The sequence below is a fragment of the Carcharhinus amblyrhynchos genome, chromosome 8 (genome assembly GCF_965287045.1).
Source record: "Carcharhinus amblyrhynchos chromosome 8, sCarAmb.v2.hapA, whole genome shotgun sequence".
Taxonomy (NCBI): domain Eukaryota; kingdom Metazoa; phylum Chordata; class Chondrichthyes; order Carcharhiniformes; family Carcharhinidae; genus Carcharhinus; species Carcharhinus amblyrhynchos.
The window spans coordinates 82438636-82510724 of NC_137331.1; the positions used below are offsets into that span (position 1 = coordinate 82438636).

At 42.1% G+C, this 72089-nt stretch overlaps 2 protein-coding genes across 4 annotated transcripts; one reads left to right on the forward strand and one right to left on the reverse strand.

The window, feature by feature from the left end:
* Positions 1-9050: 9050 nt before the first annotated feature.
* On the forward strand, positions 9051-42130 carry e2f5 (E2F transcription factor 5). Of its 2 annotated transcripts, XM_080194345.1 has the most exons (9): positions 9051-9213; positions 19391-19500; positions 21633-21794; positions 24280-24323; positions 25636-25700; positions 29690-29954; positions 30344-30553; positions 33215-33259; positions 40353-42130. In XM_080194345.1, the coding sequence occupies exons 1-9, from the start codon at positions 9058-9060 to the stop codon at positions 40496-40498; spliced, it is 1203 nt and encodes a 400-aa protein (XP_080050471.1). In that variant the 5' UTR covers positions 9051-9057; the 3' UTR covers positions 40499-42130. The 2 variants fall into 2 exon arrangements, with proteins under 2 accessions (XP_080050471.1, XP_080050472.1); XM_080194346.1 differs by lacking the exons at positions 33215-33259; positions 40353-42130 and having other exon boundaries at positions 29814-29954; positions 30344-30457.
* A 10686-nt stretch (positions 42131-52816) lies between these two features.
* Positions 52817-65729, reverse strand: rbis (ribosomal biogenesis factor). Of its 2 annotated transcripts, none has more exons than XM_080194348.1 (4): positions 65632-65729; positions 59859-59988; positions 55297-55413; positions 52817-53611 (listed from the first exon to the last, which is right to left on the reverse strand). In XM_080194348.1, exons 2-4 carry the CDS (start codon positions 59970-59972, stop codon positions 53594-53596), a joined length of 249 nt encoding a protein of 82 aa, XP_080050474.1. In that variant the 5' UTR covers positions 59973-59988; positions 65632-65729; the 3' UTR covers positions 52817-53593. The 2 variants fall into 2 exon arrangements, with proteins under 2 accessions (XP_080050474.1, XP_080050473.1); XM_080194347.1 differs by lacking the exon at positions 52817-53611 and adding an exon at positions 53984-54446.
* Between the last annotated feature and the right edge of the window lie 6360 nt (positions 65730-72089).

Sequence of the window (72089 nt, forward strand, 5' to 3'; positions counted from 1 at the left end):
GCAACATGGATGCAATCAATAATACCCTGCAACTGAGGGAAGCCTGATAACGTGGCTCTCTGTACCTGAGACACCGAATCAATAGGGAAATGAATGTGCTTCCCCCACTCAAGCAAACAGGGCATCTATTACTGCTTATATGCAGTTGGGTGCTGCAGATAAGTCTCTTATTAAACCTGGGAAAGAGTCTGAGGCATAACAATTGAGTGTAATGGTAACCCTTACAATTACTTAGGTTCATAACACTTCACTGCTTAACCTCAGGTGTTTTTGGCACTGGTTCTCTGTCATCTTGAGATGTGATGTCCAATAGTGGTTCACCCTTCCCCCAAAGTAATACTTGGTTGTTTTCCCTCTCCTCCTTCTGGGTGTGGCACTAGTTGTATCTCCTGACCTGGTGCCCTCCCTCTGGCCTCCAACAGTTCATGTTGACTTGCTTCTACTGTGCCTATACATGTGGGAGCCATACTCATCTTTAATTTTCCTTGGCATGAAGCTCCATACATCCTTGTCAAACAATGTTCTTCCTGATATCTGGGTGCATGAGTTAATAGGAGCAAAAAAAAATGTCCTGCCAAATCCAGTAGTCCCACCTTCCCGCTTCCTTAGGTTAAAGCTAGGCAGTTGGCAATGAGTTTTTGACACTTCTGTGGCAGTTAATGACTTTTAATAAAATTCCAAAGGGATTCCTGCACATCTCCAAAAGAGTACTTTGGTTATCCAAATAAATCTACAAAGTTAAGACCTGCTCCTAAGAGGTCTAACCTTACCTGCCACCATCTGTGTAAAAAAAAAAATCTGCCTCGTACATCTCCTTTAAACCTTGCCTCCTAGTACTTGACTTTTCCACCCTGGGATAAAGCTTCTAACTCTCCACTCTGTCTATGCCTTTTATAATCTTGTCAAGTTCTATCAGGTCTCCCCTCAACCTCCATCATTCCAGTGAGAACAAACCAAGTTTCTCCAACCTCTCCTCATAGCTAATACCCTCCATACCAGGCAACATCCTGATAAATCTTTTCTATACCCTCTCCAAAGCCTCCACATCCTTCTGATAGTGTGGTGACCAGAATTGAACACTATATTCCAAGTGCGGCCTAACTAAGGTTCTACAAAGCTGCAACACGACTTGCCAATTTTTAAACTCAATGCCCTGGCCAATGAAGGGAAGCATGCCATGTGCTTTCTTGACTGCCTTCTCCACCTGCGTTGCCACTTTCAGTGATCTATACACCCAGATTTCTCTACCTACCAATACTCTTAAGGGTTCTGTCATTTACTGTATATTTCTTATCTTCATTAGACCTTCCAAAATGCATTACCTCACATTGGAGGTTAAACTCCATTAACCTCTTCAAAAAACTTGATCAAGTTGGCGAGACATGACCTTCCCTGCACAAAACCATGCTGTCTGTCACTAATTAGTCCATGTTCCTCCAAATGTGCATATAATGTAATGAATGCAAATGCTTCTTGGCTATTCCAAATACAATAGGCAGAATTATTATACTTCAAGTGGGTGGAAACATTAGTTTTCCCTTTGTTTACCTTCTATTACTGTCAAGGCTATGGACCAATGCATTTGGATAAAATCACCAGAGTGACCTCAGTGTTTCAGAATTCAATAGAGTTAACGCATGTAATACAGGATGAAGTCCATACTAACAACAGAACATGACTTTGCTAGATTATGTACATGCAATACGGAAGCAAAGTACAATCTATTTTCCAATGTGACCCCATTTTAACTCACCACCCTCTTCTCAAGGGCAAACATGATTTATTATTGTCACATGTATTAACATACAGTGAAAAGTATTGTTTCTTGTATGTTATACAGACAAAAGATACAGTTCATAGAGAAGGAAATGAGTTAAAGCTAGATTGTAGAGAAAGATCAACTTAATGCAAGGTAAGTTCATTCAAACATCTGACAGCAGTGGGAAAGAAGCTGTTCTTGAGTCGGTTGGTACATGACCTCAGATTTTTGAATCTTTTTCCCGAAGGAAGAAGATGGAAGAGAGAATGTCCAGGGTGCATGGGATCTTTATAATCAAATTGGAGGGGAATTTGGCCGCACAGTCACAGGTGTATAAGGAGTATAGCAGGGTGCTGAGGACACAGCCTTGTAGAGCACTGGTGTTGAGGATGATCGTGGAGGAGGTGTTGTTGCCTATCCTTACTGGTTGTGATCTGTGAGTTAGGAAGTTCAGGATCCAGTCGCAGAGGGGGTTGCTGAGGCCCATACCATGGAATTTGGAGATGAGTTTTGCAGGAATAATAATGTTGAACGCTGAGATGTAGTTAATAAATAGGAGTCTGACATAGGTATCCTTGTTATCTAGGTGTTCCAGGGTTGAGTGCAGGGCCATAGGAAACAAGCACCGATGCCTACATCCCATGAACAAAATGTATAAAATCCTTTAAAATTCACAAATGCCAGCAAAAACAAAACAGTAACAAAGCAGCATAATAACATTCAGAATATATAAAGTTAGTGTTATAGATCAACATAACATATTACAGGCGGGGGTGCGGGGGCTGTTAATTTAAACAACCCTGATTTCTCCTCTCACTACCCGTCTATAAACAGAAAGATGATTTTGATTTTCTCCTTTTACAAATGGTGGTATGTTTTCCCCAACCCTTAAGTTTGGAATTTTCTTTTGACTTGACAATAAATACACACAGTGCAGAACATCGCTCATTAACTTTGGAAATTTTCCAGATTTGACAATTTAATTTATTTCCTTGCAACTGTTTCCACGGCTTCTGAAGGAACATAGAACATAGAACACTACAACACAAACAGGCCCTTTGGCCCACGAGTTGCACCGATCACATCAACACCTACCAATCTATAGAGCTATCTATAACCCCCAATCCCATTAAACCCCATATACTCATCCAGAAGTCTTTTAAAAGACCCCAGCGAGTTCGCCTCCACCACCACTGACGGCAGCCGATTCCATTCACTCACCACCCTCTGAGTGAAAAACTTACCCCTAACATCACTTCTGTACTTTCCTCCCCGCACCTTAAATCTGTGTCCTCTCGTAGCGACCATTTCAACCCGGGGAAATAGCCTCTGAGAATCCACCCTATCTATTCCTCTCAACATTTTATAAACTTCTATCAGGTCACCTCTCAACCTTCGTTTCTCCAGGGAGAAGAGTCCCAGCTCCCTCAGCCTAACTTCATAAGGCATGCCTCCCAGTCCAGGCAACATCCTTGTAAATCTCCTCTGCACCCTTTCAATAGCTTCTATGTCTTTCCTATAGTGAGGCGACCAGAACTGCGCACAGTACTCCAAATGAGGCCTGACTAGAGTCTTATAAAGTTGCAGCATTACCTCCCGATTCCTAAACTCAATCCCTCGATTAATGAAGGCCAGTACACCATACGCCTTCTTGACCACATCCTCCACCTGCGAGGCCGATTTAAGAGTCCTGTGGACCTGGACCCCAAGATCCTTCTGCTCTTCAACACTACTAAGACTCCTGCCCTTGATCGTGTACTCGTTCATCCCGTTGGTTCTGCCAAAATGGACGATTACACATTTATCTGCGTTGAAATCCATCTGCCACTTCTCTGCCCAGTCCTGCATCCTATTTATGTCCTGCTGCAACTTTTGACATCCTTCCAGACCATCCACAACACCACCGACCTTGGTGTCATCAGCGAACTTACTTACCCATCCCTCCACTTCCTCATCCAGGTCATTTATGAAAATGACAAACAGCAAGGGTCCTAGAACAGATCCCTGGGGCACTCCACTGGTGACTGACCTCCATGCCAAAAAAGACCCATCCGCAACCACTCTCTGCCTTCTACAGGCAAGCCAGTTCTGGATCCACAAGGCCAAAGGCCCTTGGATCCCATGCCCTCTCACCTTCTCAAGAAGTCTTGCATGGGGGACCTTATCAAACGCCTTGCTGAAGTCCATGTACACCACGTCCACTGCACTTCCTTCGTCAATGTGTTCAGTCACATTATTGAAGAACTCAACTAGGCTCGTAAGGCACGACCTGCCCTTGACAAATCCATGCTATTCCTAATCATGTCAAACCTCTCCAAATGCTCGTAAATCTTGTCCCTCAGTAGCCTCTCCATCAGCTTACCAACCACTGAGGTCAGACTCACCGGTTGGTAATTTCCCGGGCTATCTCTGTTCCCTTTCTTGAAAATAGGAACTACATCCGCAATCCTCCAATCTTCCGGAACCTCTCCCGTCTCCATTGACGATGCAAAGATCATCGCCAGGGGCTCTGCAATCACTTCCCTCGCCTCCCACAGTATCCTGGGGGTACATCCCATCTGGTCCCAGCGACTTATCTATCTTGATAGAATTCAAAAGTTCTAACACATCCTCCTCCTTCATATCCACATACTCAATCTTTTCCATCTGATGCAAATCCATAGCAAAATCTCCCAGATCAGCTTCCACTGTGAATACTGAGGCAAAGTACTCATTAAGCACCTCTGCCATTTCTTCTCGTTCCACACAGACCTTTCCCCCTTCACCTTTTATAGGTCCTATCCCTTCTCTTCTCATCCTTTTACCTTTCACATATTTATAGAAGGCCTTGGGATTCTCCTTAATCTTACCCGCCAAGGTCTTCTCATGACCCCTTCTGGCTCTCCTAATTTCCCTTTTAAGCTCCTTTCTACAGTCCTTATACTCCTCAAGATCCTTAACATCTCCTAGTTCCCTGAACCTTTTGTACACCTTCCTTTTCCTCCTGACTAGGTTCAACACCGCCTTCGTGCACCACGGTTCCCGCGACCTACCAAAACCCCCTTGTCTCATCGGAACGTTGTCATGCAGAGCTCCAGGCAAACATTCCTTGAATATCCGCCACCTTCCTTCGGTACTTTTCCCTAAGAACGCCTCCTTCCAGTTTATTTGTCCAAGTAACTTCCTGACTTCTTCGTATCTCCCCTTACTCCAGACAAACACCTTCCTAGCCTGCCTGATCCTATCTCGTTCCAATGCAATTGTGAAGGAGATAGAATTATGGTCACCATTCCCAAGATGCTCTCCTACCGAGAGATCCATCACCTGCCCTGGTTCATTCGCCAGTACCAGGTCAAGTACAGCCTCTCCCCTCGTAGGCTTATCCACATAATGCGTCAGGAGGAGGAGGACGTGAATAATTTGCCGGGTGTTAGCGATGGAAAGGTGGTAGGAATGGAGGGTCTTAATGACATTACTGTTACTAGAGAGGTGGTGCTCGACAGACTGGAGGGGCTGATTGTGGACAAGTCCCCAGGACCGGATGGAATGCATCCGAGGGTTCTGAAAGAAATGGCGGAGGTGATAGTGGATGCCTTGGTGGTTATTTTCCAGACGTCGCTGGATTCTGGGGAAGTGCCGGAAGATTGGAAAACGGCTAATGTTACGCCGTTGTTTAAGAAGGGTGCCAGGCAAAAGGCGGGGAATTATAGGCTGGTTAGTTTAACGTCTGTGGTAGGTAAAATGTTAGAATCTGTCATTAAGGAGGAAATTGCGAGGCATCTTGAAGGGAATTGCTTGATAGGGCGGACGCAACACGGTTTCATTAAAGGGAAGTCGTGTCTGACAAATTTACTGGAGTTCTATGAGGATGTGTCTAGGGCAGTGGATAGAGGAGAGCCGGTGGATGTGGTCTTTCTGGATTTTCAGAAGGCGTTTGACAAGGTACCTCACAAGAGGTTATTGCAGAAGGTCAGGGGACATGGAGTTGGGGGTAGGGTGTTAGCGTGGATAGAGGATTGGTTGTCAAATAGGAGGCAGAGAGTGGGGGTCAATGGGTGCTATTCGGATTGGCGGTTGGTGACTAGTGGGGTGCCCCAGGGGTCGGTGCTGGGGCCTCAGCTATTTACCATTTATATAGATGATCTGGAGGAGGGAACCGAGTGCAGGGTGTCGAAATTTGCTGATGACACCAAGATTGGGGGAAAGGCAAATTGTGCGGACGGTGTGGAGAGTCTGCAGAAGGATCTAGATAGGCTGGGCGAATGGGCCAGGAAATGGCAAATGGAATTTAATGTTGGCAAGTGTGAGGTGGTCCACTTTGGTAGGAAGAATGGTAGGAAGGACTATTACTTACGTGGCGAAAAACTGCAGCAGGCGACGGTGCAGAGGGACCTCGGGGTCCTTGTGCATGAGTCGCAAAAACCCAGCTTGCAGGTGCAGCAGGTGGTCAGGAAGGCAAATGGGATGCTGGCCTTCATAGCGAGGGGGATTGAATATAAAAGTAGGGAGGTCTTGCTGCAGCTGTATAGGGCATTGGTGAGGCCGCAGCTGGAGTACTGTGTGCAGTTTTGGGCGCCGCACCTGCGCAAGGATATTTTGGCCCTGGAGGGAGTGCAGAGGAGGTTTACTAGGCTGATACCGGAGTTGAGGGGATTGAGCTATGAGGAGAGGCTGAATAAACTAGGCTTGTACTCGTTAGAGTTTAGAAGAATGAGGGGAGATCTCATTGAGACGTATAAGATGATGAATGGGATGGATAGGATAGAGGTGGAGAGACTCTTCCCGCTCAAAAAAGACAGTAGGACTAGGGGGCACAGCCTCAAGATAAAGGGGAGGCGGTTTAGAACGGAGTTGAGGAGGAACTTCTTCACTCAAAGGGTGGTGAATCTCTGGAATTCTCTGCCCGTTGAAGTGGTGGAGGCTGCCTCGCTAAATATTTTTAAGAAGCGGGTTGATGGGTTCTTGATAAGAGAGGGGATTAAGGGTTATGGGGAGAGGGCGGGAAAGTGGAACTGAGCCACAACAGATCAGCCATGATCTTATTGAATGGCGGGGCAGGCTCGAAGGGCTAGATGGCCTACTCCTGCTCCTATTTCTTATGTTCTTATGTTCTTATGAAACCTTCCTGAACACACCTAACAAACTCCTCCCCATCCAAACCCCTTACCCTAGGGATATTCCAGTCGATGTTTGGGAAATTGAAGTCTCCCATCACGACAACTCTGTAATTAATACATCTCTCCAGAATCTGTTTCCCTATCTGCACCTCAACTTCCCTGTCACTATTGGGCGGCCTATAGAAAACACCCAGCAAAGTTTTCGACCCTTTGCTGTTTGTAACTTCCACCCACAGAGACTCTGTAGATAGTCCCTCCACGGCATCCTCTTTCTCTGCAGCCATGACACTGTCCCTGACAGTGTCATGGCTGCAGAGGAAAAAGGACCTCTCCATAGGGTTCAGGCTCTGCTGCTTCCCCAACTCCTCATCCCCCTGCTCCCACTACAGGGCCTTCTGAATCCTCTTCCCCCAAGCTTGCTGAACCCTAGCTCCCCTGCTCTCCAAACCCTCCAAATCATGTTTCCTGGGCCTTTTGAATCCTGCAACTCCACCGAGTAGCCAGTAGCAGAGTGTGCCTCCCAGTGGGATAGGCAGCTCCCCAAAGCTTGCTCATGGCATCCTTTATGACAGAGATTTTCTGGGTTTTTGATATTGGCTGTTTTGGAGGCAGTGATGGCCAAGGGTTTTTTTAATTCATTTGTGCGTTGTGGGCATCAATAGTTGGCCAACATTTATTGCCATCCGTTTGGAATACTGTGTCCAATTCTGGTTGCCACACTACGAGAAGGATGTAAAGGCTTTGCAGGGAGTACAGAAAAGGTTTACTCAGATATTGCCTGGTATGGAGGGTATTAGCTATGAGGAGAGGTTGAATAAACTGGGGTTGATCTCCCTAGAAAGACAGTGGCTGAGGGGCGATCCAATATAAGTTTTTTAAATTATGAAGAGCATAGATAAGGTGAACAATTGAAAATTTTTTCCCAGGGCAGAAATGACAATTACAAGGGGAAACAACTTGAAGGTAAGGGGGGAAAGGTTCAGTAGAGATGTACAGGAGAAATTTTTTACACAGATGATGGTGAGGGTCTGGAATGCACTGCCAAGTGAGGTGGTTGAGGTCGACGCGATAAATACATGAACAGGCAGGAGTAATAGAGGGATACATGCTAGATAGGAAGTGATCGGCGCAGATTTAGTGAGCCAAAGAGCCTTTTCCTGCACTGTACTGTTCTTTGTTTATCCCTAGTTGCCCTTATAAAGGTGGCAGTGAGTTGTCTTTTGAAACGCTGTGGTCCACATGCTGTGGGTGGATCAGTGCCATTAGGGAGAGAATTTCAGGATTTTGACTGCAAAGGAACAGTGATATATTTCTAAGACAGGATGATGAGGGGCTTGGAGGGAAACCAGCAGGTGGTGTTGTTCCCATGTATCTGTTGCCCTTGTCTTTCTACATGGAAGTGGTCGTGGGAGTGGAAGGTGCTAAGGATCTTTGCTGAATTTCTGCAGTGCATCTTGTAGACAGCACACATTTGCTACTGATGATGGAGTTGATGGATGTTTGCTGAAGTGGTGCCAATCAAGTGGGCTGCTTTGTCCTGGATGTCACGATGTGGAGATGCTGAAGTTGGACTGGGGTAAACACAGTAAGTCTCACAACACCAGGTTAAAGTCCAACAGGTTTATTTGATAGCAAAAGCCACTAGCTTTCAGAGTGCCTGCTGTTCCTGCATCAGGTGGGTGGCAGTTCTGTTTACAAACAGGGCATATAAAGACACAAACTCAAATTACAAAATAATGGTCGGAATGCATGTCTTTACAGGTAATCAAGTCTTAAAGGTACAGACAATGTGAGTGGAGCGAAGGTTAAGCACAGGTTAACGAGATGTATATTGTCTCCAGACAATAAAGTTAGTGCAATTTTGCAAGTCCAGGTAAGTCTCAGCAGTCACACATAGTGTGACATGAACCCAAGATCCCGGTTGAGGCCATCCTCATATGTGCAGAACTTGGCTATCAGTCGCTGGTCAAGCTTCTTATTTTAAGCAGACATGTTCGGACTCCGCTGTTCTCCACCCGCCCCGGGGACTGAGCGCTTCTCCAGACGCATCAACCAACGGTCGCCCAGGACAGCGCGTGCCGCTGCTCGGTTGCCATGGTGCTGACCGGCCTCCGACGTCACTTCCTGGATTTTAAATCGTCCATACCCGGCGCCTGATTGGCTGCTCGGGGGGCCGCCGCGACGTCACAATCGGCCGTGGCGATGGCCGAGCCCGGCGGTGAGGGCGCGGGCAGAGGAACGCGGGGTTCGAGCTCTGGCTCGGGGCCCGGCCGTCATGAGAAGAGTCTCGGGCTCCTCACCACCAGATTCGTGTCGCTGCTGCAGGAGGCCGAGGACGGAGTGCTGGACCTCAAGCAGGTCAGGGCTAACACCACCCCCCTCTCTGCTACCACACCTGCTGGAGGGGAGGGCAGGGAACCACATGTGTTTAAAAACAACCGGCAGTTACTGGGGGAGTGGGATGGAGGTGGATAACATCCAGATCTACCTGCTCTTTAGTTCAGGCACCTTTATCTTTACTTGATACCAGCTGCAGCCAAGTGTATTTGGGGGGAAATTTAACATAAGCTCCCCAAAGGGCAAATCATTTGTTGTGGCACAGCCAGCCTATGTGTGGATTCCCAGCAGCTGAATCCTGTTGTGGGAAATACTAGGTTTTTTTTGAAATGACAGGTCTGTTCTTTCATAAACTCTATTCTTTAATAAACTAAGTGGTGGAGATGGTGACAAAGTGGTAATGTCATTGCCTAGCAGTCTGTGATCCAAGCTAATTGCTTTGGGTTCATATCGAACCATGGCAGCTGATTGATGAATCTAAAATTTAAGCTCTCATTGATTGCTGTAAAAATCCATGTTATGTCCTTTAATGTTCTGCTAATAAATAGCCAATCTGCCATCCTTACTTGCTCTATATGTGTCTAACAAAGTGAATGGCTCTTAACTGTGCTCTGAAATCACCCAACAAGCCACTCAGTTGAAGGGCAATTATGGATGGGTAAGAAATGCTGGTCTTGCCAGTGATGCCTGTATCCTAAGAAGGAAAAAGCTGGTGGACCATAGGTAAACAACTGCAATCAATCTTATAAGGAATATGTAGAGTGCAATTGCTAGAATGGGACACTCAACTGAATCATTAATGAAAAATCCTTGTATTATGATTTCAAAACTAAGTTTATTTTGTATAATGTTTATAATGTAGTATGCATCCCAAGGTGCTTAACAACGATAATGGCATTATGTTAAAACTGGATGGCAAGTCAAAGTTTTACAATGGCAGAAAGGATGTTTGATGAGGTCTTGTCTACTGAGGTAGTATGGGCTGAGGTTAGAAACAGGAAAGGAGAGGTCACCCTGTTGGGAGTTTTCTATAGGCCTCCAAAAAGTTCCAGAGATATAGAGGAAAGGATTACAAAGCTGATTCTGGATAGGAGTGAAAGTAACAGGGTAGTGGTTATGGGGACTTCAACTTCACAAATATTGACTGGAGAAGCTATAGTTTGAGTACTTTAGATGGGTCAGCTTTTGTCCAATATGTGCAGGAGGGTTTACTGACTTAGTATGTAGGTAGGCCAGCGAGAGCTGAGGCCACGTTGGATTTGATACTGGGTAATGAACCAGGCCACGTGTTAGATATGGAGGTAAGTGAACACTTTGGTGATAGTGACCACAATTCGGTTACGTTTACATTAGCGATGGAAAGGGATAGGTATATACCGCAGGGCAAGAATTATAGCTAGGGGAAAGGAAATTCTGATGTGATCAGATGCATAGGATGTGGAAGGAAACTGCAGGGGATGCGCACAATTGAAATGTGGAGCTTGTTCAAGGAACAGCTACTGTGTGTCCTTCCTCCCTGTCAGGCAGGGAGGAAGTGGTCGAGCGAGGGAACAGTGATTTACTAAAGAAGTTGAATCGCTTGTGAAGAGGAAGAAGGAGACTTATGTCAAGATGAGATGTGAAGGCTCAGTTAGGATGCTTGAGAGTTCCAAGTTAGCCAGGAAGACCTAAAGAGAGAGCTAAGAAGAGCCAAGAGGGGACATGAGAAGTCTTTGACAGGTAGGATCAGAAAAAACCCTAAAGCTTTCTATCAGTACGTCAAGAATAAAAGAACGACTAGGATAAGATTAGGGCCAGTCAAGGACAGTAGTAGGAAGTTGTGCATGGAGTATGAAGAGATAGGAGAGGTGCTAAATAAATATTTTTCATCAGTATTCACGCAGGAAAAAGACAATGTTATCGAGAAGAATACTGAGATACAGGCTATTAGACTAGATGGGATTGAGGCTCATAAGGAGGAGGTGTTAGCAATTCTGGAAAGTATGAAAATAGATAAGTCCCCTGGGTTGGATGGGATTTATCCTAGGATTCTCTGGGAGTCTAGGGAGGAGATTGCAGAGTCTTTGGCTTTGATCTTTAGGTCATCATTGTCTACAGAAATAGTGCCAGAAGACTGGAGGATAGCAAATGTTGTCCCCTTGCTCAAGAAGGGGAGTAGAAACAACGCTGGTAATTATAGACCAGTGAGTCTTACTTCTGTTGTGGGCAAAGTTTTGGAAAGGATTGTAAGAGATGAGAATAATTTGATTAGGGATAGCCAACACAGTTTTGTGAAGGGTAGGTCGTACTTCACAAATTTTATTGAGCTCTTTGAGGTGACCAAAGAGGTGGATGAGGGTAAAGCAGTTGATGTGGTATATATGGATTTCAGTAAAGCGTTTAATAAAGTTCCACATGGTAAGCTATTGCAGAAGATATGGAGGCATGGGATTGAGGGTGATTTAGCAGTTTGGATCAGAAATTGGCTAGCGGTAAGAAGACAGAGGGTGATGGTTGATGGGAAATGTTCATCCTGGAGTTCAGTTACTGGTGGTGTACCGCAAGGATCTGTTTTGGGGCTACCGCTGTTTGTCATTTTTATAAATGACCAGGACAAGGGTGTAGAAAGATGGGTTAGTAAATTTGCAGATGACGCTGAAGTCGGTGGAGTTGTGGACAGTGCAGAAGGATGTTGCAGGTTACAGAGGGACATAGATAAGCTGCAGAACTGAGCTGAGAGGTGGCAAATGGAGCTTAATGCGGAAAAGTGTGAAGTGATTCACTTTGAAAGGAGTAAGAGGAATACAGAGTACTGGGCTAATGGTAAGTTACTTGGTAGTTTGGATGAGCAGAGAGATCTTGGTGTCCATGTGTATAGATCCCTGGAAGTTGGCACCCAGGTTGATAGGGTTGTTTAAGAAGGCGTACAGTGTGTTAGCTTTTATTTGTAGAGGGATTGAGTTTCGGAGCCATGAGGTCATGTTGCAGCTGTACAAAACTCTGGTGCGGCCGCACTTGGAGTATTGCTTATTGTTTTGGTCGCCGCATTATAGGAAGGATGTGGAAGCATTGGAAAGGGTGCAGAGATTTACCAGAATGTTGCCTGGTATGGTGGGAAGGTCTTACGAGGAAGGCTGAGGGACTTGAGGCTGTTTTTGCTAGAGAGAAGAAACTTAAGAGATGACTTAATAGAGGTATATAAGATGATGAGAGGATTAGATCGACAGTGAGAGCCTTTTTCCTCGGATGGAGATGGCTAGCACGAGGGGATATAGCTTTAAGTTGAGGGGTGATAGATATAGCACAGATGTCAGAGGTAAGTTCTCTACTCAAAGTAGTAAGGGTGGGGAATGCCCTGCCAGCAACAGTAATAGACTCGCCAACATTAAGGGCATTTAAATGGTCATTGGATAAACATATGGATGATATTGGAATAGTGCCACGACAGATCAGCCATGATCTTATTGAATGGCGGGGCAGGCTCGAAGGGCTAGATGGCCTACTCCTGCTCCTATTTCTTATGTTCTTAGATGGGCTTTAGACTAGTTTCACAGGTCAGCGCAACATCGCGGGCTGAGGGGCCTGTACTGCGCTGTAATGTCCTATGTTCTAAAGATATAAGGAGGTGACCAAAAGTTAATCAAAAGAATGTCTTTTAAGTATAGTTGCTGATATGAAATGAAAGGAGGAGGAAATCCAATATTAGGGAGTTTTTAGTGTGGGTTAGGGGTTGTTGTTTGTAGGGCTCAAAGTAAGTTGCATTTAGGGAGGTGTGAAATCATGAAGGAATTGAATTTTGAGGTATTAATTTTCAATCCTGAGCTTTGGCCTCTGTTTATCCAGTATGAATCTCTGGTGATATATATGATTGTGCATTGTGGGTTGGAATATGGAAGGTTTGAATGAGCTGCAGTTTCTAGAGAGTTGAGAATGGAAGATTAGACAGGAAAGACATTGGAATATTGAAATATAGAGGTGACAAAGATATAGATTAAATTTTTAGTGGGAGAAAGGCTGAGAGAGGAGACCAGCTGAGCAATGCAGTAGTGATAGACATAGTTTTTTTACTTGCAGGATATGGTTGCTCAGCTTGAAGTCGAATGAAATGTTGAAGTTGCCCTAGCAAACCTTGGAGGTCAAGGAAGGAAAACGAGAGGAGGGAATTTGTAGTGAGACCAAGATTATAGGTAGGATTTTCTGGCCCATCCTGGTGGAAGGCGACTTTGTGTCAAAGTCTGTAGCAACCACGCAGAGGTTGGGAGGGGCAATGCACCGTGGCCACAGTAACAGAACGTCTGAGTTCTGGTCGATGTTTGTATTCCAACTGATACCACTAAAACTACATGACCTAGTCATTCTTCCCACTTGCTCGTGGGAGCTGTTGCGCACAAATGGCACAATTGCCTGGTACCTCTGAAGTGGTTTGGGACATCCTGAAATGTGATGAGATACTATATAAATGCAATTTCTGTAGTGAGGGCTTATTGGTTAAGTGCGTGTTTTGTTCATATTGAAATATTTTTAACTGTTGATTCTTTCACTGTTAATCTTGTGTTACGTTGTTAAATTAAATGCATGCTGGTTTAAAGGACACTCTCTTTAACATTTCAGGTAGAGGAAGGAAAGGTGAACTGAGAGCCTAAATGCCATAGAATGCCATTGCAGAAATAGCCATTCAGCCCATTGCATCTGCACCAACCCTCCAAAAGAGTTTCCCACTCAGGCACGCCCCTGCATTCTGTCTGCCCATTTTCCATGTCTAATCCATCTATAGACAGTCAGGGCAATTTAGCATAGCCAATCCACCTAACCTTCACACCTTTGGACTTTCACTTTCCTTTTGTCCATTATCAGTGTGGTTTTGTTTTTGAAAAGGTAGATGTGTGGTGTTTTGAAACCTCTCAATAATGTGTGGTCAATTTTAACGGGACCAGCAGCAGACTGGGGATGTAAACATGGAGGATTATTTATTCACACATGAATTCAAAAGATCTAAATGCCACGTCAGTCATGGTACGGTGGCACAGTGGTTAGCATTGCTTTCTCACAGAGCCAGGGATCCGGTTCGATTTATGGCTTGGATTACTGTCTGCAAAGTCTATGTTATCCCTGTGGCTGCTTGGGTTTCTTCTGGGTGCTCTGGTTTCCTCCCACAGAATGGAAGACATGCTTGTTAGGTGCATTAACCATGCTAAATTCTCCCTCAGTGTACCTGAACAGGTGTCAGAATGTAAAGACTACGGGATTTTCACAGTAACTTCATTGCAGTGTTAATGTAAACCTACTTGTGATACTAATAGATAAACTTTAAACACCACATACTCAAGAAAGATGCAAGAAGATTGTTCACTTCTACAAATATAACCCAAAAGAATGGTTAGCAATTCACGTGCCTGAGTCGAGTAGAGCAGGTAGCTTTTTCCTGTTCTTGAATTGTAGTTCAAATTAATTCAGGTGGAAACAGACCCATGTTTTTGCATTTTTCCTTTGAAGAGAAAGATGTTCAGGAAGTCGTGAAGTGTAGTACTCGTAACTTACATTAGGAGGTCCAGTTTCTTTAACAGTGAACTCAGAGCTTTGTAACTGGGCTGGTAAGCTTTTTTTTAAAGACTTTCAAGTCTCTTGATTCCTGTAAGGCAAAGTAACACAGCTTTTCCATGTTGCTGTTGTCACTGTTATTATACAAACTGCCTCCCCAGTTCTCTTCTGAGTTTTGGCAAAAAGGATTTCATAATAGAGAATCAGTGTCAGTGACATAGACAATGGCCATTGATCCACAAAATAGAGTGGATGGTGATCTTTTCACCTTTAGCTTATGGAAGGTTGATCTCAGCAGTTTTCCTTTGTTACGCTGCAAACTTGCAGACATGGAGTCCAGGAATTCATTGATTTTGTGTTTCAAAGTAAACTTCGACCAATTGCAGGAGTGAATGCAACAAGCCCATAAGATATGGGAATAGAGGTCATTCAGCCCTTCAAGTCAGTTCTGCCATTTAATAAGATCATGGCTGAAATAACACTAAGTCCATTTTATTTCTGTAACCCTGAGTTCCCCTATTGATCTCAGCCCTGAAAATGTTCAAGGACTTGTCCTCTGTAGCTTCCTGGGGCAAAGAAATCCAAAAGTTCACCACTCTTTGAGAGAAGAAATTCTTCCTCAAATCCATCTTAAATGAGCACCTCCTTTTCTGTGACTATGCCCTCTGGTCTTATATGCTCCCATGAGTGGCACCTTATTAAATGTCTACTGAAAATCCAAATATACAAAATTGACTGGTTCGCCTCTATCTACTCTGGTTGAAATCTCCTCAAAGAACTTGTCAGATATGATTTTCCCTTCATGAAACTATGCTGACTCTGGTCAGATTATGACTTTGTAAATGCAGTGTTATTCTCTCCTTTGTAATCAATTCTAATATTTTTCCAATAGCTGAAGTTAGGCCAACTGGCCTATAGTTTGCCTCCTTCCCTTTTCAAACAAGGGCATCACATTGGCAATTTTCTAATCCTTGGCACTAGTTTGCCTAAAACTAAGATCAGATTTCTCCAACCTTGCCCACTGCTGGGACTCTCCTGTCTTGCTGTAGTGAATGGAGTTTTGGCTGAGTGCCAAATTCTTCATTCTCTGGTGATTGTGACTGTATTTAATTCTTTTTTTCACTATTTCTGGGGTGCTTATAGCTTATAAATTCTCCCTCAGTGCACCCGTATAGGTGCCAGAGTGTGGTGACCAGAGGATTTTCACAGTGACTTCATTGCAGTGTTAATGTAAGCCAACTGTGACAAATAAAATATCCTGTATTGTAAAGACTGATACAAAATATCTATTTAACTCCTCCACCATAGTTTTGCTGGGAGTCATGAATTATCTTAATGTTTGCCGCTGCTCTTCTATTGTTTCATCTACTAATCTATATGACTGATCCACTTTGCCCAATTCCATCCTCACATCTTTTTAATTCCCCTTTAAGTTTAACACTGATATTTCAGTCCCAATTTTCTTGCATTCAAGCTGAATGCTCAATTCCATCATACTATGTTCACTATTTCCTTGAGGATCCTTAACCTTGAGACCTTTTATTAAACCAACCTCATAGGAGCAAGCCTGTTGAAGGGAAGACCCTCTCCCTCTCCACAATTATGTTTCAATTCAGAACTTTCGTCAAGCTTGATAGTCTGTGTTGAATTTGCAAAGGTCCCCTGACCCCTTTGGCACACATCTTCATAGTTCTTCTGTGTTAATCTTTAAATGAACACATATCCTAAAGCTTTCATATGGGTACAATCCGTATTTAAAGTTATGATGATGACATGTGTTTTACTGGACATGATATTAAACAAATATTTTGTAGCTTCTCATGAGGGTTATCCAAAATCTCTACTGATGATTTATCTTGGAAAGTTGGGTAAACTTTCTGGAAATTAGATAATGAAGTTATCTGATTAAGACAGTCCTTCAAACTATTTTTTTAAAAAGAGTTGCTGTGTTTGATTTACTCAACATGGTCTTTTGTTGTATGGCTCTTGTCGACAATAGGCCCAATTATAATTGAACCACAGATTTTAATTGCCTCCTGTCTGTATGAACAAGACAGATGAAAAGTAGATAGCAGATTTAACTGGTTGTAATTTTAAGTCGCTGAATGAATGTTTACGCAGAGGAGTGTGGGGGAAAAGACATTGTCATGTGTTTAGTTACATTCTAAAGAATGGCCTTATCCAACCAAGGAAAAAAGATTTTCCCTTGTATAGCAACCTTATTATCAGAACTTTATAGTGGAGCATTTAGAAAGCAGTGGCAGGATCAGACGGAGTCAGCGAGGATTTATGAAGGGGAAATCATGCTTGACAAATCTGTTGGAATTCTTTGAAGATGTAACTAATGGATTTGACAAGGGGGGGGCAGTCGATGTGGCATATTTGGACTTTCAGAAAGCATTTGACAAAGTCCTGCATAAAAAGTTATCATGCAAAATTAAAGCACATGGGATTGGGGGAATTGTGTTGTGATGGATAGAAAACTGATTGTCAGAGGAGAAACAAAGATTAGGAATTAATGGGTCATTTTCAAATTGGCGGGTTCGCAACTAGTGGGGTGCCACAGGGATTGGTGCTGGGACCCTAGCTATTCACAATATATATTAGTGATTTGGATGAGGGAGCAAAATTTAACATCTCAAAGTTTGCAGATGATACCAAGTTGGGTGGGAGGGTGAATTGTGATGCAGATGCAGAGATCCTTCAGTGTTATCTGGACAGGTTGGATGAGTGGGCAAATCAATGGCAGATGCAGTATAATTTGGATAAATGTGAGATTATTCACTTTGGAAGCAAAAACAAGAAGGCAGATTACTACCTGAATGGCTGTAAATTGGGAGAGAGGAGTGTGTCTCCTGGGTGTCCTTGTGCACCACTCACTAAAGGTGCAGCAGGCGGTGGCAAATGGCATGTTGGCCTTCATTACAAGGTTTCAATTACAGGAGCAAGGATGTGTTGTTGCAATTATACAGGGCCTTGGTGAGGCCACACCTAGAATATTGTGTGCAGTTTTTGTTCCTTTTCTAAGAAGGATGTTCTTGCTCTCGAGAGAACAGCAAAGGTTTACCAGGCTGATTCCAGGGATGGCAGGACTGATATATGAGGAGAGATTGACTAAGTTAGGATTGTTTTCGCTGGAGCTCAGACAAAACAGGGGGATGGAATCTCATAGAGACTTATAAAGTTCTAATAGGACTAGACAAGGTAGATGAGGAAGGATATTCCCAATGATAGGGGAGTCCAGAACCAGGGGTCACAGTCTGAAGTTTGGGGTAGAGCATCTAGGACAGAGATGAGGAGACATTTCTTCACCCAAAGAATGTTGATCCTGTAGAATTCATTACCACAGGAAGTAGCTGATGCCACAACATTGAATGTATTCAAGAAGCAGCTGGATATAGTGAATGGGATCAAAGGTTATGGGGAGAAAGCAAGATTAGGCATTTGAGTTGACCATGATTGTACTGAATGGCGGAGCAGGCTGGAAGGGTCAATTGGCCTCCTGCTCCTATCTTCTGTGTTTCTATGTTCTTGATTCCAGAATGTCCCAAGTACTTTTGCAATATCATTCTTCATATAGGGATACTAGAAAGGAGGATAGTATGAGTGACTCTGCCACAGGTCTGTGAGGGTGGAAGCAATGATGGTAGGAAACTAAGCAGTCAGTTGGACAAAGTACACTTCCACCAACAGCAGCGTCATATTAACTTAGATTATCTGCTTTTTATTGATGTTGACTGTGTGATAAATATTAGCTAGGACACTAGGGAGAGCCCTCCTGCTCTTCTTCAAAATTGTGTCAAGGATCATTTGCAGATGGGGCCCTATTTGAAGGAGGCACCTCTGATAGTGCAGCACTCCCTCAGTGCTGCAGTGAAGTGTTGGCCTGGTTTTTGTGCCCAAGTCACTGGAGTGGAACTTGAAACCTCATCTGACTCGGATGCAGAGTGCTAGCAACTAGACCACAGCTAACACTACAAAGAAATTCCTGTTCTTATCAAATTTTTATAGTTTCTGAAGTTACCTTGCTTTCCAATCACATATTGTCTTTCATGGCCACAGGTCAATCCTTTGTTGATTTTTCTTTAATTGCCATGCCATTCTCTGCTCCTAGAAATCATGATTGGAAGAACATTTCTGTAACAGACATGAATAGAGTATCATGTTGGCTTTATCTTGCCATCTTTGCCAAAAAAGTCAAGGTCATCAGTAATATTCCTTTAGAAAGAGTTGAATGTTTATTCAACAGGCTCTTTTCATGAAGGTGAAGTAGATTTGTATAATCCATTACCAACAGTAACTCAGCTGTCAAAGCAGAAACACTCCAGAGCTAAAGGTTTATTGTTTTACAGGATATTACTTTGATCATTTGGTTGAATTTTCATCCTCGGAAGGTAGGGGGAGAAGGGAAAATTTCCAGCTCAGCCTGTCTGCCTTGGGCGAAAGTGTCTGCTGGGGGACCGGGTGGGCTGGAATCAAGCCAGATGATCCAGGAAGAAGTGCCATAAGATGCTTTGTGTGGGTCTGTTGTTTATCATGTGCTTATTTTCTACTTTTTATTTGTGTTAATATTTCTAAGATTTCAGTAAAAAGTTTTTACTGTTAAAATTACTTCAGTAATAAGTGAACTTCTCATTTGAATACTTTTTTTGTTAACCATATGTGTTCTCGCCCTTTATAGGCTGCTGATATACTTGCAGTGAGGCAGAAAAGAAGAATATATGATATCACCAATGTATTAGAAGGAATTGGCTTAATCGAAAAGAAATCAAAAAACAGCATTCAATGGAAGTAGGTTAAAGTAACTTTTTTTAGATGCTTATGATTTTTATTTATTGATCTGAACTTTTAGAGAGGGCTTAATTTGAAGTTTGCAGACGGCAGAAAACTGAAGAACAAAGGACCAGATTTCAGGAAACCTGGACTAGTGAAATGCACAGATGTAAGGCAGATTAAGTTATTACTGAAATGTAGTGATGCTTTTTTAAAAGAAAAAATGAGACAATATAACTGAAATGGTGCAATTTTAAAGGGATTGTATGAACAGAGAGAGCTGGAGGTTCATATGCAAATGGTAGCTTGATAAATTAGTAAGGCTTATGAGATTGTAGGCGATCGTGGTAGAAGCATAGTTTACAAAAGCTAAATAATTATACTAATCCTTGATATATTACCGGTTTAGCCCCAGCTGGAGTATTATGGCTAATTCTGGACACTACATTTTAGAAAGGATATCAAGACCTTGCTGAGGGTGGGGAAAAGGTTTACTAGGATGATATCAGAGATGAGGGCCTTTGGTTATTAAGAGACTAGGGATGCTGGAATTTTCTTCACTCAAAAGGTTAAAAGGACAAACCATTCAGATATGAAGGGTTTTGATAGAAAAAGTCACTGAGGTGTTATTTTCTCGAAAACACTGCCTACAAAGATGACAGAAATAGAGTCGATAGTAAACTTTAAAACTAGGTACGTATTCAAAAAAAAAGAAACTGCTGAGCAGTGAGGAAACAACAGGACAGTGACCTGGGTTGGATCACTCTTTAGAAGAGCTGGCACAGACACAATGGGCGAATGACCATCACTGTGCTGTATGGTTATATTTATATGTCGGTATGTAACATTAAAGCATTAAGCTTGTGAGTGCATAACTTGCTCCTCTCAAACATTGAAATAAAAATTCAATTATACTCGTTTAATCATAGAATTCAATGGTCTTGATGGTGTATTGTTATTTTATTTCTACAAATTTGGCCATGGATATCTTTGCAGGTTTACTGGAGTATAACATCTGTTTGCAATCAGCAAGTTTTATTTTTATGGGAGTTGTCTTCCATTTCTTTACACCTGCCGGTGTAGTTGTGGTGTTCAGTGATGTAACTGAACAGGCTGTTAGTCTTTTGCATGCATATTTCTTCAGAAGGTGTGCTGGGTTAACACCAGATGAAGCAAGGCCTGATTCAGTTCATTTTGTGAAATAAAGCAACTTAATGAATGTGCAGAACAGCAGTATAATCAAATGCTCTTAATTAAGTATAACTTCTGTGTAGCTAATATAAAACGAACACACTATACTTCAGTGAGTTAACTTGAAAGAAGAACTGTTTGCTCTTTTTGACAATACAGGACAGACCATCCTCATAAAACCTTTTCATGCATTTTTGCTGCCTGACTGCCTTCCCTACGTCATTGCCTTTTTAAAAGCCTCACTGTAGTGTCAACTTTTGGACAAAGCTTGACCACCCTCAGAGCAAAACCCATCTGCCTAACTTGGTACTGACTGCTGTTTAGATTTGATGAATAGAATTGTCGCAGCAACAAGAATATGAATATCTGTTAGAATGTATAATCCTTGTTTCAGAGATGATTCAGGCACCCCTTCTGAAATTATCTACAATGTCAATCCCACTGTCTTGCAACCTTTTAATTTCTTGTCAGCCGAGTTTAGTTCAGTAATAGCAACCTAAATAATTATTATATCAAAATCTTGTTGTGCCACAAAATCTGAGTATGTATAATAGCAAATCTTCCAGCTTATCAATATCGAGGCAGTTTTTTAAAATATAAATTGGTGTGTGTCAACATCTTTATCTATGTGATAACTTGTACCTCAAACACTATATTCATTTTTTCTACTGACTAATGGGAGATTGTATTTAATGTTTTTAAACTTGATTCGTTAAGCAACGTATCTATAATAGTGCACATTGTGAAGTTTTTATATTGGCTGAAAGGTGTGGATGTACATTGGCATGGGTGTAAGATAGCTCACACGCTGAATTCTGCCTGTCAGAAAAACAAATTGTAGAATTTTTGTTACTCAGCGATTGATTCCTATGTTGAATATAGGCACAATTATTTCTTGCAAGTGTTAAAATTACTTTCCCACTTCATTGGACACACTAACTTATATTTTCCTTTAATAGAGGTGTTGGTCCAGGATGCAACACGAAAGAAGTAATAGATCGATTGAGATACCTAAAGGCAGAGATTGAAGAACTGGAAACAAAGGAGAGAGAACTTGATCAACAGAAGTTGTGGCTGCAGCAGAGTATTGAAAACATAACTGACAACACGCACAATAATAGATATCCTTTGTAGTTCAGCAACACTCTACCTCTTGCATAAAATCAACATCCTGTGTAAACTGAACAGTCCAGTATTTTTCCATGGAATAATGTAATTTTAAATATAGGATACTCCTATACCTTTAAACATTCCTCAATATTATCCCAGGGACATTGAGCTGAGGCATGTTATGTGGAGCATATGATTTACATAAGCAATGCACTTTAGATCAGAGACCAATTAATACCTGTAATTATTTTATTAAATGTAAGTTGTAGAAACTAAATAGGTCTGAAACAAATTGGAAAAACTAATACGAAAGTAAAACACTGCAACTGCTTGGAATCTGAAAAACATTCTTGACATACTCAACAGCTCAAACAGTATACGTAGCAAGGAAAAGAATCAGCAAGATTTTAAGGATAGCAAGGCAAGTGATCCTGAGAGTTGGCATCTAATGTGCAACATATGACTCTCTAACTCCCACTGCAATTTAATGCTAACTTGAGTGTTGATTGGCAATGGGTGGGACTTCCCACTCGTGGGACATGTTGGATAATCGGATTGAGCAACAGCTGTCCAACCTGATTAGGCTGCAGAAGCGGTACTGCAAAGCTCTACCTGGAGTTAAATCCTGGGATTGGTGAAATGGTAAGTCCTGGGGGTGGAGAGTAGAGGACTCCGGGGGAGGGGGGGGCGTGCAGGCAAACATGGAGCCAAGGCATAGGCTAGGGCGGGGAGGGGAGGCCCAGAGTTCTAACATTAAGTGGCCATTTAGGTGCCTGTGGGCAGCAAAGTGGTTAGCAATGCTGCCTCACAGCTCCATGGACCTGGGTTTGATTCCCAGTTTGAGTCACTCTGCACGTTCTTCCTGTGTCTGAAGTGTTTAATATAAGCCTACTTGTGACACTTTTAAATAAACTTAAATATAAAAAACTTAATGGATGAAAGGGCGGGTTTTCCTCCTGAGACCCTGCCCTCCCAATGTGAAATTGCCTTGGGTCTCGGCAGGTGGATTCTGAAGGGAATCACCGATCATTCAATTTTATGCTCTGCCTCCCACTCCTGGCTTCAAAACCTGCATTCATGGAGTGTAAAATTCTGCCCTTAATGTTTCAGGTGAGTGATCTTTCATGAGAAGATTGGTGTTGTAACAGGTTTTAGGCAAGTACTGAGACAGGGAAAAGGGGTTAAGCAAGCTGACCACCAATATCTGTCTGTGTATGCACAGAAAACCAATCATGTAATTTGCAGGAGACGCAATGCTGGTTTGATCTTAGTTGGGTTCTGAAACCATTCACCCAGTTCTTGCCTTGGCTGGGGGGCGGGGTGGTTTGCATGCATGGATTTGGTGCACAGTCTCCCCAAAGATTCTGTGATCAGGATCTGGAGGAGGGAAGGTTTCTGATTCACTCAGTGATAGCCACAATTACAGATTATAACCTCCATATCCTGTGTTTGAGCTCAGGAGCCTCTTTCCAGTGACAAGCCTGGTTAAGTGGAAGAGGATCCAGAGCAGGATATTTGGGAACTGCAGGATGGCCTTGCCTCTGACTTGTGCCTGCTATAGGGCTCAAACTGTGTGAATGGCTTCAAAATACAAAAAGGATCCAACCAGAAGATATTCAGAGCTTCAAATATGGGATATAGAGGTTGTAATCCAGAATTGCATGTATCACTGGATGAGTCAAAAACCTCCCCATATTGATCCCTGGCTCCATTTTTTTTCCATGCCACCAACTTGAGGAAGGTGAGACATTTTTAATCACTGTCTTTAATAACTGTTTAATAAGCATCTCCTTTCTGACATTAGAGTAAAATAGTACAACTATGGATCCACAGTGTTGATAGCAAAAGCTGCCTAAGAAAAAACGCAAAAACTGTTGTAAGATGGAAGATTAAAGTGGTTAAATGATAAAATGGCTGATGGTACAGGGCAAAAGCAGGTAGTAATTGACTAAGTAACAAAAGATGGATCTAGAGGACTAAATGGGAGTAGCAGAAATGATGGTGGTCTGAAATTATTGAACTTTATTGTTGAGATTGAAAGTCCCTAAAACGCCTACCAAAAGATGAGGTGCTGTTCTTCAAGCTTAGGTTGAACTTCGTTGGAAGGGGCTGAGGACAAATTGGGAATGGGATGGAGAATTTAAGCAAAAGACAACTTGAAGCTCAGGGTCATGCATAAGAATGAAAAGAAATGATCTGCATTGGGTCTCCCCAAGTTAGAAGAGACGACATCCCGAGCAGCAAATGTAGAATACAAAATCAAAAGGAATGTTCATGGGCCTGGATGGTGGGATGAAGAAGGGACAAGGTATTACATTTCATGTGTAGGCACAAAAATGTGCTGGTACTTGAGATGTTCTTGAGTAGATTACAGTAGTGTGAAAAAAAAAATACACCATTGGACTGCTGAAAGTGGTGAGGAAGATATATTAGCTCAGTACAAAAGTGCTATTTAAATGTGTTTAAAGTTCTATTTCAATCTCCTTAACTTTTTACATTGGCATATACAACTCATGAAGATGTCTGCAAGTGTTTTCAAGGTTTGTTAATATCCATCTTTACCATTCTCTGCTTATTCTAAAGATTTCTATTTTCTCTGAAAACTATGTGCATCTGCATCAGTCTAACCTGCTCTCAGACCAGTGCCACCCTAAGCCAGCTATTATGAGGTAGTGATGTTAGTCTCAGGAAAGCTCTACTTCTACACTCCTAGTGAAGAGAAAAGTGCCCCTCCGCTGAGCAGCTCAATGGCATTTGATAAGAATTGAACTAGCACAATGGTGAATGAATTGAGTCACTAGCATGCTTTGCTGATTATTTCAGTAACTGCTCTCTTTAATCTCTTATCAAAGTCACAAATCACATCCTATGTGAATGTAGCAAAGGCAGACTATTCCTCCTTGAGCTGTCTGTAGTCTTTGAAAAAGTTGACTACACCATCCTCCTCCAGTATTCACCTCCATTGTTAAGTTGCATGGTACCGTGCTCAGGGGCTACAAGTGGATAAATAAGAATAGAACCAATGATTAACCCAAAATGGCTTCTCTTCCTGCTTCTGCTCAAAAGCAAGAAGTCTCACAAGTCCAGGTTAAAGTCCAACAGGTTTATTTGGTATCACAAGCTTTTGGAGTGCTACTCCTTCATCAAGTGAGTCAACTTGACTGTGCCCACCCCAGTCCAATGTCGATATCTCTACATCATCTGCTCAAAAGGCCAGAGACCTGGCTCATGTGACCTTCCTTACTCAGTGACTTCAACAAAAGATTTTTATCCAGTATCTGGAATTTGGCTTTGTTTTCCTGACTGATGATGACTCAGCCTTTATTAATTGAGAGGGGTGCCATCATGTTGAGTGCCTGGTGTTTGGGAAGCCATTGTCTCAACTGACCCATAGACTCTGCAAGCAAGTAAGGTTGGCTTATCAATCGCAAATGGCATTCCTGCAGCTCTTGAAATTGGTCTGTCAAATACTCAAGCATAACCAAGTGTGACATTCCCAAAACCAACAAGAGAATTATTTTGTTTTGGACACTGTTGTAGATAATTTCCAAACAGAGCTTCATCCATCTTAATTGTTTGTGTTCAGCAGAAAGTTCCAGTTTAAAAATAAGAGCTAGTAATAATGATAAAGATTTTAAATATCTACAGGATTGGATTTTTATTCCATGTTGGAGGAACCAAACAATTATCTGATGAAAGCATCTTCCAATCCTTCTGAGAATTAATATTTTGAAGTAACTGTTTTTAAGATGAACATTTACTTATATCCCAGTTCTATAAATTGATTAAGTCTGACTGAAACTTAGAATTTTGTTTCTTATGAATTCTAACTCATTAGTGGTTCCATAACAGGTGATACGCTTCTTGCAATCCAGGCCCCTTCTGGTACACAACTGGAAGTTCCAATTCCTGAACTGGTACGTTTATTGTTGCCAAATACTCATTTCTGTTTTACTATTAGACTGGTTATTTCTGTGCTCCTGTATTAGCATTTTGATGTGGATGAAACTCCAGGTTTTAACAGGTTTTTTTGCATTGTCAATCATACTTAATAGCAGGCGTTGTAATGAGTGAATAGTAAAATTAACTTTAGCTGCTGGGTTTATCCTTGCAGCAGAGGCCAGTCAATTTAACCTCTGGTGGGGGAAGCTTTCGTAAGTGACAACTCGGGACAAAATTAAATTACTTGGGCCCATAAGGGTTAATTATGGGAAGTCAGCACTGACTTGTTACGTGCAAATTATGTTTAACTAACTAGCTTGCATTTTTTGTTGAGGGTAATAGGATTTAATAGGGCAATGTTGTTGATGTGTTTATGGACTTCCGAAAGGCATTTGGTACAGTGCTGCAGAACAGATTTGTGAGCAAAGTTTGAGTGCCTGGAATAAAAGTGACCATGGCAACATTGTAGAAAATTGGCTGAGTGATGGGAAACAGTGGTGGTGAATGGTTGTTTTTTTTGGTCTTGAGGAAAGTATATAGTAAAGTTCCCCTGAGATTGGTTTTAGGATTTATATTAACAACCTAGACTTTGGGGTACAGGGCACAATTTCAAATTTGTGCACTCTGAGGAAGTTGGTGCTAAATTTACTTGAGGGAGATAGACAGTTTGGTGAAATGGGTGGACAAATGGCAAACAAAATTTAATGCATAAAAATGCAGAATGATTAATTTTGATAGGAATAATAGAAGAAACTATAAACTGGGATAACTTGAACCATAATTACAACAGATTTTCAAGACATCTGACAGGATTGATCATATAGTTATAGTCAAATTGATAAAGTTAAATGTACATGAGATTTGTGTCCAAAGGATTGCTGACTTCCTCACTAACTGCTCAAAATTGGCTGCCAATATGAAATTAACAGTAGGTGTGCCTTGGCACTCACTAGGGCCAATTGTTTTCCTAATCCTTATTAATGATGTCCTCTCTTTCTGGCCTCAAATACTGGAAAAACGTAGACAAAACAGCAACCGCAGAGTCAGGACTCTGGGTGCAGTCAGGTGAGATTTAGGAGACTGATAGTCAATCAGTGGCATGGGGAAAACAGGATACAAATAAATGCCACTAAATGTAATATCACTCGAATAGACATAAACACATGCCCCTAGACAGAAGGTTAGGTAATTATGCCCTAGTAGAGCTAGAAGCCTTGAAAATCTTTTGTATGCTGACTTGAAGTGGTATGGCCAAGTGGACAACATGATTCTAAAAACATAAACAGATATTCATTCTCAATCCCTTTTAAATTTTAATTTGGGAACATTCACAACATTTAAGAAGCATTTAGATAAACACTTGAAACATAGCATAGAAGGCTACGGACCTTGTTGAAAAATAGGATTGGAATAGATAGGTGCTTGACATGGTGCAGACATGATGGGTCAGAGGGCCTCCGACTCTGTGACTCTAATCAACTTAACTCTTTTAATATCCTGTCCACTACTTATGTGCAGAATTTGTCTGTTTTTGTTCCTATGAGTGTTGCTTGTTTGCATGTGTTTAACCTGATTATTTAGTCCATATGTCAATTTTTAGATGTATATCATTCTGCAATTCAGCCTTCAAGCTGCAAACATTTATTGTATCATGTTCAAATCCCATTATTTAAAATAAAGGGTACAATTCTAAAGGGGGTATAGCAACAGAGGGACCTGGGCTGGGGTGGGTTTATGTGCAGAATGTTTTGGAGGTTGACAGCACAGTTAATGAACAAATAAGGACATACAGTACAAAAGAAAATTATGATAAATCTCTATAACACACTGGTTCAACCCCAGTTAGAGCCTGGTGGAGACACATTCGTTTGTGGCTTTCAAAAGACTTGGATCATTACCTGAAGGAGAAAAAAATTCAAAGCTATCGGAAAAAGGCAGGGAAGCAGCCAGAAATAAATTGTTCTTGTAGAAAGTTGGCACAGATACGACAAGCTGAAGGGCATCCTGTGTTGTAACCATTCTATGATGCTATAATTTCTCAAGTTCATACTTAGCTGTTCATCATTTTGAAATAATGCAGATCCATACAATAAGCCTAAATGCCTTTAATTTGCTTAACTTTTAAATTATAAGTGCAATTTTTGGAAATTACAGTTCTTGTTTCAGTTGGTGTCATTCAGTTCTGGGTCACAAGATGATGAGTTCAAGCCTTGCACCATAAATTTAACAGACTAACACTCCTTTTATTAAGGGACTGCTCGAGGTGCCAAATCATTGAATGAGACATTAAGCTGAGTGGTGTGCACCTGATAAGGTGTAAGTTAATATTCCTTGAGACTATTTGAAGAAGAAATTTATTTTGGTCATGGTTTAATAAGGAACTAGCCAGTCATCAAGTTACTGCATGGTGTCATTTCTATTGCAAAATGGTTGATGTATTCATTTAAATGAGTCACCTTCAAGTGATTAGATGTCAGGATTAATGTCGTTTAGATTTTATAAATAGCTATATTAAAAGCTAGCGGTAAGCCTGTAGCTTGTCTTTTGAATACTTAAATGAACAGTTTGTTTATGGTACAACAGCTCTAATATACTTAGTGATTAAGTAAGTTGAAGCATTTCTGAAATGTGAAATGAAAATGCATATGCACTTTTTAAATGGACACATCAGGAATAAAAATACATTACTTGAAATATGCAGCAATTCCAACAGCAACTGTAAAGAGAAACAAAATAGGTTAATGTTTGAATCATAGAATCCTACAGTGCAGGAGGAGGCCATTCTGCCCATCAAATCTGTACCAACAACAATCCTACCCAGACCCTGTCCCCACAATCCCATATATTTACCTTGCTAATCCCTCTAACCTCACACCCTGGACACTAAGGGACAATTTAGCATGGCCAATCAACTAACCTGCACATCTTTGGATCGTGGGAGGAAACTGGAGTATCCGGATGAAACCCATGCACACGTAGGGAGAATGTGCAAATTCCACACAGACAGTGACCCAAGCTGGGAATTGAACCCAGGTCCTTGTAGCTTGTAGCTTAAATGAGTGAGTGAAGATGAGGGGAAGAGGAATGAGTGTGGACGAGACAGTTGCCAAGAGAGTGAATAGAAGTTCACACCTGCACACAAATGATGAAACCTGAAGGTGCTCCTGCATTACAGTGGAGTTAAGGATACCGAACAGCCAGCTGATATTGAGTAGTGCAAGAATAGGCCACTACAATTGTCATACATTTAACATCACACACGTTTTAACATCACAATACGTTTTGCCTCAGGGATGTTACAGTCTTTGCCTGTTTAATAATGAATTTTTTGTCTCCACAGGCATTTAAGTCCAGCAAGGGGCATGCATGCGGCAGGTTGTAGTGGGCTGCTCTTGGACGTTGCTTCGGGAGTTGCCTATTGCTTCATGTCGTTAGTGTGCTTAAACTGGACCATCTCGAGGGCAACATGACAGCTCAGAGACTATCTCTGTTGCTGTGCGGACACATGGATTTGGGCCTGTGTCTGTGGGAGTTTGCACGTTCTCCCCGTGGTTGCGTGGGTTTCCTCCGGGTACTCCGGTTTCCTCCCACATCCCCAAAGATGTGCTTTTAGGCTGATTGATTGGGTACTAAATTGTCCCTAAATTGGACCTCCCTGATCCTGGCACATTAGGCGTAGACTAAAATCATGAATAGGACACTGAGACAGTGGGACGGCGGCGCGGGCTCATTGGGCCGAAGGGCCTGTTTCCCGTGCTGTGTTGTTCTTTGTTCTTTGTTCTTATCAGGTCGAGAGGAGCACTCCTGACTCCAAGTTTAGATAAGCAATGTAGCGAGTGTGGTCGGTGAGCAAATATATGAGAGACTGACTGGAATTTTTGTTTAATATATAAAATGGAATTAAAATTTGAAATATTTGAATTAACGATGGGAATTTTTTAATAAATTATTTTTCCAATAAAAGGGACCAAATGGACAAAAAAAATACCAGATTAATTTGAAAAGTCAATCGGGACCTATTCACGTTCTACTTATTAATAAGGAATCCAACTGCTCGAAGCCTGTTGTGTTTCCCGTTCCTCCACCAGATGACCTCCTACAATCACAACAAAATATTGCAATACCATCATGCCCAGAAAAATTCACTTCAACTTCACTTCCATCAGACCGAGTTGTCTCCTTGAAGGAACCATACCTTGTTCAGGTGCCCTTACCCAGGCAGTCTCCTGGTGAGTTGTGGGAAAATTAATGACTTAAATTTATATAAGTTTATGTATAAAAGATGCTTATTCTTGGGTCTAGTTTTTCTATGGGTATATGTAACTAGGAGCAAGTGAAGTCAAGTTGAAATTTAAGCTGCCACATAACACATAGAAAATGGATGCTCACTTTATTTATAGATCATAAATTTATAATATATAAACACGCTAATGGAGCGACAATAATTCAAACTTTTTTACTTCAAAAAATATCTTTGTACTTAGCAACATTTACATCAATCATCTTAGATCATGATTTGCCTTGCTCTAGTACCACTGTTTTTGTCATTTGTCCTTGTAAGGAAGATACGACAATGTTTCCATATGCTGTTTTAAATGTCTAACTATTTTAAAATCAGATTGTGACCTGCAGCTGCCTGGTATTGCATCAGGTGTCCCTTACTCAAACATGGCAGACACAGCAGAAAGTTACAAAGAGGTGACAAATGAATCACTACAGAACATTCGAGAACAGAACGGATTACAATCACTGCTTCCCCTAGATGTTGGGAGCATTCTCAAACATGCTCCAGCGTCATATGAGCAAACAAAGACAGAAGATTCAAATGGTAAGGAAAAATCTAGGGCAAAGATTTACTGAGTTTGTGTATCACAAGCAGTGCTTAAAATTGTTCTTTTTCTGTCCTCATTTTAATTTTCATTTGTCTCAGCTTGAGCTTTTTTTTGTTTCAAAGAATCAGACCAAACTGATGAAAGCAAAATCTGAAATCTGAAACCAAAAGGGAAAATGCTGGAAAATCTCTACAGGTCTGGCAGCACCTGTAAGGAGAGAAAAGAGCTCACATTTTGAGTCCAGATGACCCTTTATCAAAGCTAAATTGATATACCATTTTAAATTGTACCTGACTCATTTTTGGCTGCAAAAATTAAAACAGCTTCACAACACTAATCTATACATAAAGTGGAATTCTTTCACTGTTATATGTTGCAGACAGGAGGGTGGTTAATTTAAACAACTCTGATTTCGCCTTTCAATATCCATCTGTAAAAAGAAATAGGGTCATAATTTTCCTAAATTTAGAGTATTCAATCCAAGAACAACTTGCACAGCAAACTTGAGGTAAGATAAAATAAGAGGTTAGGTTATTTTTACATACACAAGCAGGCGAAGAGTTTCGCAATATCTGCCCCTTTTTGCACTCATACAGTACCAAGAGGGATAAAGGAAAAGGAAAGCAGTTCAAGGGCTGAGCAGAATAAAATGCAAATTAGGTTTCACGTGAATTCAGACTCCAGAATCAAAAATCTAATGGGATATTTCTTCAGAGGGGATGGGGACTGTTGCAGGATGATCTGTATTTCCAGAAATAACACTTCCACCAGGAGAGAAGGCACATGTAGTTGACATAGTCTTGAAGGCACAAGTCTCAATATTCCAGTAGTTTCACAATTTTCATGAGGGCCAGAGACCTTTTTGCTTCCAACCTCTTGATGGTAGAGCATATTAGCCTGAAGATCTGTCTCTTCCAAGGTCAAATACTAATTACCTAAACTTCGAACATTTGGTTAATCAAAGTTCAGACAGCTCAAGCCTTGATTGTGACAGTGGTTTCAGGTTATTGAATGAGGCCTGTAGATGAAAGCCATTTTGTGTTGGAAAAGGTCATGCTTAGGCCACTGGTACCAGATTGGAGACGAGGAATTGCAAACAGTCGCCGTTCGCTGGCTGGGGCAGATATCTTGTTTGTGAAGCGATTGTTTTGGCTTGGCTGGAACGTTTATATGATGCAAGGCATGTTATATTTCAGGAGATAAGAGGTTAGGGCTTTGTTCACTTTCAGATTGCTCAGAAACCTCCAGAAGCTAACATGTAATCAGCTTAAGCCATTATAAAAAGGATATTATTAAACTAGAAAGAGTGCAAAAGAGATTTACTAGGATGCTACCAGGGCTTGATGGTTTGAGTTATAAGGAGAGGCTTGACAGACTGGGACCTTTTTCCTCTTGAGCGTAGGAGGCTGAGGGGTGATTTTATAGAGGTCTATAAAATGGAGGGGCACAGATCAGCTAGATAGCCAATATCTTTTCCCAAAGATAGGGGAGTCTAAAACTAGAGGGCATAGGTTTAAAAGGGGAAAAATACAAGTGTCCAGAGGGGCAATTTTCTCACACAGGATAGTGAATGTTTGGAACAAGCTGTCAGAGGTAGTAGTAGAGGCAGGTTCAATTTTGTCTTTTGAAAAGTATTTAGACAGTAACATGGGTAAGATGGGTGTAGAGGGATGTGGGCCAAATGCAGGCAATTGGGACTGGCTTAAGGGTTTTCAAACAAAAGGGCAGCATGGACAACTTGGTCCAAAGGGCCATGCTGTAAACCTCTGACTCTATTTTATCAGTCCAGCAATAGTCCCATTTTGAAAAACAGGCAAAAGTAATTTTCGATATTAGTCTGGCTGCAGAGACATACATTTATTTTCTATTCCATCGCGACCTGGACAAGTACGAGTTGTCTTACTACTTTTGCCATTACAGGTTGGAGATAGCACATCAATGTTGTGCCACTAAAATGGAATCAAGGCCATTTCTCATCTGCATTGCATGTTGTCTTTAGAGATGTGTTAAGCCAGCACAGTGTCTTTGTTTTGTGTTAGCACGGTGTCTTTTCTTTGTGTTCTTTGCCTCATCAATTTGGGATTAACAATTTTTTACCAATGTGTAAACAGTCACGAAAGAAACAGTTAGTGTACAATTTGCAGGCACATGGTAGACTGTAGGATTTGAGTACAATGCAACAGTTGTGATCATTTTTTAATTATTAAAAACTTGTGCAATCCACTGCCTGTAAACTGTTGAACTGTTTTTGTAGTTAAATTATATTTTCTGCTGCTTTGAGTTTCAATTTACCAAGTGCCAGTTCTCTTTCACAGGTGTGGGTAAAATCTGCAATCAATTGCAAAGGAATGTAGAAAGCTACTTTGATATGTCTAGCTGACTCCTTGAGTTCAATCCACATCTGAAATTCTTCTAAACTCGGTTTACTGAGCACTAGAAGTGCTCCTTGCCTATTCAGCTGATGTTGCATTTGTGTGGTTGACTCTTAAATGCCCCCTTGAGCAATTAGGGATAGGCAATGATCAGTCTTTCAATGGAAAACTGGGGCATGCATGTTTTGATCAGGGCATGGGAGGTTGAAATCCAGAACTCTGGCTCTATGGCATCTGAACATTTTTTCTTTCTGACTAAACTTGTGCACTTTTCTTTCATTTCAGGAACTATTGATGGGGACATTATGGATGAATTTATGTCATCAGATGGTAAGTTATAGCTCATCAATCTCTGCTGTAAAATTTGCATTTTTTAAATACCATTGTATCTCCCACAACTGTAACCTTGCTCATTCTCTGGATATTTTGTTTATGGGAATTTTTTTATTGAGCAACAGAGTAAAATATTTGAACACAACAAAATGTGTAACTTTTCAATATATTAAATGGAGTTAAATTAATCTCCCATGTGTAAGGTATCATTTTGGACACTGACTTTGACCAGAGAAAGCAACATTAAAACTCAATGAACAAAAATATTCAAGTATTACATTTTAAAGCAGCTTCAATCTATGCCAGGTTAATGGAAAAGGTGAGGTGTATGTAGATTTGGAACTTTGCATGTGATGGTTGAAATATGTGGTCAGATCACATTTAGAATATTGTGAGCAATGTTGGACCCTGTATCTAAGAAAGGATGTGCTGGCCTTGGAGAAGGTCCAGAGGAAGTTCGTGAGAATGATCCCAGGAATGAAAAAGGCTTGATGTATGAAGAGCATTTGAGGACTCTGCATCTGTACTCGACGGAGTTTAGAAGATGAGGAGAGAATCTCATTGAAATTTACAGAATATTGGAAGACTTGGACAGATTGGATGTGGAGAAGATGTTTCCATTAGTGGGAGACATTAGGATTCGAGGGTACAGTCTCTGATTTAGAACCAAACAAAGAACAAAAACAGCCCAGGAAACAGGCCCTTCGGCCCAACGAGCCCACGCCACCATCTTAACACCACCAGTCGTCGTCCCCTCCACCCATGACCCTTGTCTAATGTTTTACGGCCATCCACATTGAGGGAAACTAATTTAGGGACAATTTATTACTACCAATCAGCCTAACAGCACATCTTTGGGGTGTGGGAGGAAACAGGAGCACCTGGAGAAAATCCAAGCAAGCCCAAATCCATGTGTCTGCACAGCAATCAGTGATAGTCACTGAGCTGTCGTCTTGCCCAGTATCTGGTCCAGTTTAGGCACACACTAACAACATGAAGCACTAGGCCAATCTCGAACAACCAAGAGCAGCCCAAGTACGACCCATCGTGTGTATGCCCCTCGTTGGACACAAGGTGGACCAATTTAAAACCTGTGAATGAAAAGAGGAAAAAAAAACATTATTATTGTACCATATCCATTTTACCTGACCAGGGACGCCCCAATGCTAATGACCCTTATTTAAAACAATCTCCTATATCCACCCATCTCCAACCCACTCATGTGCCTGTCTAAGTTACTCTTAAATGACTCTAGCGTGTTTGCCTCCACCACCTTACTTGGCAAAGCATTCCATACCCCCACTACCCTCTGTGTGAAAAACCTCCCTCTAATATCTGTTTCCCCCCCCCCCCCCCTCACCTTAAGTCCATGGCCCCTTGTCCTATGTGTCTCTGTCATAGGAAATAGCTTACCTCTGTTTACTCTATCTGTACCCTTCATAATCTTATATACCTCTATTAGATCCCCCCTCAGTCACTGTCTTTCAAGGGAAAAGAGCCCCAATTTCTTCAATCTTTCCTCATACCCCAGTCCTTCCATACCAGGCAACATCCTGGTAAACCTCCTCTGCACTCTCTCCAGAGTCTCCACGTCCTTCCGGTAGTAAGGCGACCAGAACTGGACGCAGTACTCCAAACGCGGCCTAACGAACGTTCTACAACTGCAACATTAGACTCCAGCTCTTATATTCTATACCCCTTCCTATAAAGGCTAACATACCATAGGCCTTCTTCACCACACTCTCCACTCGCACTGCCACCTTCAAAGACTTGTGCACTTGCACCCCCAGGTCTCGCTGCGATTCTATACTTCTTATGGGCTTACCCTTTATCATATAACTCCCCCCTACGTTATTCCGGCCAAAATGCATCACCTCACATTTATCCAGATTAAACTCCATTTGCCGTGTATCTGCCCAATCTATCAGCCTATCAATATCCCGTTGTATTGCCAGACACTGCTCCTCACTGCCCGCCAATCCAGCCATCTTGGTGTCATCAGCAAATTTGCTGATCACACCACCTACTCCCTCTTCCAAGTCATTTATATATAGTACAAAGAGAAGAGGTCCCAGTACTGAGCCCTGCGGCATGCCACTAGTGACAGACCTCCAGCTAGAAAAGGACTCCTCCACTACTATTCTCTGAGTCCTCTTTGCAATGATGTGGATATGCCGGCGTTGGACTGGCGTAAACACAGTAAAAAGTCTGACAACACCAGGTTTTAGTCCAACCTATTTATTTGATAATATACCCGAAAGCTTGCGAGTATATTATCAAATAAATAGGTTGGACTAAAACCTGGTGTTGTCAGACTTTTTACTCCTCTTTGCAAGCCAGTTCTCTACCCATCTAGATACCTGGCCAAGTATCCCATGAGCTTTAATGTTCTCAACCAACCTACCGTGAGGGACTTTGTCAAACGCCTTACTGAAATCCATATAGATGACATCAACGGCTTGTCCTTCAACCATTTTTGTCACCTCCTCAAAGAATTCTACCAGACTGATAAGGCAAGACTTCCCCTTTACAAAGCCATGCTGCGTATCCTTAATCAGATCGCAACGCTCTAAGTGCTCATACATCCTATCCCTAAGAATCCTCTCCATCAACTTGCCTACCCCCTGACGTTAAACTCACCGGCCTATAGTTACCCAGGCTATCCCTCCTACCTTTTTGAAACAACGGTATCACGTTCGCTATCCTCCAGTCCTCTGGGACCTCACCTGTGTCCAAAGAAGAGACAAAGATTTGCGTCAGAGGCCCAGCAATCTCATCTCTCGTCTCCCTAAGCAGCCTAGGATAAATGCCATCGGGCCCCGGAGATTTATCGGTTTTAATGCTACCTAAAAACCCTAACACTTCTTCCCTCGTAATCAATAGATCTTTCAATTGATCTACCGCTCCCTCGATGACCGTACCAGACATCAAGCCCCTCTCCTTCGTGAATACCGACGCAAAGTATTCATTCAGGATCTCCCCCATTCCCTCTGCCTCTAAACACAATTCCCCTCATCTGTCCCTGAGAGGACCGATTTTACCCCAGCCACCCTTTTGCTCTTAAGATAGGAGTAAAATGCCTTTGGATTCTCCTTAATTCTACCTGCCAAAGCCATCTCATGCCCCCTCTTTGCTCTCCTAACTCCCCTTTTGAGATCCCTCCTATTCTCTCTGTATTCCTCCAACGCACTCTCCATTCCCAGCTGCTTAGACCTGACATACGCCTCTTGTTTCTTCCTAAGCAGGTCTTCTATATCTCTAGTAATCCACGGCTCTCTAATCCTACCTTTCCCATCCTTCCTCCTAACCAGCACATGCCTTTCCTGCACCCATTGCAGTTTTCCCTTGAAAGACTCCCACATGTCTAACGTGGTCTTGCCTTCCAACAGCCTATCCCAGTCTGTATCCCTAAGCTCCTGCCTAATCCGGCTGTATCTAGCCTTCCCCCAATTTAGCACCCTCCCTTTAGGACAGCTGTCATCTTTTTCCATTTGTATCCTAAAGTAGACAGAGTTGTGGTCACTATTAGCCACATGTTCGCCTACTGCAACCTCAACCACCTGACCCGGCTCATTGCCCAGAACTAAATCCAGTATAGCCCCCTCTCTAGTCGGGCTATCTACATACTACTGCAAGGATCCTTCCAATACACATCTTACGAATTCCTCCCCGTCCGACCCCCCCCCCCCCCAGCTCTAGGCACCTTCCAATCCACCCCAGTGAGATTAAAATCTCCCACTACAACAACCCTGTTCTTCCTACACTTATCCAAAATGTCCCTACATATACCCTCTTCCACGCCCGCGGGCTGTCGGGTGGCCTATAGTACACTCCTAGCATAGTAATGGCCCCCTTCCTATTCCTCAACTCCACCCACAGAGACTCAATTCCCAACCCCCCCATGTTATCCTCCCTCTGCACCGCTGTGATCTGCTCCCTAACTAAGAGCACCACTCCCCCTCCTCTTTTCAACCCTCCCCTATCACACCTAAAACACTTATACCCTGGAATATTTAGCTGCCAGTCCTACCCCTCCTTTAACCATGTCTCTGTCACTGCCACCACATCTAAATTCCTCGCAAACATCAAGGCCTTAAGTTCATCCGTCTTACCCGTCACACTCCTCGCATTAAAACAGATGCACTGAAGACCCTCAGGCCCACTCGGATCCTCCTCCTGGGAGATTTTCCTATCATCTAGACTTACCCTGACCTCCAACTCATTCCCACTCCCAGTGCCTGAGCTGTCTCTCACCTCCCCACCCCCCCTCCGTATTAGTTTAAACCCTGCCGAAACACTCCAGCTAACCTCCCAGCTAAAATATGTGTACCCTTCCCATTTAAATGTTCCCTATCCCACTTATACAAGTGCCCTTCCCAATGGTCTACAAAACTAAAACCCTCTGTCCTGCACCAATCCCTCAGCTACGCATTCAGCTGTAGGATCTCATTATTTTTATCCCTGCTATTGCTGGGCATTGGCAGCAGCCCAGAGATTGCCACCCTGGAGGCCCTGCACTTCACCCTGGCTCCAACTCCCTGAACTGCCTACGTATTTCCCCCCTACTCTTCCTTCCTACGTCTTTCTCTCCTATGTGTATAATTACATCCGTCTGGGTCCCTTGGCCCTTCAAGATTCCCTCTACCCTCTCCGACACATCCTGTACCCCTGCTCCAGGGAGGCAGACTACCATCCTGGACTCCCGCTTTTGTCCACAGAACCGCCTATCAATTCCTCTAACCCTCCCATCCCCCACCACTATCTCACATCCAGCCCCCTTCCTTCCCTCTGAGGCATTCCGGTCTTCCCCTCATGCCCTTTCCACCTCAGTTGGTGCCTTACCCCTGATATCTTGAGAGACTACCCCTGGAGTAGCCTTTAGAACATTATTCCTCTTCTTTTTCCCCTTCCTAACTGTAACCCACCCATTTCCCCCCATCCCCCATCTCCCCCCGGCTCAGGGATCCCCTCTTTGCCCTGACTAAAAATAAATCCTCCAGCCTCAGCTCCAGTTGCCTAACCTGGGCCCTCAAACGCTGCAACTCCAGACACTTGGTGCAGATGTGGACTCTCCAGAGATGCTGTGTCTCCAGGAACTCCCACATATTGCACCTTACACAGCTGACAAGCCTCCCCATGGACCCTGCCATTTAATTGACCACCCTTAAACTTATGGACACAGTTGGAAAAATTTGACCAGTAACTCACCTTGCCTAAGCCTGCTCTCGCCAAAGCCCTTGCAGCACTCACTCAGCATCCGCCTCACTCTGTTGCCCGCTGTCTACTGCGGTCTTTTTGTACTCCCGCACTCCCCTCGCGCCTAGGTCCCACAAAACTGCAAAAAAATCCCGCGAACCAGCAATGCAATTGAAAAAAATCAGTACACTCGCAGTTTAGACTTACCAGCCACCAATACACTGCTCCAAGATGAGAAGGAATTTCTTCAGTCAGAGGGTGGTGAATTTGAGGAATTCAGAAGGCAATGGAGGCCAACTCATTGAGTGTATTTAAGACAAAGATGGATAAGTTCTTGATTGGTAAAGGGATCAAAGATTGTGGGGGGGTGGAGAAAAGGTGGGAGACCTGGGTTAAGAAACATATAAAACATGATTGAATGATGGAGCAGACTAGATGTGCTCCTGTATCTTATGGTCTTATAGGAAATATAGATTCTCCCATTCAAATCATTGTGAGTAGCGGGGGCCCAAGCACTGATCCCTCCAGTTCCCCAATTGACACAGCTTGTCACTCAAGTCTAATCTATTCCTACACTCTGTTTCCTGTCTGATAACCAATTCTAGTTTAAGTTTATTCATTAGTGTCACAAGTAGGCTTATATTAACACTGCAATGAAGTTGCTGTGAAAATCCCCTAGTCGCCACACTTCAGCACTTGCTCAGGTACACTGAGAATTTAGCTTTAGCATGACCAGTGTGCCTACCCAGCACATTCCCTCAGACATGGGGAGAACATGCAGACTCTGCACAAACAGTGACCCAAACTGGGAATCAAACCTAGGTCCTTGTCGCTGAGAGTCAGCGGTGCACTGAGCCCATCTTGATCCATGCCATTATGTTGCCCCTAATCTCATTTGCATACTAACTTTTTATGTGGGAATTAACCAAATGCTTTCTGAAAACCACATCCACTGGTTCTGTCTTATCTATTCTAAAAACTCAATTTGTCAACCATGATTTCCCTTTCATAAATCCATGTTGACGTTGTCTAATCCCATTGATGTTTTCTAAGTGTCCTGTATCACATCCTTTATCATAGACGCTAGCATTTTTCCCTGCTACTGATAAGCTAACTGGTTTGTCATTCCCTGTTTTCTCCTTCCCTCTTTTTTTAAACAGTGTGGTTACGTTTGCCACCCTCTACCATTTCCTTGTTCTCTGTTATAAATCGTCCCGTTTCAGATAGTAAGATACCTACATTTGCCTTCATAATCTTTTGCTTTTTATATACTTTTACAGTCCTTATTCCTTACAAGTTTAATGTCATACTATGTTTCCCCTCTTGATTAATATCTTTGCTGTCCTTTACTGAATTCTAAACAGCTCCAAATGCTCAAGCTTACTACCTTTTTCTAGCAACTTTATGTGACTTCTCTTTGGATCTAATACTATCCTTTATTTCTTTTGTTAGTTGTGATTGTACCACTTTTTCCTATTGTGATTTTGCACCAGGAAGGAATTTGTAACTGTTGCAATGCATGTATTCATTCCTTAAATATTAGCCATTGCCTAACCAAAATAATGCCTTTTATTGAAGTTCCTCAGTCTAGCTTGGCCAATCATCTCTCTCACATCTTTGTAGTTTTCTTTGTTTCGCTTTAGAACCCCAGTTTCAAACTGGACTATTTCACTTCCAATCATGTTATGGTCACCAAGTCAGCTATGACAGCCCTACAATTGTGCAAACTATCAAATGCTGTCTGCAACAGAGTATATCTTAGTCAGGAACAATCAGTTGCCTTCAAAAGTAGGGAGTAAGTCAGTGACAAAAAAGTACTTATAACAGGTGACTGAAGTTTTGTTTTAACTTTAGCCGATGGTTTCCCCAGTAATATGCTCTGTTTATCCCACAGTCTTTCCCCTCCTTCGACTTTCTCCTCCACCAGTTGATGAATACAGTTTCAATCTGGATGAAAATGAAGGTGTCTGTGATCTTTTTGATGTACAGATTTTTGAATTGCCAGTTTTAACTAGTGTGACCACCATTCCAAGATACTGAATCTACCTCTGGATCACCAAGTCAGCCTTCATAAACTACTTTGTTTCTATTTGTGAAGTTCACTACAGCATTATGGTCAAGACAAAAGTTTAAGGTTTCTGAACTTGTGTCCTTTATGCGTTTAAGTCTTAAACTGACTTTTTTATTGAATGGTTCAATTTGTTTTGTAGCACTGCCATGTAGCACACAATAGAATCATTTATTCTTATAATTGAATGCGATACTGCCATGGAATAATCTCATTAATGTTGCAACAAAAATATTTACTTCACTAATGACTTTCCTACTGCCTTTTTTAATAGGGTGGCAGAGAAATTTGATTATTTTTATATACTGCACACTTTTAAGTGCCTTTTTGGTTCTCGCACTTTCGGATTTTTATCTTGTACAGGAAAACCTGTCTCAGTTTAGAATTCAATCTAAGTAGTCTCCTAATGTGCTATTAGTTGACCACAAGATGTGCATTTTTAGGTCAATTTTGCTGTAATTGTACTACTCCCACACACTTCTTGATTTGAAGGGAAAGCGGTGTGTGTGGAGGAAGAATATCTAATAGCAGAATGTGCCCAAAAGACTTAACTTACATCCAGCTGTAAATTTTTTTTATAAATTCTTCATAGGATACAGACAGGACTGGCAAGGCCAGTATTTTATGTCTGATACTAATCTAGTATTATACTAAAAGCTACTGGTGAGTAGGATACACACAAATGTGAATAATCACAGTGCAATTACAACAAATATACAATAAATGGATGTTTAATTTTTGGTAGCTTATTGGTTATAATGCAAATATAATTCAAATATTCCCTTGCCTCCTACAATTGTTCAGTGTTCAAATGGATTTATGATACAACTTGGATAAAATTCAGTTAGTCCAAATGTTTTGCTTGGACCAGACTACCTTGTACATCTCATGAAATGTTTACAGTGTGTATTTTTGTTTAAGAGGATAAAATTGTCCCTTGGAGTGCCTCTAGTGTAGAATTACAAGAAAGTTCTTTGTACAATTCAGTTTTTATATTGACCAAAGCTGTTGTTCTAAAAAAGGGCAAAAGATTAAAGTGTCATCTCTCTGTTGTTGCATTCTTTTCTACATAGATGAATCAGTCATCTCTATTTTACTTTTTTTTTGTTGTGCTGTGCTTATAGCAATGGACCTGGATTATGGAATTTCAGCCTTTTGGTTGTAGCAGTATTTTACTAGTTAAAATCCAGATCATTTATCACAATTCACAATAATTTCTTCTATCTATAATTTTGCTTTTAGCATCTCTCCCCACCAAAACCATTCACCATCCTGACTTGGAAGTATGTTACTGCTCTTTCACAAGAGCACATGGACTGCAGCAGTTCAAGAAGGCAACTCACCATCACCCTATTCCCAAGGACAATTAGTGTTGAGCAAAAATGCTGACCTAGCCAGTGATGCACATATTCAAGGTATTTTAAAATCACACTCGATTGTAGCCTCGTACTGTGAATCTTGAAAAGGGGCACAAAATTGACCGAAAATGGAGTAAGGATTATGTGGATACCTAGCTGAAGATCCAATGCACTAGTAGGTGGGATTCTTGGCTATGGCAAGCAAGTTAACAAAATTGGAAAATCCCAGCCATGAATGAGGGCAGAAAGTTTTGGCTACCCATTTTACTGCTCTTGTATACGCACACAAACTGCTTGGACACTGTAGATAATGATACACAGAAATCAATGTTCAATAGCTCCCAGTCCTTCCTAATATTCCACCCCCAGAAATGTACTAGAAGGCAATAAAGAGTTTGCCTGAATTGAAGCCAACCCAGAATTTCTAATTCATGAAGACTTTTACAACCTTTTTTAGAAATTTATTCATTGCCCATGAGAGGGTACCTTGGATGCTGTTGGCTTTTATAAAATGGTCAAATGGTAGAACACAAGATAATCCACTGGATAGGATGCACTGCTGTTGTTCAACTTGCTCTTTGACTTCTTGCAAGTCTTATTTATGCAGGAAGCTCAGGAAGTGGAAACTGTGTTGGAAATCTACCAAGCTACTAGTCAACCTACAGCCAAAGCAACTGACCACACTTCCAAATCACATACCATTGTTACTCAAATCACCAACACCAATGTATAGATCAAATTAATATTTTATCAAGTATTGCAGGAATGAAATAGAATCCCTCTGCATGTTGGAAAAGTCCATGATTCTCCAACAATTTAATATACCACCAGTTCTCATTATCCAGCCTCACATAAATAGCCTCTTGCCTGTGCTGTAAGGAGCAGCTGGTACCTGTGGAATACCAATCAAATTCTTTGGGAGTTAAATAGAGGGGAGATAATTGGTCTAAAAAAAATATTAATCTGCACTGTTGTAAAAAAAAAAGGCACTGATGGGAGTGGTGTATAGGCCCCCTAGCAGTCATCAGGCTATACAGCAGAAAATAAAGCAGGAGATAGGCAATATTACAATAATCATAGGGGACTTCAATATGCAGGTGGACTGGGAAAATCAGATAGGTAGTGGATCCCAAGAAAAGGAATTTGTGGACTGTCTAAAAGATGTTTTTTGGAGTAGCTTGTGACAGAGTCTACTAGGGAACAGGCAATTCTGGATTTGGTGATGTGTAACGAGGCAGACTTGATTAGGGAACTTAAGGTGAAGGAAATCGCAATATGTTAGAACTCCTCCCTGCAGGAGAAGCTGGAATCAGATGTAATAGTATTGCAATTAGATAACAGTAACTACAAAGAAAGAGATGAGGGAGGAGCTGGCCAGAGTTGATTGGAAAGGGAGCCTAGCAGGGAAGACAGTGAAACAGCAATGGCAGAGTTTTTTGGGGGTTAATCGGGAGGTACAACAGAAATTTATTCCAAGGCGGAAGAAACAGGCTAAGAGGAGGACGCGACATTCATGGCTGACGAGGTAAGTCAAGGACAGCATAAAAGAAAAAGCATCCAAAGTAGTGAGGATTAGTGGGAAGCCAGAGGATTGAGAAGCCTTTAAAACTAAGCAGAGGACAACTTAAAAAAGCAATAAAGTGGTGGGGGGAAGAAGATGAAATATAAAAGTGTAAGCTAGCTAGTAATATAAGATAGGAAGAGTTTTTTTCAATATATAAAAGATAAGAGGCAAAATTAGACATTGGCCCACTGGAAACTGGGACTGGAGAAATAATAATAGGAAACAGAGAAAAGGTAGAGGAACTGAATAATTTGCATCAGTCTTCACAGTGGAAGAGACCAGTGGGATGCCAGAGAGTCAGGGAGCACAGGTGAGTGCAGTGGCCATCACTAAGGAGAAGATTTGGGGAAACAAATTTCTGAAGGTGGATAAATCACCTGGACCAGCTGGACTACACCCTAGGAATCTAAAAGAGATAGCTGAGGAAATTGTGGAGGCATTGCTGAAAGATCACCATCAATCACTGTAGGCAGGAAGGGTCCTAGAGGACTGGAAAGTAGCTAATATAAAACAACTGTTTTAGAAGGGAGAGCGGCAGCATACAGAACATTATAGGCAAGTTAGCCTGATTCCAGTCATTGGCGAGATTTTAGAGTCCATTATTAAAGATAAGATCATGGAATATTTGGAAGTGCATGATAAAATAGGACTGAGTCAGCATGACTCCATCAAGGGAATGTCATGTCTGACAAATCTGTTAAGAGTTCTTTGAGCAGGTAACAGGCAGGTTAAATAAAGGAGAACTAGTGGACATAAGAAATAGGAGCAGGAGTAGGCCACGTAGACCTTCGAGCCTGCCCCGCCATTCAATAAGATCATGGCTGATCTGAAGTGGCTCAGTTCCACTTTCCTGCTTTCTCCCCATAACCCTTAATTCCCTTGCCTACCAAAAACCTATCCACCTGTGTCTTAAATATATTTAGCGAGGTAGCCTCCACCACTTCAACGGGCAGAGAATTCCAGAGATTCACCACCCTTTGAGTGAAGAATTTCCTCCTCAACTCTGTTCTAAACTGCCCCCCACCCCCTTATCTTGAGGCTGTGCCCTCTAGTCCTGTTGTCCTTTCTGATCAGGAAGAATCTCTCTACATTATCTTATATGTCTCTATAAGATCCCCCCTCATCCTTGGATGATCTGAGAGAAATTGAGCACATTCTAAATTATCATCAACGGATTGGCGTGAAGTAAGTTGTGGCGGAGCTGATTTTTCAATGTGACATAGTCGCTGGGCAGAAGTTTGTAAAAGTCATTTAGGACAGGTTTTAGTGGGATGAAAAACTGCCTTGTGGAGGCAGTGTGTCTTGGGATGTTTCTAGATGTAATAAAAAATAGATACAACTTTGGACAAATTAACTCCTTCAAAATGCTCACCCCTTTATGTGACAGCAATTTGAAACTTCTTGGGTTGGATTATACCTTTAAAAACATTTGGAAGTTTTCAGTGTGACAGGTTGTTTGGCCTCTGAGCTTATTCCTTGCATAGCTCATCAGGGATTCTGTACCATCCACTTGACAATTCCTGAGGAGGAAGACATTGCATTATAATAATGCAGAAAAATAGTTTGCAGCGTAAATATTTCTAACTAACACTTGTAACTAACTGCTGTCATTTAAATTGCTTCGTATATTACAATCGTAATATAATTGCACCTTCGTGTTGCCAATCTTAACTCATTGGTGATGTTGCCATTCAGAGTCCATGCACACTAACGGTGTTGTGAAAAAGCAAAGTTAAGGGCTGGTGTGTGCGATCTTACCAAAAAAGGTCTCAGTGCCAAATGAGCATGAAAACGCGAGAGAATCGACCCCATTTTTTGGGTGAGCTCTCATATACAATTGGACGGCACTCAGCGCAAAAAAGAGGCAATGTGTGCTTCATGCCATTAGGGAGAATGGGCAGATTCCATTCCCATCGGGAAGCTGGCTGCTGACTGCAAGGGGCGCTATTGCATATGCCCCTTGATCTCTCAATATAGAAGTGTACACAGTGTACTGAGAGATTTGTCACTCTCCCCCACCGTCCCCCATTGCTGGCCTCCGTAGTCAATCGCTGGCCTCCTCAGATGATTACTGCCCTGATACCACCCCTCTCTCCCACTGGTAAGGCCAGCAAGGCAATCGGGAGAGGTCCCTGATTCCATTCTGGACTCGCTAATAATATTTAATTAAGCATCTAAATATTGCATAAACCCAGTTTTTCACCTCTCTCGTGATCTTACCAGCTCGCCACACCAATCGACCAGCATGATGAGCAGGTAAGATGGCACCACCAAAATGCCACCTCTCCCTGGAGAGAAAGCAATACAACTCTGGTGTACACAACTCTGGTGGGCCGCACTTGGGAGTATTGTGTACAGTTCTGGTCCCCACATTATAGGAAGGATGTGGAGGCTTTGGAGAGGGTGCAGAGGAGGTTTACCAGGATGTTGCCTGGTATGGAGGGGAGGTCCTATGAGGAGAGACTGAGGGATTTGGGGTTGTTTTCGTTAGAAAGAAGGCGGCTAAGAGGGGATCTTATTGAAACGTATAAGATGATTAGAGGTTTAGATAGGATGGACAGTGATAGCCTTTTTCCTCGGATGGAGAAAGCTAGCACGAGGGGGCATGGCTTTAAATTAAGGGGGGGTAGTTATAGGACGGATGTCAGAGGTAAGTTCTTTACCCAGAGGGTGGTGAGGGATTGGAATGCCCTGCCTGCTGCAGTTGTAAATGTGCCTAGTCTGGGGGCATTTAAGAGATCTGTGGATAGGTTTATGGATGGAAAGGGATTGGTTTAGGTTTGAGGGTCATTGTTTTTTAACTGGTCGGTGCAACATCGTGGGCCGAAGGGCCTGTTCTGCGCTGTTATGTTCTATGTTCTAAACTCCAACGAGTACAGACTCAGTCTATTTAGTCTCTCTTCATAGTCCAACCCCCTCATCTCCGGTATCAGCCTAGTGAACCTCCTCTGCACTCCCTCCAAGGCCAAAATATCCTTGCACAAGTGCGGCAACCAAAACTGCACACAGTACTCCAGCTGCGGCCTCACCAGTGCCCTGTACAGTTGCAGCAAGACCTCCCTGCTTTTATATTCTATCCCCTTCGCTATAAAGGCCAGCATTCCATTCACCTTCTTGATCATCTGCTGCACCTGCAGAGTGGGTTTTTGCAACTCATGCACAAGGACCCCCAGCTCCCTCTGCACCGTAGCATGCTGCAGCTTTTCGCCCTTTAAATAGTAATCCCTTCTACTATTATTCCTGCCAAAGTGGATAACCTCACACTTGCTAACATTGTACTCCATCTGCCAGGTCCTCGCCCACTCGCTCAGCCTATCTAGATCCCTCTGCAGACTTTCCACACCCTCCGCACAATTTGCTTTTCTACTTATCTTTGTGTCATCAGCAAATTTCGACACACTACACTCAGCCCCCTCCTCCACATCATCTATATAAATGGTAAATAGCTGAGGCCCCAGCACCGATCCCCGCGGCACTCCACTAGTTACCAACGGCCAGAGTAGCACCCATTGATATCAACTCTCTGCCTCCTATTAGACAACCAATCCTCTATCCACGCTAACACCTTACCCCCAACTCCACGTCCCCTAACCTTCTGAAGCAACATTTTGTGCGGCACCTTATCAAACGCCTTTTGAAAATCGAGAAACACCACATCCATCGGTTCCCCTCATGATTTATTTAGATCTCCGAAAGGCCATTGACAAGATCACAAAGGAGGTTATTTGCGATGGAGTGGCATTAACTACAGAACATGTATGTAGCAAACTATTATATAGCATTTATATGCAGCTCATTGGAGAGAATGGATACCATGAGTTAAATTGCCAACTCCTAGACAAAGACTTTGGGGAGATTTTTTTTCCAATCTTGTAGACGCAGCTTTGGAGGCAGAACAGCCAAGAAATTTGGGGAAAAACAGTAGACCAATTCCCTGATAATAAGGAAGTTGGAACCTATTTTTTCATAAGGTGGCTTCAGGGGGATGACATCTACAGCAGTGTGAAGCCATTGAAGATACTTTGAAGGGCTTTGACAAAAGGGTCATCTGGACTTGAAATGTTGGCTCTTCTCTCTCTTTACAAATGCTGCTAGACCTGCTGAAATTTTCCAGCATTTTCTCTTTTGGGGCAATAAAGATACTAATTAAGCCGATTAGTAGGCATTTTCAAACAGGAATTTAAATGTTGTCAGTGGTGCAGAGGACCTGAATTTGTTCACTTACTCACAGGCAGTGACAACACAGCTGGCAACTGAAGCAATGAGATTCAGTATGTTCAATACTCACCTGATGAAGGAGCAAACTTGTGATAACGAACAAACCTGTTGGACTTTAACCTGGTGTTGTGAGTGTTCTTAATGTTCACTGTGAAGTGAATTGGCAATCCATAATTTAACCACCAGGTGGCACTAAATAACTTAATATAAGTTAAAACTGGTCAATGAAGATCTTAAATCAATTTCATAAATTAACTTGTAGCCCATTCCTTTAAAAAAGTGAAGTATTTGGAAACGATCTTTTAAAAAAAATGCAGGTACATTTAATCATTTAAAATAATTGGATGGTTGCTGCCATCCAAAGGCAACTTGTACCTGACACACTGTTAGAATTTAGTAAGTTTAGAAATCTAACCTGAATAGGGAAGGTCCAATTCAATTTCACTTGTCTGTACAGAAATTAATTTTGGGTACATTGTCCATTTGTTTTAAAAAATATATACAAAAGGATAGCAATAAATAAAATTACCACATCACAGACCAAACTTTAATTACAAGATGTATTAAAACTATTCCAGTACTTTAAAATAATCAGTGAGATCCAGCCTGGCTGCAGATCCTCAAACTTCTATAAAAGTTAATATAGAAAAGCGTACAAATGAGTTCAGGAACCCATTTGTCCTGCGTCTGAGGGATCGTAGCCTTTTCTGTGAAGGCATCTAACTGTAATGCTGATTGAGACAAGGGGTGATTCTCACGATTCGTGACACTGCTTTTGTCAAAATTCTTTGAGAGCAGAGTTTGCCAAGAACAATCTGCTCAGCAAATACTCCTTCCTGCCTGGTTCAATAATCTCTATACCCTTAAAGAATCTGCTTTCCTAAGACTACTGTACCAGCCTGTAGTTATTCCTTTGCAAATGAAAAAAAGATTGTGAACATTTTGGGGCAATTTTGTTTTAAATAGTTAGAAACTAATCAAATTATCAATGTTAAAAAAATTACATTATAATGTTAAAAAAAAACTTGGTTCAGTTATGACATTTATGCAACCCTAAAATCTAATAATTTCTTTAAATTGTTGTAAACACCAATGCAAACATGACACGAGTAAAACAGTTGGTTTTGCATTTCAAGGGTGTGGTTTTAAATGTTATAATACCAAATTTGCAATGATAACATTATCTCAGTTGAACTTTTAAGAGCATTGGTAGCGATATGTGTGTTCTGAACAGATGTAAATACTCCCTTTCATAAAAGTTTTTTTCCCTCCTTTTCAAGCTGTTAACATACTTACTACAACTACATTCCACTCCATCAACTCAGCAATAACGATGCTGCCAAAAGAACTTGCTCCACTGTTGTTCTTAGAGAACTAGCATGATTGCTGATGAGGTCATCTGTATCCCTTCCTGTGACAGGTCATTCTTGGAGCATATCCAAAATCTTAATCAATTCATGTTCATAAAGCATACGGTCACAACATTGAAAGTTCAATAGAATCATTTTTGATGAGGCTTAAGTTTAAAAGCTAAATACGCCAAGTTTACAATACCGCCGGAACAAAAAATAATGCAGCTTAATCTTCAGCCTGCAGGCTAGCCTGTGACAGCTAGTTGATTGAGATTTTCAGTTCACACCATGACAAAATAAACCCTTTACTGCTCTCGATCTTCCATTATTCAGTATTTTTACCTTTTTTTATTTCTAATTTCTCGATATTCTTATGCAATCTGTCTTCCCATCTCTGCAGGGTATACTCCGATTGCCTGAAGGTCGCTACAAAGGCTTTCTCCCTATCAAATCAAGACTCAGGATATTAAATGTTGTATTGATCTGTCACTGAAGCGACTAGGTCATAGACTCTACAGTGCAGGAGGAAGCCATTAGGCCCATCGAGCCTGCACAAATAACAATCCCACCCAGATCCTATTCCCAGAACCCCATATATTTACCCTCCTAGTCCCCCTGACACTAAGGGGCAATTTATCATTGCCCATCAACCTAACCCGCACATCTCATCTCGCCAGCTTTTATAGATGCACCATAGAAAGCATTCTTTCTGGTTGTATCACAGCTTGGTATGGTTTTTAGATGTCCAGATCAAAAACCTGTCCTGGTCCCCCAATGCCGACACTATAGTTACAAAAGCCCACCAATGCCCCTACTTTCTCAGAAGACTTAGGAAATCTAGCATGTCGGCTATGACTCTTAACCAGTTTTTATAGATGCACCGTAGAAAGCATTCTTTCTGGTTGTATCACAGCTTGGTATGGTTCCTGCTCTGCCCATGACAGCAAGAAACTACAAAAAGTTGTGAATGTAGCCCAATCCATCACGCAAACCAGCCTCCCATCCATTGACTCTGTCTCCACTTCCCACTGTCTCCGCAAAGCAGCCAGCATAATTAAGGACCCCACGCACCCCTGACATTCTCCCTGCCACCTTCTTCTGTCGGGAAAAAAGATACAAAAGTCTGAGGTCACATACCAACCAACTCAAGAACAGCTTCTTTCCTGCTGCCATTAGAGTTTTGAATGGACCTACCTTGCATTAAATTGATCTTCCTCTATTCTCTAGCTATGACTGTAACACTGCGTTCTGTAGAGTGTTGGAAGGCTTCATAGAACCGTTTCAAATCGTTTCTGTCAGCGTATCCCTGTATTTCATCTGCCTTGGCGCTCAGCCAGGCATCCTGCATTTTACGCAGTTTATTCTGGACTGTCCTGCGAGCATTGGTAAAAGCGTTTTTCTTGGCAGCTGATGATGGGTCGTTCTGACAGGCCCGATGAAGACGGTGCTTTTCAACAAGTAGAGCCTGTATCTCCTCATTATTCTCATCAAACCACTCATGCTGCTTGCGGGTAGAGGGCCCAAGCATCTTCAGTGCAGACAAACGGACAGCATCCCTGAAGCGTTCGCAGTCGTCTTCAGCTCGGCCTATGAGGTGTAGGTCAGCAAGCTTGACTCTCAGGAGCTCCCCCCTCCTGAGTACAGATGATGCAATTCTCATTACAGAGAGGGCTCAGATCCTGCAGACATGGGCTAAACACTTTGAAGCCATCCTCAATCTATTAACGATGAGGCAACAGAAAGGATTCCCCAGGTCGATATCAATAGCGCCGACCCACTGGTAGTAGTCGAAGTCATGAAAGCTGTCAACCAGCTATCCAGTTGTAAAGCCCCAGGGGCAGATTCCATACCCGCAGAGATCTACAAAGCTGCTGGTCCTGTACTTATCAAGAAGCTCACCGAGTTGTTCCTGTCCTTCTGGAAGCAAGGATCCATTCCACAGGCACTTAAAGATGCTTCCTTCGTACATCTCTACAAGAGAAAGGGCAATCAGCAAGTATGGGACAACCACCAAGGAATCTCGCTGCTCCCTATTGCAGGAAAAACCCTCGCAAGAGACCTGCTAAATCATGGTCACTCATCTGGAGCTGGGCCCAGCTTCCAGAGTCAGATTGTGGCTTCCACAAAGGTCGCAGGACTACTGACACGATTTTTGCCGTGTGCCAACTTCAGGAGAAGTGTCAGGAGCAGAATCGCAAGCTCTGCACAATTTTTGTTGACCTTGCGAAAGCCTTCAACACCATCAGCCAACAAAGCCTGTACAGGATCACGTCAAAGTTCAGCTGCCCTCCCAAATTCATTCAGATGGTACGCCAGTTCCATGATGGCATGATGGCCAGAGTACTGGATGGCAGAGAATCCTCTGAGGCATTCCCAGTCACCAATGGCATCAAACAGGGCTGTGTGCTCGCACCCACACTGGAATCAGCCTCAATTACAGAGTGGATGAGAAGCTCTTCAACCTGAGAAGATTTCAAGCTATTACCAAAGCGAAGGAGACTGTTCTGAGAGATGTCCTCTTTGCCAATGACTGCACCCTGTATGCTGGCTCAGATGTGGATGTGCCGGCGTTGGACTGGGGTAAACAGTAAAAAGTCTGACAACACCAGGTTTTAGTCCAACCGATTTATTTGATAGTAAACGCACAAGCTTTCGGGTTAGTCCCTTCGTCAGGTGAATGGCGAGTTGGAGGTGAACTCTCCATTCAACTGACGAAGGGACTAACCCGAAAGCTTGTGCGTTTACTATCAAATAAATCGGTTGGACTAAAACCTGGTGTTGTCAGACTTTTTGCTGTGCTGGCTCAGAGCCAGAGATGCAAGTCAGTATGGACAAATTTTCCACGGCTTGTGACAACTTTGGACTCACCATCAACTTAAAAAGTCATGCACCATACACAGAACCCATAATCACAATCAAACAGCAGAAACTACAGGCAGTGGACCAGTTCACTTATCTTGGCAGCACCCTCTCCCAAGCAGTGACCATTGAAATAGAAGTTAACTGCAGAATAGCAAAGGTAGACTGCGCTCCACTGTATGGGAACGTCCAGGAATCAGCCCAGCAACAAAACTGAAGGTCGACAGCGCCGCGGTACTCACCACCCTCCTGTACGCCTCTGAAATGTGGACTGTGTATCGAAGGCATGCAAATCAGCTCAATCATTCCCACATGACTTGTCTTTGCAGAATATTACACATCAGATGGCAAGACAAAGTACCAGACACTGAAGTTCTCTCTAGAGCAAGTTTACCATCAGTCCACACACTGCTAATGAGAGCACAGACCTGGTGGGCAGGTCATGTCATCCGTATGCCAGACGAGCACATACCCAAGCAGCTTCTTTTTGGGGAACTCTGCTGGAAGACGCTTGCATGGAGGGCAGAATAAACATTACAAAGACACACTCAAGGCCTCCCTGAAGTCACCTGACATTGATACGACCAAATGGGAAACGCTGGCACAAAACTGCCCAACCTGGCGCTGCCTCATCCACAAGGACTGTCAAGCTTATGAAGTAAGGTGCAATGCTGAAGCACAACTTAAGCGCGAACTGTACAAGTCCAGAGCCACCAGCGCAACAACTACAGTGCCTACCAAGTCCGTCCCATGTGCCAGGACATTCCGTGCCCGAATTGGCCTCAGTCATCTTCGGACACATCACACCCATCCTAATGGCGTCGAGATCCTCATTGATGACAATGGACGAACAACATTCTGCACTCTCTCGTTTCCTTCTCTGTGCTTTGTCTGTTTCGCATGCAAGAAACAATACTTATCACTGTATACTAATACATGTAACAATAATAAATCTTTAATTAATTTTCATTCTTTCCTTTGTCAAAATATGTGTTCCAAGTCCTTAGTGCAAAATTAAACGAAGACATACAGGCTTACTATCAATAGGGTGGTTGAACACAAAGATAGACACAAATAACCCATAATTTCCTACGGCATCTGGTGTTAAACTTGTCCTTGCCATTTAAAATTGATTTCTCATTAAAAGTTGCTGAGTGTTAGAGCTGATAACATTACATTAAGAGAAACCAGTCATCTGGAACCTGGATTATTAACAGGGCAAACAACTATGTATCTCCTTAACTAATCAAATTGAGGATTGTAAAATTAACTGTGGGAAGACTGAGAAGGAAATGTAAATTAAATTGTAAATTAAGCTATCCTGTGAGACAATGGCTATGCTGATTTGATTACTGTTCACTATGCATCGTGTAAACTCACAAATGAGCCTAGGACTGCCACTTTTAGACCTGAAAAGTGCCCAGTTTACCTCACATTATCCAGGTAAGGAAAAGAATCTCAAAAATTTGAACAACAGATTAAATAAACTATTTCATTCTACTTCAATGGAGTAACATGTGGTATTTTCCACTAACGAGTTGATGCTATCAGTCCAGAAAGATGGTTCAGGTTACCACAGTCGAGCAATGCTGTATATGAATTTCAGTGCTGTTGAGGTTTCTGGTACACCGATGATGCTCTGCAACGACTGATCAAATCAGTGTTCGTCTTCAGTTCTTCATAATAGGCAGAGTACAGACATTCCCAACTGAGTGGTCAGCTTGGAGTGATAACCTGTCCCAAAGCCAAAAGGAGTAGTTTTAATAATTCCCTTAGGCATGTTTCGTGGTGGAGACACCATCACCCACTCACCTCTACTCTGATTAGGTCTAGGTCAGAAAGGTTCAGGGACAGCATTCCTACTCTGCCAACAGAGAACTTTATTACTGTTGATTTAAGGGCCTTATCCTGCTGTTGTTCAGTGCATGATCAAAGAACCTAGCATCAGGGAGGTGGGACAGAGGGCACTGTGCCACCGTGCCACCCAAGACCTAGCTAACCACATCCAACCTAATGCCTTAAAATATAAATTAGATGCTAAAATCAATTGGGTCATTGTGTTTTCAAAGTGGCTCACCACAGCAGAACTAAAAGTAAAATGAATCGTTCAGTTTTTCATAATTTATTGATAAAAATATTAATTTTTACCACTGTCTCCAACTCCATTCAAACAAATGTGCAATGTACAATAACTTTCGTTTGTAGTTTTTAAGTTTAATTCTGTAAATACCTCCTCAGATCAAACATGACTGCAAGCATTCTCGTGAAGTAAGTCCAAACTGTTTTTTTGGGTAAATGTTTTTCAATGAATGCCTCTAACTTAGATGATAAAATTCTTCATTCCATTTTAAGTTTATACCAAAGAAAAGTGACGAAATGTTTGGGGTGGGACGGTAAAGTGAGGGAGATTAAAACATTACAAGTCTCTAGCCTACTCCAAACTGCATTATCCACTATATGTGTTTCTGTGTACAAGTCCACTGAAAGCAGTCTTTGAATTTTATAATTGAGAAAATAATTGAGCAGTAGCATCCATATTCAGCGGTTCAGCAGGTGGTGGTCTAGGAACCTGCAACATAAATTAAAATATGATCTTAAATTAATAGGGGCTTTAACTGCTACAACATATTTAATTCTATATGCAGATTGATACCAAATCCGAGTGCATTCTGGATTTGTGTGCCATTTTATTTTTGGAAATCTTGAAAGATGAAGCCCGTGTTTTTGTAGCTGCTTGCTCCTAAAATTACTGGCCTTGGAGGCAGCAGGTAAAAAATAATATGGCCCTCAGTTCCACTGCTTGGCCAGTGCACCAAGAAAGTAACTGAACTATATAAAACAGCAGGGCCCTGTGAAGGATTCTCAGCTGTCCTAAGTTAGCCAATCTCAACAGAGTCAACAGTAATGGTACAGACGGCCCTGAGTCAAGGAGACATTGCATTCATCAATCACCCCTGCTGAAAGTCAGAAATGTGAAGACCTCAAACAAGACAGGGTTGGGTTTAGATTTAGTGTGATGTTCCCCTCTGCTGCAATGCTCACTTTATGGGCCTACGCACGACAAATACTCATTTGTATTAAGGTAACAGCAAGTAGTTGGTATCCCCAGAACTGTGTCCAGCAAGAAGATAAGTTGGAGCAAGTAAATAATCAGTATATATGCACTTTTACTACACAAGTTGCCAAGCACACAAATTAAAATTTCCCAGATTTGGTAACTTTACAGATATAGGTTTAACTCGCTGTCCAGATCTTAAAAAGATCAACACACCGCAGAAGTTTTGTCAAATTCCTTCAGCACGTGGAAGCAAACAGCTTACAAATAAACTAATCCATTAACTAGAGTATAAACAAGTATGCAAGGATATCCTTAATCTCCAACACACTGAAGAAGTATTTATGATATAAGAAACAATTACCTGCACTGGTTTCTTTGAAGATGTTGCTGTGTCTTTGGATAAATTATGGATCTCTTCTTGCACTTCTGCAAATGCTTTATTGACTTTACAGACCTTTTCCTTGTTCACAATGTTAAGCTAATCAGAACAAAATATAAATTTTAAAATTGTTGGCAGAGAGCTGTGCACATGCACGACCTGACTAGTAATTTAATAGTAAAAACAAAATACTGTGGATGCTGGATATCTGAAAAAGACAAACCAGAAAATGCTGGAATTTCCTCAGCAATTTGTTTTTATTTCAGTAATTTATGGTCAATGCACACACAAGATTCAAAAAAATGCAAACTTTCAAACAGGAACGAAGACAATAAGTAAACCAGCCCCATAACTCTTGGTCGGTAGAGGCAATTTATATAAAAAACAAATAAAAACCCCTAAAAACCAGGACACTAATATCTGTCTAGGGTTGTGAAACGTGCCTTGATTGTCCAAGAATATCCAGGATTGATAAACTGACGATCCTGGGCATTGCTGGTAGGTGACCCAGGAGAAAAGTACTTGTGTCCAGATCACGCCTGCACACCTTCAATGGCCTGGACGTAAGCCATGTATAAAATATTCACGTGACTATATGTTCAAAGTTGTGTGGCAAGTCCTAAATTTAGCAATGCAGCAAATTCATTTTATACATATTTCTTATACTTGTTGCATTTACTTTTCTTCCCAAAATTTTCATCTATTTTAAAATCTAGTGAATCTAACACGTGGAGGAAACCTATAGCTTTTTTTATATACTGACCACTGTTGTATGCAGTCCTGATTTGCTGTAAATAGTGATCTGATGGATGATAAAACTGACTGATTAGCAGCCCAGAAAGACCCATTTTCTCCCCCTTGACCTTAGAGTTAGTTATATCAGTGACTGGCACTATAAACAGCAGTAAGAACTCAGAGATTTGAAACATATCCAGCCCTCCACCTCCCACAAATGCATTTTAAATACAAGAGTGCATGCCTGTCTGCCTAATGCTGATGTCACAACATAATGGACTGACATTGTCCCAAGACCTGGTTGTGTACACACACCCGTTGGTACACAATTTAAAGTGATTTAAAGTGTAAATTTGAGATAAGTACAGACTGCAATGAACGTGGTGTGACCAAGCCTCCAGGAATAGGTCAATACAAACAATAACAATTTGCATTTACATAATATCCATAACTTAAAATATCCAGTGCAATGCACAGGGGGTTATTAAGTAAAATATGAGACAGCCACATAAGGAGATGCTAGGGCAAATGGACAACAGCTCAGTTGGAATGCCTTCAAGGAGGGAAGAGAAGTGGCAAGATAGAAAGGTTTAGGGAGGAAATTCAAGAGTGTAGGGCCTCAGCAGCTGAAGGCATAGTCACCAGCAGTAGAACCGAAGTTGGCTACCCTATTCAAATCACCCATATTCTGGTAAATCCAGGGTTACAGGTCAGGCTGTGATTTTTGCATAGCTGATTTAAAAAACTAGACCAGTTTGAATGCTTGGAATAGGATATTTTTCTTAACTTATCAATTTAAAATTGCTTGAAATGTGTGTTGTGATACAATAATTTCAAGTGTAAAGTAGCAGGCATTGAAAATCAAGCACATCAATTCACAAATGCTGTATTAAAAAACTGAATGCAAGCACTAGATAAAATCAATGTGTCAAATTGTTCTTATTCACTCAGCAAAACCATCTGTGAACAGAGCACAAGTTGGGACAATACTGTATTAACATTGCTTAGAAAGCATAAAATCCACTAAGTATACCATTAGCGTGGTTCCCACGTCTTTACAATGCACGTACAAACACTCTATTGGTTATCATCAAATGCCTGAGTGACATTATTAAGAAGCAGCAATATGAAATGCAGCATTAACATGCACTGTGGGGACGCATGTAAGAAAGGACAATGAAAACATTAGTATATGTGTCATGAGGTCAGTGCTCTAGTTCACTTAGGGCCAAAAAAGAAAGGAGGAATGAATAGCCATCAAAATTTCAGCACAATACAGACCAAGTTTGCGCTATTGTGAACACTACCCTGTCAAGTTACCATATAATGGCTGCAACAGTTAATGATCTGCTCTGTGTTTATGAAATATCAAGCAGTTCCTAGTTAGTTGGCTAAATCTCTCATCTGCAGCTTTTCAGGTGCACTGGCTCCAGTGCTTTGAGGATCTTGACATTGGAATCATAAGTTTTAATCTCACATAAAATCAAACCACAGGCCAAGTGTCAAAACAACAGGCTAGTTCTGTGACCAAATCAGCCAAAACAAAAAGGCACAAGGCAAAAAAGAGTACCATGGAAATAGAATTTTTAAATGGAGCAAGAATTTTTAAAATGGTTCCGATTACCTATTTGGAAATGGTGAAAGCAGATTTTTTTTAAAAACTTTGATAAACACAAGGTAAGAACAACGATCAGCCATAAGGAGTTGATAAAGCACGTGTAAAAAGAGAACATATTTACAATTGAATCAATGCAATTAAAATTAAAACACAATTTGTCCTGATTGGTCTCCCGTTATGGAGGCGCTGCAACTTCAAGGCTCTTCTTTTTGCTTCAATCTTATTTTTAAATATCTGACCAATGGCTACTCTACCATTTTAAATCATTCTCTAACAGACTCCATTACACTGATGCCGAATTACTGAACTGAATACATGAAGTTTGCAACAGATGCAGCCACTTCCCTTCAGTGATTCTGAAACAAACAGGCATTGACAATTTCTTTTGTGTGTGTTTTTCGTTACAAGTGCTAGAATTAATTGAACGTAAGTATTTCCCCCCTCAATTTTCCTTTAAATGTTCACAATTATGTTCTCAGCACTGGTACAAGTCAAGAAAAATATACTACAAACTATATCTCACATTACAGCATTCTCACCTATTACAAACATTGCAATTTTACAAATGATTACAGAACCTAAACAGCCAATTTGTTCCAGCTGGACTATATCAGTGTTTATGCTCCACACCAAACTCCTCCCATCTCTCTTTATCTAACCTGATCAACATAACTTTCTACTTCTTTCTCACATTTATCTCCAGCTCTGCAACATATTGCTAGACATTTCCCCCCCCTCCCCAAAGTTACAGAACAACTTGGAGAATGTGACAGCCTGGCAAATTTTTGTGACATCAACGGGTCGAGAAAAGCATCTGATGAATGGAAGCAAGCAGTGCTTTCGACAGGACACTTTTACAGGGCTTTCAACACTTCACTGTGACGAGATCAACTTACAGCCCCATTCAAGTCTGTGCTCAGTAACATGGAGCATAAGGTGTGGTTGCGAATGTCACTGTGTCTTCAGAGAGTGACAATTAGCCAGCTTTCTGGACAGTTTCCCTCCAAAGCCAGAAACGAGGGAGTTCCAGACAAGAACCAAGCACCTTTAGTTATGATGGAGGAAAGTTGGTCCCTCTGGGTCAGCAGCTTCACCAGGGCCAGAGGAGACTCCTCAGATTGTTTAACACTTCAAAGAATTTTCCTATCTACAGAGATTCCAGAAACTTGCTGAACTGTATTGCAATGTTTCACTAGAATTATAAAAGTGCCTAAAATAAGATTCCGAATACATATTTTGCCTTCTTGTAGGCAAATGAGCTTTATCATATCTATTCTTTCCCTCTATTTATAGAAGCCATATTGGAGGCATAAACCATGACTACAAAGGATAGCCCTAGTCATTCTGACTCCAAAACGCTGAGTTATTAGGAGCTGGTACCATGGAATAATGTCTGATGGAGGTGTCACTCATAACTTTCAGGGGGCAGGGGGTGATGGCTAATTGTTAGCATTATATATGTACTAGCTGCACGTTCATTTAATCAGTAATTGTCTTTATGAGCTGAGTGGTTTTCCATACCAACTGTTCCTTGTATATGTGGGAATCCAACAGTCAAAATCGTTCTGCGTCTGATTCTTTTGAGAAGGAAATAATTGTGCGGTTTCATTGAAGGGAATATCAGTTATCTTCTTTATACAGAGTTAATCACTGCCTCTCTAATGTACTCTAAGGTCTCCTCTTATCGCCATTAATACAGTGGATAATTTGATAGTATCCATATTTACTTCTGAGAAGAATCTAATAGACAAGACATTATAATTTCGAACCCAGGACTAATAAACTCCAACCAAGCACAATCACTTCAACAGAAATGCCATGAAAATAGCCCAAAGGGACATTTAGACAAAAAGTGCTTCAGCAAGTAGTCAGCATAGAAAAGCTGTTTCATTTCAGGAATCCTCAACACACATATCAACAATGACCGCAAGGACCCACACACACATTAGCACGTGTCCAGAACCTTAACTGAGATATTAACATATTCCACAGCCCCATCCTAATCTCTGAAAGATAGCATCAGATACCCAAAGAAATTAATATACATACAGCAACAAAAATAAGCTGGCAAATCAAATGAAGAAAGCCAGTGACATAGGGACATAAATCACATAACCTCAACCAGCCCAAGTGATAAGAAATTTAAAAACGTTGGAAGTCATTGCTTTCACCATACAAAGTACTTACTAACCTTCTTGAGACTTGTAGTTACAGCTTTGGGTTTGTTTTTCACCTTGAGGTTTTTACTGTTGGCAACTTTAAAGACATCTTTGTGTTTCTGTGCCTTTGATTTGTTCTTTGCCATTCTTTCCAATAGCTTGCTAGAAAAACGAGCATTCACAGAATCAATCCATTATTCTTTATATTTACTATCAGACTATAACTCACTGAAGATTTTCCAAACTTGACTTTGGAAGTCTAACAGAATCCTCCTCCACACTCAGTAACATCCCTTTGTTCTGATCAAATGATACAAGAAGCAATTTAATCCTGCAGTTAAATGTTCAAAACTGAGAAATTCACAACAGGCAGACATCTCTTTCCCCAATAACAACAGCAAACACTGGACAAACTTAACAGGTCTGGGAGTATCTGTGGAAAGAAAAATGGTATTAACATTGAGTCCAATATGACTCCTCTGCTTCCAAAGAGTTATATTGGACTCGAAACATGTTCCTCTAGCCACAGATGCTAGCAGAGTTTTTACAGCACTTACTGTTTTTTATTTCAGGTTTCCAGCCTCTGCAGCATTTTGATTTTTATCTCTTTCTCCAATATTTATGTATCCATTCTCACCAAATAGAGCACAAGATGGTTATAAAAAGCCATACAGGCTCTGAAATCCATGGGGAACTGTACTTCACCAACTGATTGGTCTGGTTGCAGGAGCAGTGGAAAGCAACCTCTTGCAGAGTGAGCCAAAGCCAAATGGGAAGAATGTCAGCCGCTAATGACAGGTCCACTTCAGCAACTACCCAGAATGAATTAGATCCACCCTAGAGTGGACATCCCCGCCTGGTTCAGGCCTCCGATTACTGAGACCAACTGTTTTGCCTGTACCGTAGATGGACTCAACCAATTGGAAATGCAGTGTTTTGGGCAAACCAGCTCACCACTTTGGAATTGAATCACGATAAGGACTAATTCATAGATATATAATTATATGCTTTAACAGCTGGCCTCCACATAATGCTTTTAGCAACTGGTCTATGGTTTTGAAGTGTTCTGCAGTTTTCCTTGTGGCCAACAACAAAAAGCTACTCCTTTAAGGTGACTGCCATCATACACACAATGTCTGTTGAATTAGAGTTCCCCCTGGTCAAATCAAAACTTGTTGATGCACTTAGCTAAAAACTGAGAAGAGCCTTATGTCCCCTAGTCTTTGAATAATACAGCAATAAACTATTACATTAGAATTAGGTAACTTAAATTATATACCCGGTTTATTAGTAGTAATGAGTACCAGAAACTCAATACAGAATATTAGCAACTTTGAATAAGGATCATCCAGACTCAAAACATTGGCTCTGTCTTCTCTCATAGATGCTGCCAGACCTGCTGAGATTTTCCAGCATTGTCTGTTTTGTTTTGGATTTCAGCATCTGCAGTAATTTGCTTTTAATAATTTAGTATGTTTAACTTGCATTTCCTCAAATATAAAGACAATGAATGCAACACAAGTCCAACATTGCTGAGAAGAGAAATTGAGTGCTGTATCAACATGAGGAGTCAGGTGTAAGAGTACACAGGAAAAATTTTCATTTCATTTTAATTAATCAACATTAAAGAAAGAGTAGGTTAATTAGTATAACACAATGTCAATTTCATAACTCAGCACATCAGTAATCGTATTTTAATGCAATCAGTCCTCAATTAATCAGTTGATGGGAAATAATGTTTAAGTAATGAGGCATAACAACATCAGTCTAAAATCTGAGATGGACTGATAAAAAAATGTTGAGAAAAACACAAGTGAAAATGGGAAGGCAACAGTGATGTGGGAATTCTAAAGTTAAGGGAGCAGACTTCTATGGCCACGGACATGAATCCAGGATGGTGAGCTGCATCTCTGCGCCAGGTCAAGGATGTCACTGAGTGGCTGCAGTGCACTCAGAGTGAACAACCAGGGGTCATGGTCCATAATGATATCATCAACATAGTAACACAGCAGCAGGAGTGGACCAGTCAGCCCCTCGAGTCCACTTAACTAGATCATAGCTGGCCTACCTCCCACACTATCCCCACATCCTTTGATATCACTGATATCTATAAGTCTATTAACCTCTGCTTTGAGCAACCTGAATGACAGGGCCTCCACAACCTCTGGGTAGAGAATTCCATGGATTCACCACCCTCCACACAGAAAGAGGAATAAGCTTCTGCAGGTAGATTTAAGGGAATTGAGACAAGCAAGTATAGTAATTTCCAGATTACTCTCAATGCCACGTGCTAGTGAGTACAGGAATAAGAGAGCAGAATATGTGGCTAGAGAGCTAATGCAGGAGGGAAAGCTTTAGAAATTTGAGACTGGTTCAGGGGAGGTGGTGGTTTCTTCAGCGCTAGTGGGGAAGGCTTAAACTATCTAGACAAGGAGTTAGGAATAAAAAAGGATCATCAGAAAGGAAAAACAAGGTGTGCAAAGGACAGAAGAATCAGATAACTAAATAGTAAGTCGTTGCGCATATTCAGAGTAAGTAAGAGGAAAGTAATAAGTTCTAAATGCTGTAATTTTCTTTGTTCTTTATTAACAATAGCTAATAATTGAAATAATTAGCTAACAATAGCTAATAATTTGAAAAAAAAACTGAGGGTCGATAAGTCCCCTGGGCCAGATGGGACGAGGATAATTTGGGAGGCAAGGGATGAGATGGCAGAGCCTTTAGCTTTGATCTTTGGGTGCTCACTGTTCATGGGGATTGTGCCAGAGGACTGGAGAGTGGCGAATGTTGTTCCTCTCTTCAAGAAAGGAAATTGGAATGACCCTGGCAATTAGAGGCCAGTTAGTCTTACTTTGGTGGTCAGTAAGCTAATGGAAAAGGTCCTGAGAAAGAGGAATTATGACCATTTGGAAAGATGTAGCTTAATCCGGGATAGTCAGCATGGTTTTGTGAGGAGTAAGTCCTGCCTCATAAACTTGATTGAATTCTTTGAGGAGGTAACTAAGTGTGTAGACAAAGGTAGAGCAGTTGATGTCGTATACATGGATTTTAGTAAGGCGTTTTCATGGTAGGCTCATGAAGAAAGTAAGGAGGTATGGGATAGAAGGAAATTTGGCCAACTGGATAAGTAAGTGGCTGTATCATAGAAGACAGAGGGTGGTGGTGGTGGTGGTGAAGGGAAAATTATCAGACTGGAGGCCAGTTACCAGCAGTGTACCACAGGGATTAGTGCTGGGTCCACTGCTATTTGTGATTTTTATCAATGACTTGGAAGAGGGGGCTGAAGGATGGGTTAGTAAATTTGCTGATTTCATCAAGATTGGTGGAATAGTGGATGAGGTGGAGGGTTCTTCTGGGCTGCAAACAGACATTGATAGGATGCAGAGCTGGGCCGAAAAGTGGCAGATGGAGTTTAACCCTAAGAAGTGCGAGGTGATTCATTTTAGTAGGACAAACTTGAATGCGAATTACAGGGTCAACGGCAGGGTTCTGAGGAATGAGGAGGTACAGAGAGATCTTGGGGTTCATATCCACAGATCTCTGAAGGTTGCTCACTCAAGTGGATAGAGCCGTGAAGAAGGCTTATAGTGTGCTAGCATTTATTAACGGGGGTTTGAGTTTAAGAGCCATGGGGTTATGCTGTAACTGTACAGGACCTTGGTGAGACCACATTTGGAATATTGTGTGCAGTTCTGGTCACTTGCTCTAAGAAGGACGTGGAAGCATTGGAGAGAGTGCAGATGAGACTTACCAGGATGATGCCTGGTTTGGAGGGTAGGTCTGACGAGGAAAGGTTGAGGGAGCTGGGATTTTTCTCTTTAGAGCAGAGGAGGACGAGAGGTGACTTAATAGAGATGATGAGGGGGATAGACAGAGTGGATGCTCCGAGATTATTTTCTCATGTAGATGTAGCTGTTACTAGGGGGCATAACTATAAGGTTCATGGTGTGAGATATAGGAGAGATGTCCGAGGTAGGTTCTTTATTCAGCGAGTGTTTGGGGTGTGGAATGCACTGCCCGCTGTGATAGTGGAGTCGGACAGTTTAGGAACTTTCCAGTGGTTATTGAATAGGCACATAGAGCACACCAGAATGATAGGGAATGGGATAGCTTGATCTTGGGTTTGGACATAGCTCGGCACAACATCGAGGGCCAAGTGGCCTGTACTGTGCTGTATTGTTCTATGTTCTAAATTTGGTTTACTGAGCATGTATGTGAATGCACAGAGTGGGGTAAATAAGGTCAGGGAAGTAAAGGTGCACATCAACGGAAGGGAATGCAATGTTTGGACAATAATGAAGACCTGGCTCAAAAAAGGGCAAGAAAAAAGGGCTTGCACAAATGGAGCCCTCTCAACACCTTACAGGCAATCATATGCATTTGAAGTGCAGTCATTGTTGTAAAGTTGAAAACACAGCAGCCAAATTATACTCTGCAAGTTCCCTCAAACAGCAAAATAATAAATATTGGCCAGGGAACTTGATCATTTATGTCCAGCTGAAGTGGGTGCAAAGACTGTCTTGGGTTAACATAACTGATAACGGACAGAGTACCCTTTTTTGTCCAGTACTTCTCCGGAGTGGAGAAGCTACGACCTCTTCTCCACGTCATCGATAAAGACGAACATCTCACCAAGACCATCCCCACAGCCCCGCTACCTGCCCTCAAACAAGCATGCGACCTCAAACAGACCATTGTATGCAGCAACCTAACCTTCAGGAGAACAGTGAACACAACACCACACAACCCTGCCACAGCAACCTCTGCAAGCCATGACAGATCAACACAAATGCCATCATCTCACGTGAGAACAACATCCACCAGGTAAGAGGTACATACTCTTATAGCTCAGTCAACATTGTTTACCTGATATGCTGCAGGAAAGGTTGTCCCGAGGCATAGTACACTGGCGAGACCGTGCAGACGCTACGACAACAGATGAATGGACACTGCTCAACAATCACCAGACAGGAGTATTCTCTTCCTGACGGTGAGCATTTCGACAGTCAAGGGCATTCAGTCTCTGACCTTTAGGTAAATGTTCTCCAAGGTGGCCTTCACAACACATGACAGCACAGAGTTGCTGAGCAGAGACTGATAGCCAAGTTCCGCACATGAGGATAGCCTCAACCAGGATTTTGGGTTCATGTCACACTATCAGTAACCCCCATGACTTGCCTGGGCTTGCAAAATCTCACTGTCCTGGCTGGAGACAATACACACCTCTTTAACCTGTGCTTAACCCTCTCTCCACTCACACTGTTTGCACCTGTAAAGACTTGGTTACCTGTTAAGACTAGCATTCCAACCATTATCTTGTAACTGAGTTTGTGTCTACATATGCCCTGTTTGTGAAACAAATCCTGCACTCACTTGAAGGAGTGGCACTCTGAAAGCTCGTGTTGCCAAATAAATCTGTTGGACTTTAACCTGGTGTTGTGAAACTTCTTACTATAACTGATAAACAACAGACTTCTGCAGTATCTGCCTTGATTTGCGTGAAGTACGAAAGTTGGACTTGAACCGTCTGACTCATAGGCAAGTATGGGAAAACTGAACAGAGCCCTGACTGCCAAAGTAGCGTAAATAATTCTTTGAATTTTAGCATTAACATAAAAGGAGAAAATTCCCCTCATATCCGAGAACTGACACTAAACAGTATGTGACAAACTCTTTCAGTAAAAGCAGCCTCTTGGTCAGTGTAATGGACCTGGCAGACGTTAGCCCCCCTTTTCAGGATATTTTGTGAAGTGTGGGGTTTAATCCGAGTCTGGATTAATGCTGAACTCTCCAGTACTGACCCACCTGGAGCTGCTGTCCCACCGCCACGCGCTCCAAGCTCACCACCGCCGCCAGCACAACATTCCAGCCTCGCGCAAACCCCCAACCGTGACGTCACACACAATGCGACGCTAACTTCAGAAAGCCCCCCGCAAAGAGGGTCTGCCTGTGTCGCTGCCGGATTTCAAACACCGGGGAGGTTCACCAAAAGGGAGGTGGGGATTGCTCTGAGTATTGGTGACGATGGTGGATGATGGGTTCACCACAATTAAGTGAAGTGGAAGATATTTTTTATTATTTAAATCAAAATATATAAATATTTACTGATTAAAGCAAAATAGTGCAGATGCTGGAATGTGAAACAGAAAGTGCTGGAAAATCTCAGCGGGTCTGACAGCATCTGTGGGGAGAGAGAATAAAGCCAACATTTCTGCACTTCCTCAGAGCTGAAGATAAGACGAGATTTATACTGTAAGGGTGAAAGAGGGGTAGGGCTTTGTGTAATTGACCAAGATGTCAGGATCTGGACCTTCATGTTTCTTGTCATTTCTTGCTTTTTTGTCCATGCCTGTTGTAAAGAAGCCAAAGATAACCTGGAAATCACATCTGATCTTCCAACTGGGCACTTTACAGCTTTTTGAACTGAAATTTGAGTTCAACAACTTCAGAGCATGAACTCGCTCCTCCACTTTCGCCCCATTTCCATTTGCTTCACTTCTTATTTCATCCTTATTTTGTTTTCTAGTATATATTTTAATTCCTTCCGCCATTCCATTTATCCAATTCTAAGTCACGTTTTCCATCTTGTTCCATCTGCCACGTTCCTCAGTTTGTGCTTTGACACTCTGCGCTTTTGTTCTGCCATTTGCACATTCTGATCTCTTAATAGATGCTATTAACATAGATGCTATTAAACATTGATTATTTTCCAAACCTCGCTGGATTCAGGGGAAGTGCCGGAAGATTGGAAAACGGGTAATGTTACGCCGTTGTTTAAAAAGGGTAGCAGGCAAAAGGCAGGGAATTATAGGCCGGTTAGTTTAACGTCTGTTGTAGGTAAAATGCTTGAATCCGTAATTAAGGAGAAAATAGCAAGGCATCTTGAGGAGAATTGTTTGATAGAGCAGATGCAGCATGGTTTCGTTAAGGGGAAGTCGTGTGTGACGAATTTATTGGAATTCTATGAGGATGTGTCTAGTGCGGTGGATAGAGGGGAACCGGTGGATGTGGTGTTTCTTGATTTTCAGAAGGCGTTTGATAAGGTGCCGCACAAGATGTTGTTACAGAAGGTTAGGGGGCATGGAGTTGGAGGTAGGGTGTTAGCGTGGACAGGGGATTGGCTGTCAAATAGGAGGCAGAGAGTGGGTGTCAATGGGTGCTATTCGAATTGGCGGTTGGTGAATAGTGGAGTGCCCCAGGGATCGGTGCTGAGGCCTCAGCTATTTACCATTTATATAGATGATCTGGAGGAGGGAACCGAGTGTAAGGTGTCGAAATTTGCTGATGACACAAAGATTGGTGGAACGGCAAATTGTGCGGAGGGTGTGGAACGTCTGCAGAAGGATCTAGACAGGCTGGGCGAATGGGCGAGGAACTGGCAAATGGAATTTAATATTGGCAAGTGTGAGGTTGTCCACTTTGGTAGGAATAATGGTAGGAAGGATTATTACTTACGTGGCGAAAAGCTGCAGCATGCTACAGTGCAGAGGGACCTCGGGGTCCTTGTGCATGAGTCGCAAAAACCCAGCTTGCAGGTGCAGCAGGTGGTCAGGAAGGCGAATGGGATGCTGGCCTTCATAGCGAGGGGGATTGAATATAAAAGTAGGGAGGTCTTGCTGCGGCTGTATAGGGCATTGGTAAGGCGGCAGCTGGAGTACTGTGTGCAGTTTTGTCGCTGCAGTTACGCAAGGATATTTTGGCCTTGGAGGGAGTGCAGAGGAGGTTCACTAGGCTGATACCGGAGTTGAGGGGGTTGAGCTATGAGGAGAGGCTGAATAAACTAGGCTTGTACTCGTTAGAGTTTAGAAGGGTGAGGGGAGATCTCATTGAGACGTATAAGATGATGAATGGGATGGATAGGATAGAGGTGGAGAGGCTCTTCCCGCTCAGAAAGGACAGTACGACTAGAGGGCACAGCCTCAAGATAAAGGGGGGGCAGTTTAGAACGGAGTTGAGGAGGAACTTCTTCACTCAGTGGGTGGTGAATCTCTGGAATTCTCTGCCCGTTGAAGTGGTGGAGGCTGCCTCGCTAAATATATTTAAGACGCGGGTCGATAGGTTTTTGATAGGCAAGGGGATTAAAGGTTATGGGGAGAGGGCAGGAATGTGGAACTGAGCCACTTCAGATCAGCCATGATCTTATTGAATGGTGGTGCACGCTCGAAGGGCTAGATGGCCTACTCCTGCTCCTATTTCTTATGTTCTTATGTTCTAACACTACTCACAGACTTTATAATCACAATTTACATTCACTTTCATCAGTTGTCAATTACCATCCCCCCGCCCCCTGTTACAGTGTAAATCTTGTCCTATTTTGTTTGTCTTTAGCTCTGACTAAGGGTCATCCAGACTCAAAACATTGGCTGTAATCTCTCCACGGATGCTGTATTGAATCGTTACAGTAGGAGAAGACCATTGGACCCGTGTATCCACTGGCTCCCTGAATAAGCAATTCTTTTCATTCCATTACCTCCTAAACCTTCATATTCTTCCTTTTTAGGTAGCAGTCTAATTGTCTTTTGACTGCTTCAATTGAACCTGCCTCAATCACACTCTTATCAGAAATCTTAGCCTTTTTATCTCTAATCTTTGTCTCTGACAAATTCCTGCAGAGATGCTTCTTGTCATCATGAAAAGGAAAATGAAAATCTTCCATTATGTAGAACCATAAGAACTAAGTGCAAGAGTAAGCAAACTAGCCCCTCGAGCCTGCTTCTCATTTAATACATTCATGGCCAATCTCATTTCAGCCTCAACTCCACTTTCCTGCCCGTTCACCATAGCTCTTCAGACCCTTACCAATTAAAAATCTGCCAACCTCTTCCTTAAATTTACTCAATGTCCCAGCATCCATCACTCTCTGGGGTAGTGAATTCCACAAACTCACACGTCTTTGATAGAAGCAATTTCTCTTCATCTCTGTTTGAAATCTGCCACCTCTTATCCAAAAACTATGACCTCTTGTTCTAGATTGCCCTTCAAGAGGAAATATCCTCTTCACATCTAGTTTCTCAATCCTCCTTATCATTTTGAACACTTCAATTTATATCCTTGCACTACCACCAGATATCGCAAAGCACCTTACAGCCAATGAGGCATTTTTGAAGTGCTGTAATGTAGGAAGCAGTCAATTTGCACAGAGCAAACTCCCACCAACAGCAATGTTATATTGACGAACAAAAATTAGTATTTATATTGCAACTTTAATGTAAGTAAATGTACAGAGATGCATTACATAAGAACATAAGAACATAAGAAATAGGAGCAGGAGTAGGCCATCTAGCCCTTCGAGCCTGCCCCGCCATTCAATAAGATCATGGCTGATCTGTCGTGGCTCAGTTCCACTTTCCCGCCCTCTCCCCATAACCCTTAATCCCTTCTCTTATCAAAAACCCATCAACCCGCTTCTTAAAAATATTTAGCGAGGCAGCCTCCACCACTTCAACAGGCAGAGAATTCCAGAGATTCACCACCCTTTGAGTGAAGAAGTTCCTCCTCAACTCCGTTCTAAACCGCCTCCCCTTTATCTTACGGGAGCATTATAAAACAAAACATGACACAAAAGGAGACAAGAACTCTTACTCCCAAGCTTCTCAGTTTTGGATTTGGAGGGTAGCCCAGAGTTCTGCCAGGAATCCCTTTCAGAACTTCACAAGTAAGCATTTGCACAGCAATTGCCCAGAAGCACAGACTTCTGGACAATTGCCCTGCACTGCAAACAAATCGCAAATTCAGATGCTTCTACCAGGGTTACATCAATAATTACTCAGAAAATGAAAACTTCTTTTATCTTCTGGGTAACTATTGTAAAGACCTAGACCCCTCCTCCCCATCTTGGGATTCCTCCCACATTCCACACACCCCCCAAGTAACACCCTCACCCCCTGACTAGCTCCCCTCACCCCCAGGGCCCAACTCTCACCCCCAACTCCCTATCCAGAAGTCACAGTCCCAGTTTCCCAAACCCAAAGTCCCCACACACCCGAGGTCTGTCCCAACTCCCACTTCCCAAACCAGACTTTCCACTCTGCGGGCCCAAGCCTACCTCTCAAACTGGCCCAATTTCCAACCCACCTCAAGGTGTGACCATCAAACCCCTCCTCCCCTCCGACTCAAAGTACAGACAGCTGGTACAGTACACTGGTACTGGAATGCATAAGTGTTTAAAGTGTTGAAGGGGGGTGCCAATCAAGTGGGCTACTTTGATGAGGATGTTATTGAGGTTCTTGATTGCTGTTGGAGCTGCACTTATCCAGGAAAATGAATATTCCATCATACTCCTGAACTGTGTTTTGTTGATGGTGGATAGACTTTGGAGAGTCAGGAGGTGAGTTACTTGTCACAGAATTCCCAGCCTCTGTCCTGCCCTTGTATCCACAATATTTAAGTGATTTGTCCAATCAGTTTCTGGTCAATAATGACCTCCCAGTTTGTTGATGGTGTGGGATTCAGTTGTGACAATAGCATTGAATATCATGGGGAGGTGGTTAGATTGTCTCTCTTCTTGGAGATGGTCATTGTCTGCCACTTACTCTTGCAACTTATAAGCCCAACCTCAATGCTATCCAGTTCTTGTTGGATATGGACATAGACTATCCCAATATTTGAGGAATTGCAATTGTTACTGCGCAATCTTCAGTGCGCTTATGATCTAATGATGGAAGGAAGTTGATTGAAGAAGTAGCTGAAGATGATTCAACAAAGAACACAACCTTGAGGAACTCTTGGGACTGAGATGAGTGACCACCAACAACCCTTTGTGGAAAGTATGACTCCAGCTAGTGAAGAGTGTTCCTTGATTTCCATTAATTTTAGCTTAACAATGACTGGTGATGCAGTCGGTTTGAAAGTTGTCTTGATATCCAGTCACTCTCAACCCACCTTTAAAATTTGGCCCTTTTTGTCCATATTTGGATCAAGGCTGTAATGAAGTCTAAAGCAATAGGATTTTTACCAACGCTAAGTTGTGCTCTCATTAGTAATAGGAATCTGACACCTTCTCCAGCCATTACTAGCTTAGTTGTCCACCAGCACTCATGACTCAGTGTGACAGGACACCAACGTTTTTGGCCTTTTCCTTTGGTTGTGGGATCACATTGCTGTGTTGTGTGTGCCCCTTTAAATACTGGTTCCAATTGCTGTGGGTCCAACATTGCACACTACTTCCACTTCCACACATAAATATATGGTCAGGTCTGAATTGATACCATAGGACTCTATTGTACAAATTACATTGTGACTTCTGCCTGTTTCAGGGATCCTGCTTCTGAAAGCACTACTCAGTATGGGTGGCACCGTGGTTAATACTGCTGCCTCACCGCATCAGAGATCAAGATCGATTCTGGCTTGGGCCACTGTCTGTATGGAGTCTGCACATTCTCCTGTGTCTGCGTGGGTTTCCTCTGGGTGCTCTGGTTTCCACCCACAGTCCGAAAGACGTGCTGATTAGGTGCACTGATCATTCTAAGTTCTCCCTCAGTGTACCCAAACTAGTGCCAGAGTGTGGCGACTAGGGGACTTTCACAGTAACTTCATTGATGTGAGCCTAATTGTAACAATAATAAATAAACTTTCAGCTACAAGTCAGATCAGAATGAGAATGAAGTGATGAGAGAAGCACACTGATTTTAGGGCTATCACTGTTCCCAATAGGAGAAGCAAATAAAATTGTCACGAGTATTTGGCTTGGCCTTATGTTCTTCAATGCTCCCATGCAAATGATTGCAGAGTCACTACGTGCTCCAAGATTCACTGCAATTCTAAATCTGTCAAGCATAACCACAGAGATCTCAGAGGTGCACATTGAACAATTTGCAGTTTTCATGCTGTTGAAAAGACACTTATTAGTTTCCTTCTGAAAGCAGAGCCGTATCTGGTTGATGCAGCTGAGGGGTGTCTAGAACATTACCAGTTGCCTCCTGTTCCTCACTACCATTTCCAATTGGTGTTTCTCATTAAGCGCCTTCTAATGTGTATGAAAATGCAGCAGTTGAGGAAAGAAGTTGATCTTTCTCTACACCTTAGCTACAACTAAATCACTACATTTTGCACCCTCTTCTTTCCTTCTCTATGTACGGTATGCTTTGTCTGTATAACGCGCAAAGGCAATACTTTTCACTCTATCCCAATACATGTGACAATAGTAAATCAAATTCAAATCAAAGATGTCAGCAGAGTTGGATCAGTCACAGTTAATGTCAGCTTGGTGCCAGGCAAAGCCATGTTTGACAGGATAAATACTAGCTTTAGCCCAAGATATTATT

Bases quoted from the DNA above. Each gene is read 5' to 3' on its own strand.
- e2f5 (XM_080194345.1), top strand. From the start codon at position 9,058: ATGGCCGAGCCCGGCGGTGAGGGCGCGGGCAGAGGAACGCGGGGTTCG. The intron at 21,795-24,279 runs ATATCCTTTGTA...TTAACTTTTTAC, and splicing joins GACAACACGCACAATAATAG to ATTGGCATATACAACTCATG. The intron at 24,324-25,635 runs GTTTGTTAATAT...GTTCCATAACAG, and splicing joins TGTCTGCAAGTGTTTTCAAG to GTGATACGCTTCTTGCAATC.
- rbis (XM_080194347.1), bottom strand. From the start codon at position 59,972: ATGGCAAAGAACAAATCAAAGGCACAGAAACACAAAGATGTCTTTAAA. The intron at 55,414-59,858 runs GTTAGTAAGTAC...TGTTCTGATTAG, and splicing joins TAACTACAAGTCTCAAGAAG to CTTAACATTGTGAACAAGGA. The intron at 54,447-55,296 runs GTAATTGTTTCT...TTTATGTTGCAG, and splicing joins CTTCAAAGAAACCAGTGCAG to GTTCCTAGACCACCACCTGC.